This window comes from Chenopodium album, chromosome 1 (genome assembly GCF_948465745.1).
Source record: "Chenopodium album chromosome 1, dcCheAlbu1.1, whole genome shotgun sequence".
Classification (NCBI taxonomy): domain Eukaryota; kingdom Viridiplantae; phylum Streptophyta; class Magnoliopsida; order Caryophyllales; family Amaranthaceae; genus Chenopodium; species Chenopodium album.
In genome coordinates this window covers 56,261,143-56,333,231 of record NC_137834.1, presented here as the reverse complement: position 1 = coordinate 56,333,231, position 72,089 = coordinate 56,261,143, and the positions used below count along the sequence as shown (strand labels likewise).

Here is a 72,089-nt window from a genome sequence, read left to right as displayed (position 1 = left end):
TCGGCAAGCGTTAGCGAGGCCCAGCATGATGGCATGCAGCAGGCCTTGCTAGCACGCAAGCTTGTCCAACAAGCCATAGCTAGCCAACACTCGTAAGGGTTGCTAGGCTTGCAGCCTAGCTAGCATTTAGGCAAGCAAGCCCTTCGTAGCCTCCCTCGCATGGCTAGGCTAATGCGAGGTTATGGCTATGACCGTTGACTTCTTGTTTAACTTATTCATTGTCTTATCGAAACCTAGAATCGACTCGACGTTTGACGCTTTAGGCTCGCAATCCGACGCTTAAATTTGTAAAATCCTTATCAACGTATTTAATTCTTCAGATTAATTCGTCACCATTGTTTGGTTTCACGATTGGGTGTAATCCATAAGGTTCAGCTTACTAATCGGAAGCGGCCTCTAGCCAGGCATTCCGACCACTTGATTTCACTAAATAATTAATTACAAACCCTTTATCGAAATAATACACTTGTTTGAAGGACACCAGTCCTTACAATCTTTTGGGTAGATCTACACAAAATTTCTTATTTTAAGGTTCTTATAGGTTTAGTCATCACTTAAGTGGGTTCATTTGGACGCATAACCTTCTACATGCCTCCAACCTTGCAAATAACCCTAGGCATCACCAGATATCAAGTGCCACTAAGGCTGTACTCCAACGAGAGTCGCTCACCCAATTGTTTACTTTAAGCTTCTATTATACGAAGATTTTGAACGGAACTTTAGGTGAATTTAAGCATTTCTTAACTAATGGAGAAGGGTTTTTTTTTCATCTAACATCCATCTTTTAAGGATAGCTCAGAATGACTTAAGGAACTTGAGCTAAGGCAGCGCCACTGTCAGGGATTCACCGGATAAAAAGGTGTTCGCGACAGTTTTTAGGTGAAGCTAGGATTAGGTTTTCGTAGGTCTCTCACGTTTAAGTTGTACTATTTGATTTTGATACTCTTTGTGTGGCAGAGGAGTTGAGTTTTGCGGTTGATGGAAACTTAATTTGTTGCCTTGGAATCTCCAAAGGAATCTCCAGACGATGAGGTATTTGTTTACCTTAAATTTCATGTCATTTCTAAGGCCTTTATTAGTGCATCAAGGAGTTACAATATAAAGAAAAACTCCCACAAAGTCAGAGTTTAGTTTAGTTCTGAATAGGTTATGTGTTAAAGAAAAGTTTTTTTTTTTTTTGGTTCCATCTGGTTCACCTTTTGCGCTAATTCGGATTAAGAGTTCAACTCTGGGTGGTTAGTTTAGTTTGTAGTTTATGGTATTTGTCTTGGGTTGTTCCTTTTATCTTTTAGTTTTTGTCCTTGGATTAATATGCCTGTTTTTACATACTTGTGTTAGCTTGGGTGATCTTTGGTTTGTTGGGTTTTATGAAATTTCACTTTCACTTTTAATAGTTGGTAGTAGATGTCTTAGTTAAAATAGTTTTAGTACCCACATAGAGGGTGCTGATAAAACTATGGTTTGTTGCCAAGAATAAGGGGAAATGAAGGTTTTAATTTATATGGAGTGCCTTTTCCTAGGTTGTCCAGATAAAATGGGACTATTGTTGGGTTTAAGGACTACTTCTTTAAGATTTGACTTTAGGTTAGGTCGTTAGGACAAGTTTGGAGCCATAGGATGATTAGTGATCTTCCTTTAGGATTAGTTTGTTACGATTTTGCTTCCGTGTGTGTCATAATTCCATTTGAAAGCTTGCTTTACCCCTATTTGAATGAGAATGGGCCGTAGATAGTGTCATCTTAATTACCCAAGTATCTTTGATGATCAACGATTTTTTTTTTAAAGAAGGCACCCCAACTTGGTTTTGAGGGTTATAGAGCCTCGATAATGTTTAAGTTATTTCAAGGTTTGCGTAAAATTTCCTTACATGAGTATGTAAAGCAAAGTTAGTAGATAGGAAATGTGACTGACTCGAAGCAAGCCGATTTTGGGCATTTTTCGTCTACTGAACAACTTTCACCCAATTTCAATTCTTGTTAAATAAGGGTCTTTTCACATTTACTGAACTGAGCTGAACTGAACTGATTGGAACTGAATATTTTATGAGAGAAGGAAATTAGGAGCTGAGCTGAACTGAATTGAAATTAAGCTAAAGTGAACCTGCCCTAAGTCCTCGTCATTCCAAAAAAACAACTTGCATTCTTTGTTTTCGATCCTTTTCATCTTCTGTCCCAAAGCACAATGATGGGTACTTAAGAAAGTAAGCCTTAGTTGTGATGATCACTTTTATAATAGCTTAAAGGTGTTGGTTGTGAATAGCCATAGTTTGTTTTGTTTAGCTTTAATCTATCTTCCTTCCTGTTTGTATTATGTAAACTTTATTTAATTTATGAAATTTTATCCTATGTAAAAAAAAATGATTAGCTATATGTCAAATAAAATGACAAATCTTTACTATGCAATACTACAAATACTTGACAACATAAACCCTACACAACATTAAAGACAAGTTTCTTCCTAACTAGTTCAAAAGCAATCTTACTATCAAATGTTAAAGATTTGTAGTTAGATCATCTAGAATTGAATGATAGAGACAATTCAGTAGAATCTCATGCTCTACTTTCTAGGGAAAATGAGCTTGAGCTTACACTTTTGCTTGTTCCAACAAACACTTGTTCAGTTGCTGGCTTGACAAGATCACTTTTTTGCGGTACATGTAGAGACAAGACTCCTTCTATCTCTAATAGCACTTCTTTCATGGTTGGTCTTTTCTTTCCATCCAAGCTTAAGCATCGTTTAGCAAGATCAGAAATAGCTAAAAACTCTTCCTTTGAACCTTCTGGTAGGATTTGCGAATCTATAATATCAAGCACACAAGAGTTTTCCATATGAGAAAGGAACCATGAAGTCAAACTTCGATCCTCTTCAGATGCAGCACGTACTGCCTTTTGTCCCGTTAGAAGCTCAACAAGGACCACACCAAAACTATAAACATCACTTTTTTCAGTAAATTGGTGGGATTGGAAGTACTCTGGATCCATATAACCAAACGTTCCCATTACACGAGTAACCACATGGGTTTGGTCAATAGCCACTGATCTTGAAGTCCCAAAATCTGATAACTTTGCCCTATACTTGTCATCCAAAAGTATGTTTGAAGATTTAATATCCCTATGAAAGATAAGAGTAGAAGTCGAGGAATGCAAATAAGCAAGTGCTCCAGCCGAATCAGAAGCGATTTGTAACCGCATTTTCCAGGTGATTGGAAACTCTTCACTTGGATTATGAATATGATGGGAAAGTGTTCCATTAGGTATAAACTCATACACTAGTAATGGTACATCGGTCTCCAAACAACATCCCAATAACTTTAATATGTTCCGATGATTAATTTGTGACATAATAACCACTTCGTTGATGAACTCTTCTCGTTGGCCTTCCTCTAATTTATTTGACTTCTTTACAGCTATGATTCTTCCTTCACCCAACATTCCTTTATAAACTGTACCATGACCTCCTTGTCCAAGTATTCTATCTTCATTGAAGTGGTCTGTGGCTTTTTCTAGCTCGTCCATTTTGAAGATTTTTATTCTTTCTACGACTCCTTCATCATAAGACATTTGTTGTTGAAGTAAGATACCGCCATTTCTCTCAAAATTCAACTCCCGTTGCTTAATAGCTTTTCTTTTTTTGGCCATTGAATGTAACCACCACCCGAAAACTAACAAAAGTATTGATCCAAAAAACACACCAAGTCCTGCAATTCATAAGTGATTTTAATCAAATATATTATTTTACTAAAATAATTTTTCAATAAGAGGATTGAACTTGACTACGCCTTAACTTTCATGGGTTCTTTTGGTCTAACACTTCTCTAGCTAGCTAATTTTCACTAATTGTCATTTACATTTCTAAATAAAACAAAAATAATTGTCTCATTTTGACTAGCCACGTACAATACTAACACTATACGTTGACTAATCATATATTTTTTATTACATTTATATAACAATAAAAAAATGTTTTAAAATATATGTTGAGATTAACACTGTGTACTGTTCATCAAAATGTAGCAGTATCGAATGTATTTGTTAGTTGAGGTAATAAATGCTAATTGTGATTAGTTGTTAGTTGTTAATTAGCTATGACTATGTGAATATAGATTATTACTCCCAAAGTTTTTATATATTAGTGCATCACTTGTGTATGTACACAGAGATAGGCAAGCAAATTAAAGTGAATTTTCTAATGTATATATGTGTAAAGTTTAAAATATAGTATGTTGATAAAAATATAAGTGAGGATATTTTATTCATGCATTAAGAGAATATGAGTAGGGATGTAAACAATAAAAAATAGAGTAAAATGGAAAAAAAAATATATAATAAGTGGGGTTACTGGAATTAGAGCATTATCAGCAATGGGCATTTTTTTGCTTAATTAATCTCTCTCTAATAACTTTCTCACTCCTTTTCCTCATGCGTATTTTGTTGGTCATAAAAATTTTCAACCAAAGGTAAAAAAAAAAATAAAAAAATAAAAAATAAAAAATAAAAAATAAAAAATAAAAAATAATAATAATAAAAAATTACTCCCCCCAATTCTCTCTCTTACTTTTCCCTATAGTGTTTAATTGTGGTATACTTCTATTAATTTATAATCTATTAACTAATACTAAAACAGAAAATGCTTACATCATTTTTGACACATGTCAAACTATCATTAAAAAATTTCCCGCCAAAACAATATATGATGTCATTGTTAATTTTTTTTTTTTTTGTTATTTTACTTAGCGTATTTTTTAAAAGTACATTGTATAGTTATTTTTGGAAAAACATGCATCATTAATGCAATATAATGTGTACTACTTTTAAATATTTTCAACACAACTAATCAACAATTTTTTTTTTCTCAATTTAATTTTAATAATTTGGCCTTATTATTTTAAATTTCTTATACACATTGCATTTGTATATTTCATATGAATCGTCTTATTTTTATATATCACAGAATAATTATGGAAAAAAATTGTTACTACCGTGCGATGCACGGGCACTAATCTAGTGTTTAACTAAATTTTTTAATGAATAAATGATTTACGATTACAATATTAAATACTATTTTAATTTTTTAACGAGAAAGTAATTATTTTACTTAAGTATATTCTGTGACGTACATCCATAATTTAACATACAAGTCATTGAAATCAAAACAATTAAAATAAATCCAATAATTGATGTGTCATTAAAAATAAATAATATTAAAATAGTTATTATTTTGCTGAGCTTCCATCTAAACGTTGCGTTTGGGTTGCTTTTGTTATTCATCCTTCCCCAAAATGCATCGTTTGGGAAGTGTGCCGAGCAAAAAGTAGACAAGTTGCATTGACGGCATGGGGCCCACAACACTTACTGTATACTTCCTCCGTTTTCTTTTACTTGCATCAGTTCCCTAAAAAGGAAATGTCACAATACTTGCAATACACTATAAAAGGAAAGTTATTTTAGGAAAAAACTATACTATTTTACTTATTTAAATCACATGGCCCACTAAATTACACTCCTAATAACCATTCATCCTATTTTAAAGTTTATTATATCATGTAAACCTCACCTTTCTTAATTATCGCGCTAAAGGGTGTGTTGCATCTAAAAGAAAACGAAGGAAGTAATAAAGTAGGCAAGTAATGATCATGTGCCCTAAAAAATGGTTTATTGTCCCCCTAAATTATTATCTTTTCATCTAAATGTTACTCCTTTCCTTTCATAATGTTAGTCTCAAATACCATTTTAGAATTTTTAAAAAGATCTACCCATATTAAATATATTCCATTTTTAATTGAATATTTATTTCCTGTTTTATAATTGTTAAATTCTGATTGGTTAAATTAATTGATCGTTGATTGATGACATGGCTCTAAGTAAGGAAATTCCTCCCTTGAATTATGCAATTATGATTGATGCTTTCCAAAAAAAAAAAAATCAAAATTTAAATAGGACAAACTAATAATGAACTGCCTTTCAAAAAAAAAAAAAAAAATTATGAACTGTTTTTGTACTTTAATGTTAGATTCCAAATACTCTTCTTTTCTTATTTAATGCGATTAGTTCCACATAGGACTATCATATAGAAACCAAGGGAGTAATTTTTAACATGTAGAATATATTTTATTAATGTATATGCATAAAAAAATTAAATTTATAGTAAATTAATTACTTTTGACTTAACCACATGCATTGCATGAGTATGAGGTTAGTATCTATTAAGGGCGTGTTCGGCGCTAGCTTTTGAGTAGCTTTTAGGTAGCTTTTAGTGGTTTGACCAAGTCAAATCACTACTTGTCAAAAAATGTGAGTGTTTGGCAAAGTAATGGTTAGGGCAGCTTTTAGTGGTGGAGGTAGCTTTTATGAAAAGTTAGAAAGATTAGCTTTTGAAATTAGAGGTAGCTTTTGAGGTAGCTGTTGAAAATTTAATCTATAGTTTTAAAAATAAAATGTTGATTTGTATATGTAACAGCTACTTTACCGAACCCTCATATCTAAATTATTTATCTTCACAGCTAACAGCTTGTTGACAGCTAACAACTACATACACAGCTCAAAGCTGTCACCACATCTACAGCTATCTTCACAGCTATATTTTGCCGAACATACCCTAAAACAAGTAATACACTTTTATTTTTTAAAATCGCTGAACAAGGCAAGTGTGATGTTTTGTTCAACTTATTTCAGGACATTGTTACTACCTCAAATAAGATTAGAACAAATAAGTTCATTTTAGAAAGTTCTAAACGTCATTTATTGTTTTATACACTTTTTTTTAATTATTGATAAACACATTTAATTTTGTAATGAAAAATTATGAAAATTACCTATTAAAAAAAAATAAAAAAATATTACGAATTTAACAAAATCCCATTTGATACTACTTGCGTTATCTTGAGTACTGCCCATTAACTATTAATAAGGTCAAAGTTTGAAACTTTTTACCATGTATAATTGCATGTATTCGTTTGTTAAACATTATAAAGTTGGATCTTATTAGATTCATATTGTTATGAGTTTTCTATATATCAACTTTGTATAATTTTAAGTAATGGACAATAAAGAAATTAATGGTCAAAATAGTGCATTAGATACCGTTAAAAATGCAAGTAAAGTGAGAACAAGTTATAATGAGAACCAAGGCTAAAATGAGAACAAGAAACTAATCTAGGCCCTTAGATTATGCTAATCGGATGGTCCACATGCATCCGATTATAAGTAAATGAAAAGTTAGTAAAAGTAAATGAAATCAGTCATAAAGTAAATGAAATTGCCTTAAAAAGTTAAAAAACTGAATTTTTTTTAAAAGATGCGAAATTACAAAATTGCCATTGATGAATGCTGGTGAAACGTAAACCGTTAGATTAAGCATGATTAAAGGCTAATATAGGTTACTAGTTCTCATTATTTAACTTGGTTCTCACATAATTTTATATATATATATATATATATATATATATATAACCAAGTTATAATGAGAACCAAAGCTAAAATAAGAACTAGGAACTACTCTAGGCTCTTAAATCATGTTAATCAGATGGCTCACATGCTTCCCGTGTCATTAATGGCATTTTCGTAATATTTCAACTTTGTAAAGTGTTTTCCAGCTTTATTTCTAAAAAGTAAATAGAAAGTTAGTTAAAGTAAATGAAATCAGTCATAAAGTAAATGAAATTGCCTTAAAAGTTTAAAAACTGGAAAAAAGTTGCAAAAACTGCATAATTACGAAAAAGCCATTAATGAATGCGGGTGAAACGTGAGCCATCAGATTGAGTGCGATCAATGGCTGAGATTGGTTCTTAGATCCTATTATTCACCTTGGTTCTCACATGATCTCAATTATATATATATATATATATCATAATAAGACAAAAAATATATCTGTAATTAATTATATTTTTCAAAGGTATTTTCAGTAATAAACTTTTTCTCCACAACTACATAGGGTCTTTTCTCTTCAACTTATTTTCAGTTCAATTCAGCTCCAATTAGTTCACTTCATTTCAGTTCCTATTTTCCTTCTCTCATAAAGTATTCAGTTCACTTCTGTTAAGTTAAGTTCTGTTCAATTCAGTTCAGTAAATCAGAACAAGACCATAATCAAACACTCAATCATCTTGTTTAGTTATGATTTGATTCGGTGAAACTACTAAATTTTGTTCGAATAGTGTGAAAAGACAAAGTGATTCAAATATTGAGAAACGAAAGAAGTACATACAACTTAACATGAAAAGGTTAAGATGTTGATTTCTTTGTTTAACTAAACAAACAACATAGAGAATGAAAAACTACTTTTAGGAAATATTTTTAAAGGTTATCTAACACCTTAATATATGAAATGATTTTTGTAAAGATATTGAGGATTGGGAGATGATACGTACTTTCTTTGTCATTGGTTTTGGATTAATGATACAACTGTATACTAGCTCTATAGTTTGATATTAAAAAAAAACTTGAATATATTAGGGTGGTTAATGAGCGCGAGGCGCGACACACGCGCCATATCTAGTTCTGTTCGAGGAGCACTATTTTTTTTAAGGTGTTTAGAGAGCCACGAGTGCAATTGATGAGACTCGATGCTAGAATTATATGGCACCGGAATGAGAGCTCTAACCACTTGAGCTATCCCTTTCTCTCTCCAAGAATATTTCAATTTTTTTTTTTAAAAAAAAGCAATGATATACTTACCAATGACAATTGCATGTATTAAATCATACTGGTGGCTATTAGTGATAATACATGGATCATCCTGCGTAGCCTTGCCAAGGTAGCCTTCTGGGCATGTACAATTATAACTTCCAGGGAAGTTATGACAATACTCTTGTGTTTCACAATTATTCAAGCCAGAGTCCTTGCATTCATCAATATCTGGATATTAACCCAATAAGCGATTAGTATAAATTACATTGATGCATGATTTACAATATAGAAAAACCTCATAAATGAAACAAGTGACAGAGAGTAAGTATAAATTACTTGATGATTGGACTTACTAGTGAAGGTAGATTACCTTGACAATCATTAAGGTAGGGATTGCCCTGGAATCCAGGTTTGCATTGGCAACGGTAACCCCATAGCCCCGGTAGGCCATCAACACACACGGAGTTACCTTTGCATAATAATTTTTCCTTAGCTGCTAGCACGCTTTCGCACTCTTTTGTTCCAATAGACCAATTATAGATCATTGAAAAATTATCGAATATACTTGTATCATTAGACACAAAGAAATCTGTAGTAAGAACAGACGTGATAGAGAAAGGCAATTCATTATGTGCTTTAGTTTCATCCTTAGCGACCACAAAAGCAACACTGCACGGATTGAATTTTTGCACACTAGTATGGTTTGAGATTGACCCAGCGTCAAATGTAATGTTGGATACTCCATCTGGAATGGAAATCAAACAACAACCGATTCCTTCACATTTGTTGCTGACATCCGATCGGTTCGAGCACCCAGTGGTACACCCCGATTGAAACTGACTATTACTGATCATCCTTGTTCCACTGAACATAGCTGTGGTATCGCACCCAATGGCACCAGCAATGTTTTTGGTTGTTGAAATAGCAAATCTAGTAATATCACTATTTACAGAACTAATCCTTACTAATGGCACAGTATTATTATAACAAATAATTGAAACGAAGTTATTTATCCGAATTTCACCATCAAGAGTGATTTGCTTCACTTGTCCTTGCAAACGAATACCATGGAAATCAATAATACTACCATACAATGGCAAAGAGTAATTTTCATCGCAAATGATGTTGTAGAATGGCCCGTCTTCAGGGTGATTGTAGTGGCATTTATCCCCTATACCGAAGGGGTAGGGGATTGTGACGTTGCCACATTTATCAGGACAGCCAGGGAGAACTAAATGTGAGGTCGTAACAGAAGCATTTTCTTTGCCCACAGAATTATGGTGTGGTGAAGACAATAAAAATATTGCTACTAAAATTAGTAAACTATGAACCCAACCAAATTCTCCTTTCAACATTCTTTTTGTTCACAAAGTTACGTGATGAACTCATGCAAGTTTGTTTTTACAGAATGATTTATAGAACAAGACAGTGGCGCCCAGGGTCTTTGTGGAATTGCTTTATTATTGCCTTTCTTTTTATACTTTTTCTTTTGCTTGGTGTTGAGCTTTATCAATTTCTTTAAGGAAATGATTTTTCTCTCTTTTTTATTAGTCTTTTCAATGTAGGAATTTAATACTATCTAGGGATTGTTATAGACATACACTAGATTAGGTCCCGTGTCATGCACGGTAATTTTAAATAATTATATTGAATCAAAATAACATTTAATTAAAAAAACATACATTTGTTAACAAAAACAAAAAAATACTTAAAGAATTTGTTTTTAAAAAAAACAAATATTATGATTTAATTTATTTTGAAATTAATACTATAATTTAATTAAACATACATTTGTTTTTCAAAAAATGTAAATTTTTCTAAAATAGTATGATGAATTTATTATGAAATAGCCCATTAGCCATATAGGTATTTTAATGTACACATTTGACAATACCCGGCCTATAATATTTGTATATTTAACCAACATATTAATACTTTGACCCAAACATCCTCAATACCCAAGGTGTACCAAATTAAAATTACCTTATACTCAATACCCAAAGTGAACAAAAAATACATGATTAAGCATATACCCAAAGTGATCAAACCAATATAAGTCCAAGTTAATTCTTGTACAAAGTGATAATGATGACAAAAATAACAATGATATTAATCGAGATATAGAGAAAGTATCTCGATTCTTCTTTTTACTATCTCTATCCTTTTTTTTCATGTTTCTTCATATTATCTTTTATTTTCTCATGATTCATCATCTTATCTTTCACACCACCAATTCCTTTTATCAGATGTCTCGGACAAGACCACTTCCATCTATTCATTTATGTCAAATTATGTATATGGTCAAGATCTGTATATACAAAAGGTGAATTCTTTCTCTTTATTTATTTATTTATTTATTTATGCAATGCATTCTTTCTCTTATCATAATACTGTAAATAATTCTGACTTCAATGTTCATCCATAATACTCGTAATGTTATTTACCCATAAAAAAAGTGAATTCTTTCTCTTATCATAATTTCGATCATTTTCAATGAATTTAAGATACAATATTAACTTTTCTTTAAAAAAAAAAAAAATGAGATACAGTATTAACTTTATTCACTGAAATTCAATTGTTTTTATTTATTTATTTTTTTTCCAGATGGAGACATTGAATCTGGACATATGTTGAAGGTTTTACAAAGGAAGCGTTCATATTGTAAAGTTGAATTACGAAAATTTGTAGTTAATGCAATAGAATGTTTCAAATTTTAGATATCATATGATCTGAGTTTGCAATATACGGAGTACGTTGTTGCAATATACGAAATTTTTTTTGTTGTTTAATACTTTAGCCCGTTCACTTCGCCTTATTTTTACGGAAATGAAATTAATTTTATTAAAGTGAAATTATTTTTGCTGAACTTAAATTATTTTTACTTAAATGAAATTAATTATACTGACTCCCTCAAAAAAAAAAAAAAACAATAATTTTACTGAACTGTTTTTTTTTTCTTTTATAGATTTTTTATTATATTTCTTCTTTACGTTTACAGATTTTTATTTAAACTGAAATTATTTTTACTGAACAAAAATTATTTTTACTGAATTGAACTTATTTTTACTAAATTGAAATTAATTCTATTGAGCTTTTACTGAATATTACATGACCTTCTTTTGTTTTAGGAGTGCAACTAGGTGCATAGCAGCTGCGATTCTTTTATTTTACCATTATACTTATAGTGGTATTTTTAATATATTATTATACTGCCTCCGTTAACGGTTATTTGCAACATTTGCCATTTTGGGAAGCTACCTATTATGTGCAACAAATTTTTTCTTTCCACTTTTAGTAACTTTTTGTTAACAAAATGGCCATATTACCCTTACTTAAACAACTTAGATATCTAATTAAATCACTAACCTGATTTCACTCTTTGCCTAATGGATCTGATTATTATAACCATTTTCACCAAAAATCATTCACCTTCATCAAAATCATTCATCTTCCAAACCCTTACTCAATTGAAATCTCTAGAATTTAAACCCTAACTCTACATTTTGGTTTATCTTCCCCCTTCTCTCTCCTCTTGCGATTTGGGTTTGGGTCGTGGGTTTGAGTTCGGGTTCGTGGAAATGGGTTCCTCTGGTTCGTGGGGTGGTTTTAGGGGTTTCAGATCTGGTTTGTGGGGGTGGCGTGAGTTTCGTGGGGATGGGTCTTCGTGGTGGGTGGGTCTGGTTTCATGGATATTCGTGGGTTTGGTTTCGTGGGGGCGGTGTGGGTGGTTTTGGTTTAATTGGGTTTTGTGGTGGTTTCTGTTTTATTGGGTTTCGTGGGGGTTTAATTCGTGGGGGTTTCAGTTTGATTGGGTTTTGTGGTGGTTATGGGTGGTATGGTTCTGGGTTTCGTGGTGGTTATGGGCGGTGATGGTTCTGGATTTCGTGGTTCTTCCGGGTGGTGGTGGTGGTGGTTTTCGGTGGTTCTGGGTTTCGTGGTGGTTTCGGTGGTTGTTATGGGTTTCACTGGTTTAAAGTTTTTTTTTTTTTTTTTTTTTTTTTTTTTTTTTTTTTTGTGTGTGTGTGTGTGTGTGTGTGTGTGTGTGTGTGTTAGATTAATACTTAAGTACATCCATTATATTTAAATAATGATGTTTAAAAACTTTTGCCTAGGAGTTCGTGCTACCCCCTTTGTTGCAAATAACTGTTAACGGAGGTAGTATATATAATTTATACTACTAGAGTATATGTTGTTTTAGTAGTACTATTTATAGCCATTATAAGTAATAGTGGTACAACATTTGTATCACTAGAAAGAAAAAAATTAATCACTCTTTTATCTTATAGCTGCTATTTACATGTCATGTAAATAACACTTACGCGCCAATACTTAACCCCTTTTAATACTATTGCAACAACTGGACTTTTACATTATTCATCATAATTGTTTGACCACATATTATGATCTATACGTAAACTAAAATGTAGTCATATGGGTCTTGTTAGATTTGTCTCGTAAAATACTATCACAATATCAACTAATTATTAATTTTTTTCTCTTATATAATTATAGATATTTAGCATATAAAATGTGCTTTGAAATGCGTAATTTCATCCTTGTTGCAATATTTGTGGAACGAACCCTATTCTTTTGAGCTGTTTTGCTCTACTCTACTTAAATATAATAATAATTATTATTAATATTAATATTTAATACTCCATAATAATTAATAATAATAATTAGTATATAAATTAATATTAAATTAATAATAATAATTAATATTAAATTAGTAATAATGACAATAATAATAATAATTAATATTTAATAAAATTACTAATTAATATTATATTAATAATAATGAATATTAAATTATAACAATAATTAATATAAAATTGATAAAATTAATAAATAATAATAAAAATAAGCTCAAAAGAACAGGATCGAAATATTTAATAATAATAATAATAATAATAATTAACATTAAGATTAAATTAATAGTATTGATAATTAATATTAAATTAATAATAATAATAATAATAATAATAATAATAATAATTAATATTTATCTTAAAAATAACGATTAACAATAATAATAATAATAATAATAATAATAATAATAATTTAATAATAATAATAATTAATGATAATAATTAATATTAATAATAATAATAACAATAATAATAGGAATAATAAAAAGAACAATAACAATCATAACAACAACAACAACAACAACAACAACAACAACAACAACAACAACAACAACAACAACAACAACAACAACAACAACAACAACAACAACAACAACAACAACAACAACAACAACAACAACAACAACAACAACAACAACAACAACAACAACAACAACAACAACAACAACAACAACAACAACAACAACAACAACAACAACAACAACAACAACAACAACAACAACAACAACAACAACAACAACAACAACAACAACAACAACAACAACAACAACAACAACAACAACAACAACAACAACAACAACAACAACAACAACAACAACAACAACAACAACAACAACAACAACAACAACAACAACAACAACAACAACAACAACAACAACAACAACAACAACAACAACAACAACAACAACAACAACAACAACAACAACAACAACAACAACAACAACAACAACAACAACAACAACAACAACAACAACAACAACAACAACAACAACAACAACAACAACAACAACAACAACAACAACAACAACAACAACAACAACAACAACAACAACAACAACAACAACAACAACAACAACAACAACAACAACAACAACAACAACAACAACAACAACAACAACAACAACAACAACAACAACAACAACAACAACAACAACAACAACAACAACAACAACAACAACAACAACAACAACAACAACAACAACAACAACAACAACAACAACAACAACAACAACAACAACAACAACAACAACAACAACAACAACAACAACAACAACAACAACAACAACAACAACAACAACAACAACAACAACAAGTGGGGAAGATTTTGCAGCTGATTATGGAGAAAGGGCCTCGTTTTGGGTTACATCTTAACGTGGACAAAACTGAAGTTTTCTGGCCTATAGAAGACCCTTGAAGCAGGCTTCTAGGTGTCTTTCCACCTAACATTGCTCGACCTTCGCGTGGTGTTAAGTTGCTTGGTGATCCTGCTAGTTCTTATTCTGGTTTTAGTAGTGAGCTTGTGATGCATAGGGTGACCAAGACCATTGCGCTTATGGATAAGGTTGCTACGCTGGATGATCCTCAGTGTGAGCTATTGTTACTCAAGGCTTGTATTGGAGTTTCTAAACTCTACTTTGCGTTGCATACTTGTCCCCCTAGTATTTTTGAGGCGGCTCAGCGCACTTTTGACGAGGCTCTTCGATCTTCTTTGGAGCGTATTGTTACTGCCTCAGGACCTGAGTTTGGCGATTGGCAGTGGCGGCTTGCCACTTTACCATTTGCATTTGAAGGGCTTGATGCTTATTTTGCAGGTGATGTTCGACATTATGCTTTTCTTGGTTCTCGGTTACAGTCGACCGGGTTACAGACAAAGCTTCTACGACATGCTGGCATTGTTGGTCATGGTCGAGCTTTTGAAGACGCTTTGGGTCTGTTTAATGGCGTAGTGGAGTCTGATTTTTTTAAGTAATCCTAGCGAGGTCGCTGCCTTGAAACTCATGAAGAAATTGGCAGATATATATTTTACGAAGGTTACCGATTCTGCAGAATCCACCTTTTCATTATCCCCTCGTCTATCAGCATTGTGGAAATCTCAGCAAGGAGATCACACGTCTGCTTGGCTTCGGGCCGTTCCTATTTCAGGATTGGGTCAGACTATGAACGCAAAGACTTGTCGATGTGTGTTATGCTACCGATTGGGTGTTCCGTTGTTCTCTGCCTCGACACCGTGTTCTGCTTGTTAGAGGGTTTTTCCATGGGATATTTTTGGCGATCACGCGATGTTGTGTGCTGGTATCGTGGGTATTAAACATAGACATAATGTTGTTCGGGATACCCTAGTTGATGTTTGCTATCGTTCTGGGATTTCAGCAAGGAAAGAGGTTGACATTGGGTTGTCTGGAGGGAACGACGAGGCCCTCAGACCTGCTGATGTGTTACTTTATTCTTGGGATCGTGGTCGCGATGTCTGTGTAGATTTGACAGGATCTTCTCCTTCGACACAGTCAAGGCTATCTGACTTTATTCCTGGAGGGGTTGTGGCTGATGCAGCTTATCGGAAGCGGGTTAAGTATGAGGCTCGTTGTCAGGCATACTAATAACAACAATAATTATAATAAAATTAAAATATTAATTAATAATAATAATAATAATAATAACCATAATAATTATAATAAAATTAAAATAATAATTAATAATAATAACAATAATAATAACCATAATAATAATAATAACGGTTACAAACTCTCTCGGTTAGGGTGATTAGGGTTGGGTAGGGAAGGCTTCCACCAGGGCCGTAGAAGGGGGAGTGCAAAGAGCCCCCTTGCACAGGGCCCCCAAATTTTGGAGGGCCCATTTTTTCTCCTATGTTTTTTTTTTTAAATATATTAGCAAAAACCTTGTTATTAACGTCCTTCGTTCAGCATACTAACATTTCAAATCCCTATGCTATTTTCCCTCTCTTATTAATTCAAGTTACAAAATTAAATTCTACAACTTTCTATATTATTCCATCAATTTAAATTAGTATTCACATAATGGAAATAATTACATCAATACAATTCCATGGAAAATTGTATAGTCTATTTCTCCGTTTAAGAATTCTCAATGAAAAAAAATATATTTTCAACCAAACTCAAACGATTCTTCTACTGTAATATTGGCAATTAGCAATTTTATTTATTTTTTATTTCCAAGATTATTCCTATCGGGTGGTTATACCTCAATTTGTATATATATATGGGTTATCTACTTATCTTCAACCATCTAATTCTCAACTCATACATAATTAAACAAAAAAATGAATTGGGAATTAAATACATAACTCATGTGGTCAAATCAGTCATATTGCTTTGTGAATCATTGATTAAGTGATTCCTCCTTTTGCCAACTTGCGTTTGATTTAAGGTAATTTTTTTTATTTTTTAGTTTTAATTTTTATTTCTTAAATTTTTCTAGTTTTGATAATGTTAGTTAATTTATTTAATTATTATGTCTAAATGTATTATCTTTAAATTAATGGTGTAATTGGTGTCACTGGAGGTTTTTTTTTTAAAACTTTGTTTTCATTTTTTATTTGTGAAGGTTGAAATCTTTTGAAACTAATCAAAATGGCGAGAATTAAAAGAAGTACAATATAGGGAAATTTGGTTTTGCGTAATCGAATATATAATTGTTATACAAAAGCAATTTCATTTGTAATGTATAGGAAAGTTGTGTATTGCATAAATTAAAAATAAAATTGTTAAGGCCTCGTTTTAATATTAGAACAGGGCCCCTAAAATCATTGCTACGGCCCTGGCTTCCACGTCAACTTTTCGGCAGATTTTCCGACGATATCAAGCACGTTCAGGTCAGGCATTGGGTTCTCGGTGGTCAGGCTTCAGGTCAGGCGGTATTCTGACGTTTTTCAAGCAAAATTCAGTCGTTTTTGGTGTGGTTTGCTCGATTTTTAGGTTCAGTTTTTGGGTGTCATTTGGGTTCCATTGGCTCGAGTTTCAGGCAGTGGCGTATCCAGGAATTCCGAACTGTGGGTTCGAAATCTTAAAAAAAAAAAAGATGATCATATCTTGATTAAAAATTCAATACATAAATTAAAATTTTTATTACAAATGGATGGATTACACAATAAAAAAAACAATAATAAAAAAAAAAAATCTTCTTCTTCTACTGGAGGATTCCTTGAACTAGGTGAAGAACAAGTTGAGGACTTTTGTGACTTCCCGACACGTTTTAAAAAAGACTCTAAACTCATGGTAACAAAAGCTCTACAATCTACAATAATACACAAAATACACAATTAATTATCAATTAAAATCACAAGTCCCCAATAAACACAAATTTGACAATATAAACTTCTTCTAATTATCAAATTTCAATTAACAGAACAAGTAAAAATTTATAATTCTAACTTCTAAGTTTCTACAATTCAATTTCTCAACAATTCAAGAATGCAACAATATATCAAAACCATAAACCAATTTAAAAAATAAAACAAGCAAACCAAGATTAAGAATTAATAGGAGTAGAGGAATAAGAGATTAAGTGGACTCACAATTGTAGAAGAACTCTGAAATCTAAACTCAGAAGCCGGAACAGTCGTCCCTCGTCCGTGTCTCCGTCACTCCGTGAAGACGTGAGGTCGTCAGTGCTCCCGGTCGCCGGTCGGTGTCTCGGTGTGCGGTGCCGCGGCGGCTAGTGGCTACTGGCTTGGGTCATAGGGTGTCAAGGTCAGGGTTTTGGTGTTTGGGAATTTGGGGAAAATAAGAAATGTCGATGTTTGATTTCTGAAATCTGAAATTTGAATGTAAAAAGTAAAAAAACAAAAACAAAAACAAAAAGAAAGTACAAAAAAGAGGGCAGTAGGAGTCGAACCTAAGACCTAAGACATTAAAGGGGCGCGCTGCTCTATTATTCAGAGCCTTGCCAATGCACCAAACTTACCCATGTGATTATTATTCTCACAAAAAATTCGTTTAAACCTTTTTCTTTTTTTTTTAAAAAAAAAAAAATTAAAACATATAATTTTTTTCCAAAAAATCTGTGGGTTCAATAAACCCCCTTGAACCCCCCTAGATCCGCCCCTGGTTTCAGGGCAGTTTTTGTTTCAGTTTCTGGGCGGCTTTTGCACGATTAACGGTGGTTATTCAAGGGCTTTACCGGCGTCTATTTTTTTTATGGGGTTTTTCATGCAAGTTTAAGGCAGTTTGTGCGTGAGTTATTGACGGGTTTCTAAGTGACTTTTAGCCGTGTTTTAGGGGCTTTTTGGTTTTTTTTGCCCTTGCGAATTGGGCTGTGTTCAGTGACATTTGGGGACGTTTTTCAGGCAATTATATCGTCTATTTGCTGCAGTTTCTGGTACATGTTTAGTGTGGTTTTTTGGTTAGTTTGGGTGCTGTTTTGGGTGCAAGTTTTTGGTTTATTTGGGTGCTGTTTTTGGTATGTTTTTGGGTGTAATTTCTGGTCAATTTGGGTGTTGTTGTGGGTGCAATTTTTCTGGTCAGTTTGGTGTTGTTTTAAGGTGGTTTTGGTGTTGTTTTGGGGTAATTTAGGTTCTTTTTTGGTGTAGTTGTAGTGTGAATTTGGTGCAGTTTTGGTGTGCAATTTAAGAGCTGCTTTGCTCCATTTTTGGGACTTTTTTGTGCAATTTGCGCTGTGTTGTATCTCGGTTCTCTTGTGGCAAGTTGTGGTGGATGTTATGCCTCCTAGTGTTCTCTTTCATTGCCCGTTCGTAAGTCTTAATGGGTGTCAAGATGGCAGGGGTAATGGGCTGACTACAACATCTTTGATCACTCATTTCTGTGATCGCCATTGTTGTGCGAATGCGTGGGATTTGACCCGAAACTCTCTTACTTCTATTTGGAAATTTTCTTAGAGGCGGAGTCAACTTTTCATCGTATGGGCATTTAGCTTTGTGGGGAGTGTTTCAAGACCCATACTCTTCATATGAAGTGTCGACATGGTACTGGTTTTGATGATTTTGTGGACCTTCCTGATTCAGGTGATGGTGTTGTTCGGTTTGTTCTATATGGTTTTCCTCAACCGCAGGGTCTTTATGTATATGATCCTGTTCTTAGGGTGCCTAGTGTACTTGGGTTTCAAAACTCTACTTTGCTATGCGAACTTGTCCTCCTCGTCTTTTTGAAATGGCACAGATTTCTTTTAATGTGGCCCTTTGGGCTTCTTTGGAGCGCATTGTAACTGCTTCGGGGCCTGCTTTTTGTGATTGACAATGACGACTTTCCACCTTACCTTTTGCTTATGGTGGTTTGGGTGTCTATTCGGCGGGTGATGTTCGGCACTATGCTTTCCTTGCGTTGCGTCTGCAGTGTTCTAGTCTTCAGGCTATGTTTCTTCACAATTTTGGTATTGTTAGTCCAGGACCGGCCTTTGATGGTGCTCTTAGTTTTTTTAATAGGACTGTGGAGACTGACCTTATGAGTAACCCTAGTGAGATCGCTGCCCCTAAACTCATAAAGAAACTGGCAGGTATATATTTCACAAAGGTCACTACATCTGCGGATTCCACTTTCTCCTTATCTCTGCGTCAGGTTGCCTTATGAAAGTCCCAACAGTGGGATCTGACAGGGTAAAGTCGTATCCCCTAATAAAAAATAATTACCTAAATCACTAACTAAGGTAGATAGGGAAGTAGGGTCAATCTCCACAGGGAAACTAGTCTTTTTACTCCTAATTAATTATTATAATCTAAATTATTTAAGTAACCAATATTTATAATTAAGCAAGAAACTAAACTACAAAGAATAGGAATAGGGAGAAAACAATATATAAAAGGATCTAGGGCATAGGTTCACCAATAAATAATACTCCAGGGTAAAACATAATAATCAATCATTGACATGGCATAAATAACATGATTAATAGGCTCTCGCAATTTATTAATCAACATAGATCTAACAGGCTCTCGCAATTTACTAGATCTAAGTTCTTATTGAAAATAGCCTTAAATATCAAATTAACATCTGCTCGATTCATCAATTTAATATTGCTATACTTTTACAAGCCGCAATTGTAAAACATTAAAACAATCCAATAAGAAATCATCATGCAATACCAATAATCAATAATAGTCAATCATCAATGCATCAATTAACCAGATTGTAAAGGGCTCTCGCTACGTATTACAATCACACAATTAATTTACCGGTATTAAATCTCATCTCTCGAATCTTGACTTAACCATTTATAAATTAACTTGCCTACTGAAACTAGACCTAAACATTAATTCTCATCTCTCGATTCTTGAATCAATATTGTCAAACTCATGCATAAAAGATAGGCCTAATCTAGTCACAGAGCATTAAATCAATCAATAGGAAATTAATATAGCATTGATAATCAACAACAATAATTTACCCCTTCATATTATTTATTAGATCCCCATAAACCCTAGAAATTAAACTACTCACACATATTAAAAACTAAACTAATCAAAGTAATAAAAAAAAAAAAAAAAAGAGCAGACCCCATTGAAGACGAGAGTGAGGTACAACAAGGCCATTTCTGTCCACCGCCCTTCTCACGATAATCATGATGAAAGGAATAAAATAAATAACTAAGATTAAAGGAAGAGAAATCGTTACCAAAATAAATCTGGAATTAATGAAAGAATTAAGAACAAAAGTTTAGAGAGAATTTAAGAGAGAGAAAATACTAAGTAGAGAGAGAAAGTCTAAGAGAAAGAGGTAAGTAATTATTCCGTACAAAAACGTATTTAAAACTTCTCCTAAAACAAGAATCTAACTAAACTTAATCAGACTCTAGGAAAAACACGCGCCCGATCGGGCGAAGGGCCGCCCGATCGGGCCCGCCTTTTTTACTATGCTCCTTCTGATGCGCCGCGCCCGATCGAGCTTAGCTCACCCGATCGGGCGCGCCTTTTCCTTGAGGGCACTAATGCACGCAGCCGCCCGATCGGGCGTATGCTTGCCCGATCGGGCCCGGTCTTCATCTTCGAGGCTTGGACTTCGATTGGGCTAGATTTCTCGGCCCAATCCATATTTCCTCTCGGGTCTCGAATACATGGTCCAAATGCCTCGTGATCCAAATTACCGAGCCCTTAGTCACCGGCTCTCACCGATCTTGGGCTCCAAAAGTGGTCGTGTCCTTCTAGCTTCCGTAGTCGATCCAATAAGGCCCGGGAAAATGCTCCAAGAGTGCAATTTCCTGTAAAATACAACTAAAACTACGAAAACACTATAACACACAAATTAGTAATAAAAGTGGCCCGAAAGAGCCAAAAACACTACTAATAATGACCGCGGGACGGGGATAAAACACTATATAAACTAAACATATCAGGATCACACTTCGGCCTGGTTCCAAACAGTCCTAATATCGGGTTTGGGTTAGACTATGAATGGTAAGACTTATCGTTGTTTTCTTTGCTACCGGTTGGGTGTTCCATCAGACAAATGTTTCTGACGAAAATGGTTGTTTTTTCAACAAAACCTTTTCTGACAACCGGTTCCTACGGAAATTATGTCGAAAACGGGTTTTCTGATGGAATTTTTTCGTTGGAAATGACTTTTTTCTTGTAGTGTGACTTGCTATTTAAATGAGCTTAACTTTCTCAATCAACTTCAAAATTTTAGTTATATCAATATATCAATCTCTAAAATTTTGGTACTTTCTGATGTAAAATTTTTGGCTCCGGTGATCAAGGTAAGACTTTGGAAAATTGCAAGCAAGTCTCTAGTTACAACCATTAGAGTTGTAAGAAATATGCCTTTAATATTATTTTGGGTCTTGGACTAGCAAGCACTCTCGGGGTAGCTCGATAAGTTGTTGGCAAGCTTGAAGATTGTGACGAAAGTGGAGCTATAGCCCGCTATAGCTCCCAGGCAAGTGGGCTATAACTCGCAGAGGTATTTAGGTGCGGCTGGGTCGAGCGAGAGCTAGGGCACGTGCAACACAAGAAGTTGCTCGTGACAGGAAGTGCAAGTAGCGGCAATTTAATGTTAAGGTGGTCAGCGTTTTTCCGCGGTTCTATGTATCGATATTATTTTGAAGTGCTATATATACCCCCTAGGGTTATTCGTAGCAGTGGTGAATGTTATTGAGTAGTCCTTTGTGTATTTCTCATATGCGAGTTCTAAGAGAGATAGCATTGTAAATGCGAGAGATAATCAATCAATTTTATGTGATTAGTTTCAAATCATTTCTAAATTTGTAATTTGTATTCTCTTAGTTCAATAAAACTATTATTCTCACCTACTTGTGGACGAAGCCAACGCATGGTTGGTGAACCACGTAAATTTGTATGTTTTTCTTGTGAATTTTACATTCAATATTTGTTCTTTTTTGCATCCGTTATGACAGGAGTTGTTCTCAAGGTTAGGTTTAAGCTTACTTCATATTCTAATATAAAATTAGATATGTTTATGTTTTAAGACATATCTTAAAAAATGTAAATAGAGCAAATAGAACAAACAAAATGAATTAAAGAGTACTCTGTTTTACTCTACCACTTTTTATTTTTTATTTTTTAACAACTGCTGTACCAACTTAGTTGGAAATTTCCCGTCCAAAAAAAAAAAAAAAAAAACTTAGTTGGAAATTTAAGATTTGATTGAGACATTAATGAGTACTCCCTCCGCTTTTAAATACTTGCTCCATTTTACTATGCGCGGAGTTTTAGAAAAATTAGAGAAAGTAATAAAATATAGAGTTAGTGGGGTTGGTGGAAGAATAAAAAATTGTAAAAAGCAAAAGTAGTGGAGAAATTGGAGGTGAGAGAATATGAAATGAATAAAATATGATATTTGTTGGGTCCACTAGGTGGTAGAAATGAATTAAATATTGTAAAAAATTTCCAGATAAGGAAATGGAGCAAGTATTTAAAAACGGCCGAAAAAGGAAAGTGGAGCAAGTATTTAAAAATGGAGGGAGTATTTATTACTTAGCCAACTTTTTTTTTTCTTTTTTTTTTTTTTTTTTTTTTTTTTAAGTTTTTCTAAGCTATGCCCCGTGGTTATAGAGTTTCTAAGTTGTGCCCATGCTTTTTCAAAAGTACAAGATGTATACTAGAACTTGAGGTGTTTTTTCAACCGTACCTTATAACGTTAATCCAACTAGTTCAAGTTGTGTTAACAATTTATTACCGCACTTTGGAGAGAAATTTCACATCCAAATTAAGTTAGAGTTATATAAATAGGTTAACGTTTAACATTTTTTTTTTCCTTCACATTTTCTCATCTACTTTTTCTTCTTTCTTCTTAGAAGTGATCAAGTTGAGCCCAAGATTTTGGACGGGCTTTGGATAACTTTTTCCGGCCCGGCTCGATTTTTAAAAATTTTGGACGGGCTTGGGAAAACAATTTTATGCAATTTTCGTTGTTTTTTTTGGCTCGGCCCGAAAAGCCCGCTTGGTCCGTTTAGTTTAGCGGGTTTGGACACACATTTTTCGACCGAAATTTGGCTCGGCCCGACCCGATAAGTGGGTATTTTTTTTTACCTTTGCCCGGTTCGAACCCAGTATGGCCCTGTGGCCCGCCCATTGATCACATCTATTTCTTCTTCAAGCAACCATTGATATGTCAAACTCTCAGTGTATTTCTTATTTATTTTTTTTTTCTCACAAGCTTCTTATTACTTCCTATTTATTTACAATTACTAACGTCGAATTTACATCATGGGGTACGATTGATTAAATAACTTATGTTAGAGGGCATAACTTGTAATTTTGAAAAAAAAAAATGAGCACACCTTTGAAACTCAACAAGAGGGTATAGCTTAAAAAAACTCTTATTTCTTTTTTTATTTTTTATTTTTTTGAAAACAACGATGGGAGCAAAGAGCCAACCATCATTGACCAACGTGTAAATACCCATTCATACAAGATCATATCCACCTTTTAAAACAAAAAAATTAAAATCAAATAAATCAAATAACCTTTATTTTAAACTTAGCATGCATGAAACGTGTGTTAGTGGGTACCATAGCCTATTACATAAAATCAATAAAACTTACTAGTAGTGGTTGAAAATCAATAAATTGAAGAGACTCAACCATTCAAACATAATCATATTCTATAGTTGAAAAAGAAGAAAAAGATGGAAGAAGGGTTGTTATTGAAGGAAAAAGAAAAAGGAAGAGATGATGAGATAGAAAAAATACAAGATGGAAAGAAGTATTAGAGGAAATGATAAGAGTGAGTTGGGTGGCTGGTCCAATGGTGGCGGTGTTAATGTCACAGTACATGATTCAAGTCGTTACGTTGATGATGGTCGGTCATCTCGGCCCGCTTTACCTCTCTAGCACTGCTCTTGCTGTATCTCTTGCCGCGGTCACCGGATTCAGCCTCTTGGTATCTCTTCTGATCGATCTTTTTTTACTCTGATTTTAAATTTTTTTATATAAGGGAATTTAATTATTCTGAATTTGTTAAATTTTTATCAGGAAATTATCATGAATTTTTAATAAAAGGTGGAAAAAAGTGTCCATAATCACTCAAATCGCTAGTGGATGATCAATTAACTGTTGATTAAAATTATGTTCCCGCACTACCTTACCTTTTTGACTTTTTTTACCCAAAAAAATAGAGTATTTTTGCGTTTTATCTCCAAATACAATTTATGTCTGTCATATGTTTACTTGTTTAGGAGGTGAATAAAAAGTTAAACAATGAACTTTGGATAATTTAAATGAATAAATTGTGGATGTCAGATTATCAATTGGTAAATTTCAGCCTTAGGATAAAATCTGTTCATACCAAACCTCTTTAAATAAAGATATCATATCATATAACTAATACTTCCTCTGTTTTTATTTACTTGCAACACTTCTCTTTTCACGCTTGTCGATGCATTATTTCAATCGTTTATATCTTTAATTATCAATATGTAAAAATTATAAATGTTAGATATTAAAATAGTATAAACCGAGACGAATCTAACAAGATCCCACATGACTATATTTTTTCTTAGGTATAAATCGTCAAAACTAGTCAAAGTGGTGTACATAAATAGTGTAAAAGTCAAACTGTTGCAAGTATAAGAAAACGGGGGAAGTATATAAAGCTAAACTTTTAGGCAGGTCACAAGGTAGCGACATTTGGCGTTCCAACTTTTCGCCAAGTGTCGCGCCACATAAGATAGACTTAAATAGACTTTACAAGATAAAAAAATTTAGTTTAGAGTTCTATTCAGATAGAATTTTAGGATAAAATTGTTAGTTTAGAGTTGGATTATAATTATAATATAGTTCAAAGCGTAAAACATCCATTTATAATGTATACTAATTGGCTAAAATAATATGAGTACTTTACAATTTAATAGAGTTTTATTATTATGTAGACCCATCAATTAGGGTCAGATCACGAGTCATCTTGAATTGGGTCACTTCAGGTTATGAGTCAAGAAATGTTCAACTCTTGCCCAAAGTTTTAGGTTCGGATCAACCCAACGGGCTTTGAACATTTATTTCATTTAATTTATTTTTTGTTATTTTTTTTAGTGTATTAAATCGAACATTTCCACCAACATTATTATTAGCCATTATATGCCTATTAGATAACAAATCGTCACAAAAGCACATCCAATTCCTAAGTAATTTATATCAATGATGTATTTTAAAATTTGATATATAAATTAAAAAATTATCTTACAATTCAATAAACAACCCGGGCATCGCACGGGGCACAAAACTAGTTATTAAATAAATTTAATCTAAAATATTCTATTGTTATCATGGTAACCTTTTTTTTCTTTTTTTTTTAGTTACAAGAAACTTAAATACCCATTACATCTGGTATATATTTCCATTTCGTGGATATGGATACGACACTAGCAGACTTACAATACTGAGATGCAAGTTCATGACTCTGACTCAAAGACGTTACACTAGAAATACAAGTACCCTAACTTACATTTGAAACAAACTTTTTTAGGTCGATTGGGGGATCAGCTATGGGGGGTTAACATTCTTCCTGTTCTTGCCAATATGGGACCTGCAACAAGAAAACAAATTAGTAGAGATGGTAGGGACAACACTACTCGGGACTGTCCTTCTTCTCTGTCCCTCCTTTCAATGTCGAGGAGCCTTCTTTCTAGCTGAATGTCGACTTATCCTCCTTGAATTTTCGTTGGACTTGCATTGGAAATGGAGATTGTTGGAGCTTGTAGTAGATATACTAGACGAGACAGTAATGACTTTCATAGAAGAGTGGACCTTTTCCTTTCGCTCAGCATCACTTGAAATTCTGTTTGGGATATCTGCAAAACACTTCCCCTTTGTCCCATCTATAACCTCATGTGTCTCTTCTTGGCTTCCCATGCCTTTTTCAAAGCTTGAATTTGAGTTAGCTCGTTCTACTATCGGAGACTTCACTGCCTTTACCACTAGGTAAGAACCTGACCTTGGGTTGAAATAATGGATGGATTTCCCACGGGCTAACACTTCGTAATCCTTCTTGGAGGTTGAGATAATGGAGCCTCGCCTCTGTCGGTTCCGAAACCGATATTTGGGCTCCGCGAGATCGACAACATTGCCGTGATTTAGATGGTCGTGATAGTGAGAGCTCATAGGGGGGGGGGGGCCTCAAGCTAGCAGCATCTGTAGTACGGTTCACTTGCTTACTTCTCGTATGTTCTTGCCCATTTACTTCGTCGCCGCCTCCTTTAACATTACCCCTCAATTCTTCCATGGAACCTTTCAAGGGAGGTTATTATGGTACTATTATGATGTATTGACAAAAAAAAAAAATCTACTATAAAACATATTCTTAAGTGTTAACCATTAGCTTAAATTTTTTTAGTTGAGATGGTTTTTTTAACTTGGTATTAGAGCCAGCATGACGCAAATGTTACTAGTTCAAATCTTAATATCTTATCCACTATTCACTTTACGGAATATTTTGCTAGTTATTCTTAAAAATTTGAGTATAAATGAACTCTTGTGTATTTAAGTATTTGCTTACAATTTTAGTAACTGTAATAAGTATGAAAAGTTGAATTTTTAGTGACTTTGAGTCTTTGACAAATAATAATTAATTCATAAATTATTTAGTAAGTGTAGTAAGTATGAAAAGTTGAACTTTTAAATGATACTTGCAATGTACTTGTATATCAAAATGAATTTAGGAAGATCAATTGCGACAATATTTCTTCATTTTAAAGTATATAAACTAGTGGTGGCCCGAGCGGGTTGCTAGTTTGTACTTGTTTAATTTGCTAATTAAATTCGACTGTTTAGATAGTAAGACTTGTTGGTTTTGAGTTTAAGTGTTGCTATAAACTTTTTTTTGTTGTCAAACTGAATCATTACATAAAGAAAACAAATAGTACAATAAGACAAAAATTAACTTATCTAAGTTAACTATAATTTTGTTGGATAAAAAAACACAATTAATAAATGGCTAAGATGGTAAGACTCTTAAATTAAGACTTGTTAGTCTTGAGTTCAAGTCTTGTTATAAGCATTTTTATCAAGTTAATATTTGTGAATTAGATTTTTTCCTAAAACTAACCCAACAGCTGCTCAACCTCCACCACCACACCACCACCACCAACGCACAGTCGCACACCCTCTCCACACGCAGCCCAGCGCAGCCAGCCACCACACGCACTCCCTTCCTAGTCCACCACTACCGGAAAACCCATCACAACTCTACGACCGTTTCCCTACCAAAAAAACAAAACCCCTCCCTAAAATAGACCACCAAAATTGTCCACTAATGGATGAAATCGGCCGATGTTGGGGCTGAATGGTTGATTTAAACCCTAAACCGGTTGATTTCGGACGTTTGTGGCCCATTTTGTGGCTGATTGTCGACGATTTTCGAAGGGGCTGAATGGTTAGGGGAAAGGGGCGAAATTCGACGGGGAAAGGGGCGGAATTCGAAGGGAAAGGAAGGTGGAGGCGAAATCTGCAGGGAAGGGGGTGAAATCGACGGGGAAAGGGATGAAATCGAGGGTCGGGGAAGGGAAAGGGGTGGGTTTCGAAGGCGGTGGAGGGACTGGGCGCCGTATTTCGGCTCAGCGGGAGGTGTTTACGGGGGTGGGGTGTTTTCCAGGATGGTTTAGGGGCTGGGTTTGGTAGTTGGGCTTTTTTTTAATTTTAGTTTTTTTTTTTCCTTAATTTTGTTTGGACGTGTACATGTAACCTGCTACATCAAGTTAGATGACCGGTTGAGGGTGATAAAAATTAATAGAGTATAAAGTTGGGAGTGATATGGGATAAACAAAAGTTGAGATTAATATTGGCGGACGAGGCAAAATTGGGATTAATGGTGACAATTTTTCCAAATATTTATTGACAAATTCCTGAATTGATGATATTGCCTTGCTTTCAATCTTACTGCTTTTTATTAAATTTTCTTTTGATGGCAACTTCTTTCTGTTCAATTAATCATAATAAATTGGCTATATGGTTTTTAATAATTTTTTTTTTTTTTTCCAGTTTTAACCAAAATTTGTACTGATTTTACATCTCAAAATGTAATGCTTGATCATCTTTACTAAACTATGGTTCCTCACATTTTGTAATTATAATGTATAACAATGATATCTACGAATGTAAATTAATTTGCTAATATCTAAAGTCTTGTAAAATTTGAAGTTATGTTAGTAGCATATCAGAAATTAGTAAATTCTAACATATTTGCGCTTGTTCGATCATAGTTAGGGATGGCAGGTGCATTAGAGACTTTAAGCGGGCAATCTTATGGAGCACAACAATACAAGAAACTAGGAACTCAAACATACACTGCCATTATATCTCTCACTTTATTCAGCATCCCCCTCTCTGTCATATGGATTTATATGGAGGATATTCTCGTTTCCATAGGCCAAGATCCTTCTATTTCACACGAAGCAGGAAGATTCATGACTTATCTTGTGCCTACTCTCATTTCTTACGCCGTGTTTCAGCCCTTGGTTCGATACTTCCAATCTCAAAGTTTGGTCGTGCCCATGTTAGTAAGTTCCTGTTGTACTCTCTGCCTGCATATACCCCTTTGCTGGGCTTTGGTACACAAGTTTGGGCTAAAAAATATCGGTGGTGCTATGGCAATGGGTATATCAAATTGGTTGAATGCCATTTTTCTGGCATTGTTTATGATGTTCTCTCCATCGTGTGCAGCTACTCGTTCTCCACTCTCCATGGAAATGTTCCATGGAATTGGATTGTTTTTCCGATTTGCTATTCCTTCTGCTGCAATGATTTGGTAAGCTCCTTTTTATCTCTTAAAATCTTGTGTACTGATGTTTTTTTTTTTAAGTATAATGAACTAATCTGTTAATTATGATTTCATCTTCATGATTATAGCTTAGAGTGGTGGTCGTTTGAGCTGCTAATTTTGTTATCAGGATTTCTACCAAATCCAGAACTCGAGACTTCTGTTCTCTCTGTGTGGTATTGTTCTATGTTCTCTATAAACTCAGCACAATTTTAGTTCACGTAACTTTTTAATATCATCAAGTAAAAATAACTCTTGCTGATCTATTGGTTACAAGCCTGACAATGATTTCCACGTTGTTTGCTATACCTTATGGAATTGCAGCAGCTGCAAGGTGTGTTTCAGACCAAAAGTTCTTGAGCATACTCTTTAGTGTAACATAGAATTTAAAGTCCAACTTAGAGTAATAATCTTCTCTTTGTGTGTGAATATTACAGCACGAGAATTGCTAATGAGCTTGGAGCAGGAAACCCACAAGCTGCTCGCGTAGCAGCCTGTGGAGTAGTTGTGATGGGAATTACCAATGGTTTGATTGTTAGCTCAATCCTTTTTGCTACTCGAAGAGTTTTCGGATATTGCTTCAGCAATGAGAAGCAAGTTGTAGATTATGTCTTCACTATGGCACCTTTGATTTGTGCTAATGTTATATTCGATAGTATACAGGCAGTACTTTCAGGTATCAATTTACAAATTTTAGCTGTCAACAGTCAACTGACTTTACTAAAAAATGACTGTATAAGATTATCATAAGGATTTCATTCATAAATTCATTCCATTACTGATGTTATCTTCCAATTATGCTACACACTGCTGGACTAACTGTTGTTATTATTTCAACCTTCAGGTGTAGCTAGAGGGTGTGGATGGCAACATTTAGGGACATACGCGAATCTTGCAGCATACTATCTTGTTGGAATTCCGATATCTGTTACATTGGGTTTCTGGATGCAAATGAGAGGTAGAGGCCTTTGGATGGGAGTTATGATTGGTGCTATGACACAGGTAGTCCTTTTGTCTATTATAACGAGTCGTACCAACTGGGAAGAGGAGGTTCGTCTTGCTAATACATCTTCTGCCTATTGCATTCTTGCTCTTCAGATCACAATTTCTGTAGAAATTTCGGATCAACCTTATATTTTGATAAAAGTTGTACTGTTGGTTATTTTACAGGCAAGGAAAGCAAGAAAGAGAGTAGCGGAAGAAAGTTCAGGAGTTAGCAATGGAGAACAGAGGCCATTGATAAACTAATCTTGAGGAGCCTTAGGCCTTGTTTAGTTCACCTTATTTTTACTTATCTTAGAAAAAATAAGTTCAGATCAGAAAAAATAAGTTTTCAGACCAGATTAGATCAGAAAAAATAAGTTCAGATGAGCAAAAATAAGTTGAATTAAATAAGCCGTAGTTGTTTGTTCAGTTCACGTAAAAAAATAAATGTAGTAAGTGAGATATTTCAGGAATCAGAAATTGGAAGAGTTATTTGGTTGAGAAAAGGATGAAAAATGCAACATTCTTGAAAATTATACTTCATACAAAAGGAAAATTTTAACTAGTCCTTATAGGAACTTCCTACTTCATATGATTAATCAAACATTTTTGCAACTCATTGGACATTGAACAACCAACATGGGAAACTCAAGTTCTATGTATTAAAAGATTAAAGACTTAAGAGGAACTGCTACAAAATACTTGCTTTACATGATAGGGAAATTCTCAATGGTAAACCCTAACTTATTACTTTTCTTAATGATAAACACTAAAATTTTTAAATGACTATGGTAAACCTCAATTTATTATGTTAAGCTAATGGTAAACTCTTAATCCTCACTCTAACCATGGTTAAGGCTATTTTAAAAAAATAAACATGAAATGCCCAAATTACCCCCATTTATATCCCATCCACCCACTTATGTCTAATCAGAATTGAAGTCTGGGTGTTAAGTCGTTCCATCTTCTTCCATTTCTTTAGTTCGCACATCGAAAGAGAGAGAGTGAGGAATTAGTTTAGGTTGAAATCATTGTGAAAAAATTAGGGCTGGATATTTCTGGGTTTGGGTATTTTCATTTTAGAAATTTTTCTGTGTTAAAGGGTATAATTGAGGGTGATTTTTGGGGAATTTTGCTCGAAATTCTAGGATACAATTTGCGAGGAATTGCGATTGGTTTTTGGGTGAAATTTCGTCGATGATTGTTTGTTAGTGAACAAAGTTCGATCTTTAATTTTGAAGCTTGACACTGCTAATAGTGTCAATTGAAGTCTGGTATATGTCGAATTTTGCTTCACATTATATTGTGCTGTGTTTTTAGGTTTTAATAATCAATGTTTGAATGCTTGATTGTGAGTTATTGCATGTTGACAATCTTAATTGCTGGAGTTGACATTGTTACTGATTTATGTCTTAGAATTGCATGATTGTGTTGTAAAATTTGTTGTCTTTGTTTGTTTGATGTGCTTTCTGTGTAGGGTATAATTCTTACCTAAGTAGTGATTATATGTTGTTCATTTGTGTTGTTGTTGCAGAATGGATGAAAAATAGTGCTACAGTTTCAATATAGGGGTAAAGATGTGTCTGTCTTGGTTGATGATACAGATAAGGTGAATTTGATAGAGCTTATTGTGGAGTATTGGGAAAAAGCAAATGAAAGCAATGTTGAAACACCCTAAAATCCCACATTTAATTATGTGTACAAAATGAAACATGTGAGTCTTGAGAGTGATAGTGATTTGATGAAAATGGTTGTGAACTTGCCTGATAAGAAAGAGATTTATATATGGGTTGGGGATGGTCTTAAGGACACGAAGGTTGTTGCAGCAGCTAGATTACTTGTTAAGGGAAAGCATCTAATTGTTGAACCTGACCAAGCTGAAGTGGTGTCTAAGGCTACTGCTACTGCTAGGAAAAAACTTTCTCCTAGGAAGAAGAAAGTCCTTGATGTAATTGAAGTTGAAGTGGTGTCTAAGGCTGAATTTGATAAGCATGTTCATGGGTTAGGTATTAAACAAGTAGTTGAAACTGATGTTCTAAGTTATGATCCAGAAGAAACTTGGCCTGAACTTGAACAAAGACTACAGGAAAAGATGGAGATAGAGAGAGTGAGAGGGAAAAGAAGGGGTAGAGGGACAGGAAGGGGTAGGGGGAGAGGGACTTCTAGAGGAAGGGGTAGAGGGAGAGGGTCTGGTAGAGGAAGGGGAGAAACTAGGACACAAACACAAATTGAGATTGAGATAGACATTGAAATATAAACTGAGATTTAAAGAGAGATTGAAACACAAAATGAGATTGAGAGAGAGATTATAACACAAACTGAGATTCAGAGAGAGAATGAAACACAAGCTGGGATTGAGAGAGAGAATGAAACACAAGATAGGATTGAGGGAGGGATATGGAATGAAACTAGGAGAGGGAGAGGTGGAAGGACAAAAACTGGGAGAGGGAGGTTTAATGCACTAGAGTCTTGGTTCAACATCTTCCCAACCCCATGGCAACCTCAACAAATTGACCAAGCTGATACTACCCAAGTCCCTGAGTACCAAGCCCCAACTGAAGTGTTTATCCAAGACTCACAACCCCAACCATCAACTCAACCACTTATACCACCCTTGTAAAATATTGGAGAGTTTGGTACTGGAGTCTTTTCAACCTCTTTCTAGAGTTTCAACCTTTTTTTTTTTTTTTTTTCAGAGAAGACTCCCTAGGACAACTGCAAAAAGGAGAGTGTAGGGAATATTTCAAGCATTACCCCAAACTTGAACCCCACTGTGATCATACACTAAAGTACGGTGGCGTCCAAAGGGAAAGAAGCTAGAGCAAAAGAGTCGCCAACAAGTTTTAGGAACTTGTAAACCGTTCACGGGGTGAAGTTTACACCCTTAACGATCCAAGAGATCGTCAACTCCAATAGGTCTGGAACCATGACTGGAAGTTCAGGGATGAAGGTACAAATCCAACCTAAAAGAGATTGAACCTTCCCTAATAATAGACCTCTACTTTATTCTGATCGTATTCATGTGCGCTTTCTGACTAACATGCAATCAATAGGTTTAACCCTAAACCTGTTTATCTATGTTGGTTGAACATTAATGCACAAATAAATCTATTATTGGCGATCACTTGAATTATAATCGAATTAACCCTAAACAAGATTATTAATTATCTTATTAAGCGTGATTACAAGTACAAATTCCCTTTAAACATGCATAAAAAGCGTGATCAGGCAATAAAAATAAATATCAAGCAACATAATAACAGTCATAAATAATTAAAATAATCATAATCATAGTAATAATAAAAATCATAATCATGTTAACAATAAAGCATAATAATTGCAAGATCCTAGGTATGATACTAACAAGATTAATAACAAACCCTAGCATGTCACTAAGCAATAAAAATCAAAGCTTTAGCCCTAACATGATACTAACATGCATATTAGGAAGAAAATAGGAAGCATCACAATTATCATATTTGATATTAGAAATTATAGTCTTTTCCCTAAACATGATACTAGGAAGATCAAAACACCCTAACATGACACTAGGAATCATAATAACAATTTAAACATGATTTAATTTCTATATCATAATATCAATAAATCAATTAAAGCACTTACTTGGATGCCTCGTATCTCTTTCTAATAACAAAATACACGCATTAGTAACTTCAAGGAAAATATAAAACAAAACAATTAAATTAAATAATTGAAATAGAGATTAGGGACCAAACCCTCAAAAATCAAAACCTTTCACGTCTAGGGCGAAGGCAACTTCGAACTTGGATAGGTGTTTCTAGATCTTGTGAATGCGGAATTTTTTATGCAAAAGGCTAGAGAGAGAAGAGATCTTGAAAACTAGAGAGAATAAGAAAAATAACTGTTGTTGATGATAATTGATAAGAATTGATGATTTTTTTTTTATGATGGAAAACGAAGGTTTTAGGAGGCTATTTATAGAGAAAATCAGCCAGATGAATAGAAAAACAAATCAGAGTTTCGAAAAGAATAAAACAGCATTGGCGCCAGACGCCAGACATTAGCGCCAGACGTTGGACATTAGCGCCAAGTGCTGAAGGTTAGCGTCAGGCGCCAAGCCTTAGCGCCAGGCGCTAATGCTTGTCGTCAGGCGCTAATAATCAGTTTCACGCGTTTTCTTAATTTTGATAAAATTTAGCCGTACAGAAGGGCAAAATCGTATTTTCCTTAAAAACATCCTTTTATTTTGATTAAAACTCTAAAAAGTCAACCAAAGTCAATTTATCAATGCTAATTAAATTATAAATAAAAAGAACCTTCTAGAAGAATCTAGAAAACTAAAATCAAATCTAATTGCATTAGGAATGATAAATCAATATTAGGCCCTCCTCTAGATCATTGGGCCGCATATAAAAATCAAACCGGACCCAGTTTAGTAATTTGACCATAACTTCCTCATTATTCATCGGAATTGGGCTTATAATATATCGTTGGAAAGCTCTTTTCAATCCCATCTAACTACACCATTATTGGACCCTTGCCATGGACCAAACCAAATTGGATTGGCTGTTTCCTTAAAATAGGTTTTCAAAAACAAAGAGAAAGAAAAGAATTAAAAACTATCCGCAACACTGGACTTTCCACACTTTCACTTGATTCGATTATGATTCAACATGAAAGGTACTCATTACTGGGTTTGGTTTTGGGGAGACACAAATGGGTGTCTACAGAAGCCCCCACTTTGACTGAGTTTGGAGAAACGCAAGTTTCGAAAACAAAAGTCAAAGTATCGATAAGGACGGAGAATGATTCAGAACGTTTTGCGATCCTAAATCATTCTTTTAACGCCGATACCTGCAAACTAGCATTAGTTAAAACAGATAAAAGAGTTAAGAAACGTGTATCTTGCACCGTCGAGCACACGTTTCTAGAGGGTAACCGATTTGTTGCTGTTGCATTGCTGTTGTATTTGTTGTGATAACCTTCCACAATCTATGGAACGTCATCTTGCTGCTTGTTTTGACGATCTTCCGCAATCTAGGGAACGCCGACGATCAATGTTGCTACATCTCGAGCCTTTTCTTGAATCATAGTGATAACCTTTCCAATCATAGCAAAAGTCGTCGAAGACCGCCTCATCACGAACCGTCATTCTCAAATCTTGGTGACAACCTCCACAATCTTAGCGAATGCCGTCGAAGACTGCCCATCTTGTGCCATCTTCTCAAATCTTGGATGACAAGGTCCACAATCTCAGCGGATGTCGTCGAAGACCGCCCATCTTGTGCTATCTTCTCAAATCTTGGATGACAACGTCCACAATCTCAGCGAATGTCGTCGAAGACCGCACATCTCGTGCTATCTTCTCAAATATTTGATGACAACGTCCACAAACTCAGCGAATGTCATCGAAGACCGCCCATCTCGTGCTATTTTCTCAAATATTTGGTGACAACTTCCACAATCTTAGCGAACGCTGTCGAAAATAACTTTACTTGAAGTCATCCTCAGTTGTTGCGATAATATTCCGAAGAAAACTACTGAAGACCAACACTTGTTGATCATTAAAGCTCGCTTGAACTCTGCTTTAACCGGTCCATTGGCGCTTCTGCTACTTGTAAACCAGTATGTCGGTGCTGTGAACCATTACGTCGGTGCTTCAGAACCAGTATGTCGGTGCCTTTGTGATGAGCCAATGTTTAGGCGCTTTAAGCTAAGTGAGACGATCTTTCGTCAGGTCGATCACTTATTTGCGGTTGTAATCAAATCGACTACTCAATCATGTCAAATTGCTTGTAGGGGCTAACTGGCGTACCAAGGAACCCAAAATTGATGTACAATGTCGAAATAATCGTCCTAAGAGGCTTCGATCTCTGTCGTTGCTGAAATATCTCTAGCGCCAAGAATTGGCTCTGTCGCCAGACGCTGGGATCTAGCGCCAGGAGCTGAAACCTGCTTCCAGACGCTAGAAGTTATCACTTGGCGCCGGAGTCGGGTCTTCCCTATTCTGCTCTTGCTGCCGCTGTTGCTCGGTTTCGCTCCGAACTTTGAACTTGGTCGTTTCCTTTTAACCAAATCCGCTCAAATCTTTTGTAAATTAAAGCTCTCCATCTCTAATTTACCAATCAATGTAACTCCTCTTATCTTGGAGGAATCTCTATGTCATATTCGCGGTTTTTTTCCGAAAAAATCCGAGAATGTCCTCGCTTGCTGGGATGCACCTTCATTTATATCTTTGACTATAGGACTTTGCTTATCTTTCTTTAATTATTTATCTTAGGGTTGACCTAAGATTTAGTGTTGATTGACTCATTGACTTGTCGTGACTCAAGGTATGAACTTGACTTACTGTGATTGACTGACTCGAGGTTGACTTGACTCAAATCGTTTGACACATGTGTTAGACTCAAATCAAGGTGTTATGACTCAACGTGCATGATTCGTGTGTGCAATGTAATGTGATCGTGCGACTCGAAGATGCAAAAAAGCAAAAATTTTCCGTCATTTTTGTGGAGGGTACCAACTTTCTCCCGAAAAAGAAAGACATGAAAAAGAATCGAAGTTTTTGAAGGTGCATGTTGAATAAGCTTAATCAAATGTTTTGCAATGGATTAATTCATCCTATGCTATCTCAATTATTGACTCCATGATGAAAGTATTTAGGTAACTTAGGCGCGGAGGCTAAGTACTTCATACTTTTTGATGAGTGATTTTGTTATGACGAAGGGCATGCTTCTACGTTATGTTAAGATTTCATGACAAAGGGTTCCTAAGAGAAAGTATATTTGGTCATGTATCTGTGATGTATGTGATAGTGATACTAAAGTTAGCCGCAAGGGCTAAGTGTGTGGGAAAATATATTGAAAATAGTCAAATGGTGGTGACTTTTAGGCTAGGTAGGCTAATGATGTAAGGATCAAGCTCCCAAGTCTAGATCTAAGTAGATAGGGGTGAGCATAGGAGATCCCTTGATATGATCATGGTGTGAGTGTGTGAATGTGAATATGAATATGAATGCATGTTTATTACGGCCACACCTCGATGTGAGGTTGCCTACGTATCCGTTAGGAATCAGGCCGAACGTAGCTCTAGCCGAACCTCGCACAAGTGTGTATACCTCAAAAAGGTCTTTTTAAGGGTTATAACGTGGTTAGGCTAAAGGTTATAAAAGAAGGGGATAAAGGCTCAAGACCCTAGATAAGCCCCCAAGGTGTGCAACCTTGCTTTTGAATCTTTATATTTTTTTATGCTTGAGGCTTTTAACTCTTTTTTTAGCTCTCTTTTCTCTTTTGCTTTAACATTTATCTTATTTTTATAAATGTGGGAAATCTCGATCATGCGGTCTATCACTCACTTGGCATTCATGTTTCTCAGGCACGGTACCGAGCACTCGATAAGAGACGCAATCTGAGACGTGTTCATATCAAAGACATTTTCATATCAAAGACATTGGAACACTTGCCCTTTTGTACACTTTTATTTATTGCTTATTTTTATTATTTTAATCTTTTGAATCACTCAAGCTTTTTGTGAAATTGAAAATTGCATAAGTTGCGCACCATCCCATCCCAAAGTTAGGTAGATGTGGGTTGAAGAAAGACAAGTTTATCGTTAGACAAGGCTCAAAGTGGTTTATGAAGAAAGGATTGTGAATTAGAAAGGTGAAAGGTCATATGATGTGGCTACAAAGGGTGCCTCAAATCATTGGTATACCTTGTGCTTAGTTTGACATGGATTTTTTTTTTTAATTTTTTATTATTTAATGCAATGTAATGAAATGATCATATGAAAAGAAATAAATGCTCATTTTATTAAAAGGGGAAAAGAAAGAAACTAAAAAATTAATCTAAGGGAAAAGAAAGGTGCCTATGCTAGACTTATTAGGGAAAGGGTAAATAAAGAATAGAAAAAGAGGTCACGAAATCTTGTCGTTGAAGCTCGCCTCTTGTCTTGTGTCGTTTGCTTTATCATCACTCGCTCTTCTTGTTAACTAGAGGCATGGGAAGCTTGTTATTATCAATCAAATGTTGGATAGCCTCCTTTAGCTTCTAACAGCTCTCAGTAGCATGACCCATACCTTGATGGTACTTGCACTGTTCATATGGATTCCAACTAGGCAATCTCTTTTCAGGTGCGGGATCTTGAATAGGTCCAATGGGAGTAATGAGTTCCTTAGCATGGAGTCGATCGAAGGCAGCATCGTAGCTCATCCCAATGGGGGTGAAGTCTTTCCTTAGTTGCTTCTTAGGTCCTTGGTTATCGATGGCTAAAACATCACTGAGATCATAGGTACTAACATTGTTACTAGAGGGGGCGTTTTCGGAAGAAGAAGGATTTTTGTTCTTCTTTCCTTTCCAGCACCGTGGTTACTATTGTTGATAGCTTTTTGCTTTGCGAGGTCGTCTTCGATCTCGATTCCGATGTCATAAACGGCCTTGAAAGTATTCAAGTTGTGTTGATATTTTAAATTCTTTGAATACTTTTCTTGTAAGTTTTTGATGAACATCCTCACAGATTCTTTTTCGGAGGGCACCTTAATCATCTTAGCGGAAGTTTCCCTCCACTTATTGAAGAAAGAAGTAAAGTCTTCATTCTCTTTTTGTCTTAGCATCTCGAGTTGTCTATAACCGGTTTCGACGTGGATATTGCATTTATACCTATCAATGAAAGCGTTTACTATCGATTCCCAGGTAGAGGTTTTCTCTTTATCAAGGGAGAAGAACCATTGTTGGCAAACGGTTTCAAGAGATAAGGAAAACAAGGAATGAAAGACTTTCTTATAAATCCCTTTAATGTTCATTATAGTTTCAAAGGCTCTTAAGTGAAGATAAGGGTTATCTGTTTCCTTGAATTTTGGGATGTCGTTGGCATTGAACTTCCGAGGAAGAATATCCTTGTCCACCGAGACCCCTTGTGAACTAATGCCTTGAAACTTGTAGTCACTAGACAATTTGCTCAAACTTTCTTGCATGAGGTCCATCTGTTGTTGCTTCATAGGGTCATCGATTTTGAGGGTTAAAGCCTTCAATGTCTCAGTCACGGTAGTTAATTGATTCCTAAGTTCGTTGACTTCTTCTTGAGTTACCATTATCTTCTTAGCTTTTCTCTTTTAACTAATCGGTTTATCAAAAAGTAAGAACTGAACAAAGGTGTTGTCCTTGATTAATCGCCCTTCTCTCCTTGACCTAGTACTGTGGAAAGGGAAATTAGGAATATTCATTGTTAATTATTTGACTCAACTCTATTCAACATGCATAGATGGAAGAAGGTAGGAAGAATGAAGGTTATTATGTGAAGAAAGATGACGTAGATGGAAGGATATGAAAAAATTAGGAATAGACTGTACCCCCTACTTAAATGACGGAAAGAACCGACTCATCCATGAACCTAAGTGTAGGGAATAATTTCAAGCTTTAACCCCTAGCTTGAACCCCACTGTGATCATACACTAAAGTACGGTGGCGTCCAAAAGGGAAGAAGATAGAGCAAAAGAGTCGCCAACAAGTTTTAGGAACTTGTAAACCATTCACAGGGTGAAGGTTACACCCCTTAACGATCCAAGAGATCGTCAACTTCATAAGGTCTTGAACCAAATAAGGGTTCAGGGATGAATGTACAAATCCAACCTAAAAGAGATTGAACCTTCCCTAATAATAGGCCTCTACTTTATTCAGATCGTATTCATGTGCGCTTTTTTGACTAACATGCAATCAATAGGTTTTACCCTAAACCTGTTTATCTATGTTTGTTGAATATTAATGCACAAATAAACTATTATTGGTGATCACTTGAATTATAATCATATTTAACCCTAAAAAGATTATTAATTATCTTATTATGCGTGATTACAAGTATTAATTCCCTTTAAACATGCATAAAAGGTGTGATCAAGCAATAAATAAACATCAAGCAACATAACAAATAATCATAATTATCATGACAATAAAATTATATTCATAATCATCATAAATTCTAATCATTATAATCATAATCATGCTCATGTTAATATTAAAGCATAATAAAAATAGCAAGATCCTAGGCATGATACTAACAAGATTAATAACAAACCCTAGAATGTCACTAAGCAATAAAAATCAAATCTTTAGCCCTAACATGATACTAGCAATCTTAAATATTAGGAAGAGAACAAAAGGCATCGTAACAATCATATTTAATATTAAAAGTACCCTAGACATGATACTAGGAATCAATAACAATCTAAACATGATTTCTACATCATAACATTAATAAAAACCATTAAAGCACTTACTTTGATGCCTCGTACCTCTTTCTAATAACAAAATACACACGTTAGTAACTTCAAGGAAAATAATAATCAAACAATTAAATTAAATAATTGAAAGAGAGATTTGGGACCAAACCCTTAGAAATTAAACCTTTCACGTCTAGGGCGAAGGCAACTTCGAATATGGCTAGGTGTTTCTAGATCTTGTGAATGCGGAATTTTGTATGTTAAAGCTAGGTTAGAAAAAGAGAAAGAAAGAGAGATGGATAAATAATTAAGGAAATCTTGATGAGAATTAACGAATGATTAAAGAGAATGAGAGAGAATTGAAAACTGGTTGTTGATGAATGAAAACGGAGTTTTTAATACATTATTTACAGAGAAATCAGCCAAAAAGATAAAATATCAAAACAGAGCACTTGGCGCACCTAAAACAGAGCTGGCGCCAACCCTGGCTAATTGGCGTTAGGCGCCAACACTAGCGTCAGGCGCCAATGGCTGGCGCTAGGCCTAGTTCCAGGCGCCAATGGCTGGCGCCAGGCGTTAGGCCTAGTTCCAGGCGCCAATGCCTGGCGTCAGGCGCTAGTCCTGTTTTTGACGCATTTTCGAAAATCAGATAAATTTTGCCGTACAGGAGGATAAAATCGTATCTTTTCCTCAAAATGTTCTTTGATTTTAATTAAAACTCTGAAAAGTCAATTTATCAATGCTAATTGAATTAGAAATGAAAAGAACCTTCTAGAAGAATCTAGAAGACTAAAACCATTCCTAATTGCATTAGAAATGACAAATCATATTAGGCCCTCCCCTAGATCATTGGGCCGCATATAAAGCTCAAACTGGGCCCAGTTTAGTAAATTGGCCATAACTTCCTCAATATTCATCGGAATTGGGCTTATAATATATCGTTGGAAAGCTCTTGTCAATCCCCATCCAACTACACTACTATTGGACCCATATCATGGACTAACCAAACTGGATTGGATGTTTTCTTAAAATAAGTTTTCAAAAACAGAGAGAAGAGAAAAGAAATTAAAACTTTCCGCAACACTTAACTTTCCACACTTTCGCTTCATTCGATTATGGTTCGACGCGAAAGGTACTGATCACTGGGTTTGGTTTTGGGGAGACACAAATGGATGTCTACAGAAGCCCCCACTTTGACTGAGTTTGGAGAAACGCGAGTTTCGAAAACAAAAGTCAAAGTATCGATAGGGACGGAGAATGATTTAGAACGTTTTGCGATCCTAAATCACTCTTGTAGCGCCGATACCTGCAAACTAGCGTTAGTTAAACAGATAAAAGAGTTAAGAAACGCGTATCTTGCACCGTCGAGCACACGTCTATGAAAGTAACCGATTTGCTGCCGCTTTTGTTTTGATGACCTCCTGCAAGCTAGAGAATGCCATCCCGCTTGAAAACCGCCACGCCTGTAACTGCTTCCAAATTAGAAGATTGCTTCGCCTGAAACGATCCTCAGTTGTTTGTGACAACTCTCCACAATCTAGGGAACGCCACCTTGTTGTTTCGATGTTCACTCGTCTTTGAACCAAGAGCTTCCTTTTTTGGATATGTTCACGCGCCTCTGAACAAAGAGCTTCTTTTTTTTTTAATATGAACTTCTAAACGATATGTCCACGCGTCTTTAAACGAAGAGCTTTATAATAGGATGCCCACGCGTCTCTGAGCGAAAGAGCTTGAAAATAGGAGATCTTTGATGATATGTCCACGCGTCTCCAAACAAAAGAGCTTTTGAATAATATGCCTACGCGTCTCTAGACAAAAGAGCTTTATTGATATGCCCACGCGTCTCTGGAGCAAAAGATCTTGATAGAAATGTTCACGCGTCTCTGAACAATAGAGCTTGAATAATATGCCCACGCGTCTCTGGAGCAAAGAGCTTTGATGGAGATGTTCACGCGTCTCTGAACAAAAGAGCTTTGAAAAGGATTGTCCACGCGTCTCTGGAGCAAAGAGCTTGAAAGAAATGTCCACGCTTCTCTGAACAAAAGAGCTTTGATGATTGAATATTTGTTGCGATAATATTCCGAAGAAAAATTTTCGAAGACCAACGCTTGCCAATCTCTAAAGCTCGCCTGAACTTTGCTTCCACTAAAACCAGTATGTCGGTGTTTCCGTGATGAGCCAATTCTTAGGCGCTTCAAGCTAAGTGAGACGATCTTTCATCAGGTCGACCACTTATTGTGATTGTAATCAAACTGACTACTCAATCATGTCAAATTGCTTATAGGGGCTAACTGGCGTACCAAGGAACCCGAAATTGCTGTATAAGGTCAAAATCACCTTTCTGAGAGGCTTCAAGCTCTGTCGCTGCTGAAATATCTCTGGCGCCAGGAATTAGAGTAGGGTCTTCCCTATTCTGCTGCACCTGTATTTATTTTTTACTATAGAACTTTGCTAATTTCTTCAATTATCTTAGGGTTGACCTAAGGTTTAAGCATTGACTCATCGACTTGACACAACTCAAGGTATAAACTTGACTCGATATGATTGACTGACTCGAGGTTGACTCAACTCGAAGTGAAATGACACGTGTGACTCGTGACCCGTGTGTGCATTGTATTATTATTGTGCGACTCGAAAATGCAAAAAAGCAAAAATTTTCAGTCATTTTTGTGGAGGTTACCGACTTTCTCCCGAAAAAGAAAGACGCAAAAAAAGAATCTAAGTTTGAAGATGCATGTTGAACGAGCTTAGTCAAATGTCATTTGATACTATCTCTCAAGGTGCAAGGATTAATCCATCCTAGGCTATCTCAATGGTTGACTCCATGATGAAAGTATTTGGGTAACTTAGGCACGGAGGCTAAGCACTTCATACTTCGTGATGCAATGACAATTATGAGTGATTTTGATATGATAAGGCATGCTTCAGCGTTGTGTTAAGATTCCACGACAAAGGGTTCCTAAGGGAAGTATATTTGGTCATGTATCTGTGCAGTGTGTGAAAGTGACACTAAATCTAGGCCGCAAGAGCTAAGTGTGTAGAAAGATATTATTTGTTAAAAGAGTCAAATGGTGGTGACTCTTAGGCTAGGTAAGCTAATAATGTAGGGATCAAGCCCCCAAGTCTAGCTCTAAGTGAATAGGGATGAGCATTGGAGATCCCTTGATATGATCATGGTGTAAGTGTGTGAATATGAATATGAATGCATGTTTATTACGGCCGCACCTCGATGTGAGGTTGCCTACGTATCCGTTAGGAATCAGGCCGAACGTAGCTCTAGCCGAACCTCGCACAAGTGTATGTATACCTTAAAAAGGTCTTTTTAAGGGTTGTAACGTGGTTAGGCTAAAGGCTGAAGAAGAAGGGGATAAAGGCTCAAGACCCTAGATAAGCCCCCAAGGTGTGCAACTTTGCTTTTGGATCTTTATATTTTTATGCTTGAGTTTCTATTCTTTTTTAGCTTTTTTTTTTTAGCTTTAGCATCTATTTTATTTTTGCAAGTGTGGGAAATCCCGATCACGCGGTCTATCACTCACTTGGCATTCATGTTTCTCAGGCACGGTACCGAGCACTCGATAAGAGACGCAATCTGAGACGTGTTCTTATCAAAGATATTTTCATATCAAAGACATTGGAACACTTGCCCTTTTGTGCACTTTTATTATTTATTTTTGCTTAATTTTGCTATTTATTTTGATCTTTTGAAATCACTCAAGCCTTTTTAGAATTGCATAAGTTGCACACCATCCCATCCCGAGGATAGGTAGATGTAGGTTGAAGAAAGAAAGGTCTATCGTTAGACGAGGCTCAAAGTGGTTTATGAAGAAAGGCTTGTAAAATTGAAAAGTGAAAGGAGATATGATGTAGCTTCAAGGGGCGCCTTAAATCATTGGTATACCTTGTGTTTAGTTCGACATGAATTTTTTTTATTTTTTTTAATGCAATATTAATGAAATGATCATATGCAAGAAAATAAATGCTCATTTTATTAAAAGAAAAGAAAGAAAATAATCTACAAAATTAATCTAAGGAGAATAAAAAAAGGTGCCTATGCTAGACTTATTGGGGAAAGGGTAAATAAAAAAGAAATAGAAAAAAAAAGGTCGCGAAATCTTGTCGTTGAAGCTTGCCTCTTGTCTTGTGTTGTTTCCTTTATCATCGCTCGCACTTCTTGTAAACAGGAGGTACGGGAAGCTTGTTATTATCAATCAAATGTTGGATAGCCTCCTTCAGCTTCCAACAACTCTTAGTAGCATGACCCCTACCTTGATGGTACTTGCAGTGTTTGTTTGGATTCCAACTAGGCAATCTTTTCTTAAGTGGGGGATCTTGAATAGGTCCAATGGGAGTAATGATTCCCTTGGCATGGAGTCGATCGAAAGCATCATCGTAGCTAATTCCAATAGGGGTAAATTCCCTTTTCGATTGCTTTCGATTACCCATGGCTAGGATCTCACTAAGGTCAAAAGTACCAACACTATTACTAGAGCAGGTGTTTTCGGAAGAAGAAGGATAGTCGTTCTTTTTCCCTTTACAGCCACTGTTACTATTGTTACTAATCTTGACCTTCTTGTCGCGCGGAGGAACATGAAGGAGATTTGAATCAATGAAGTCTTGAACATGATCCTTGAGGGCGAGGCACCTTTCGATAGTGTGACCGCAACCTTTATGGTGTCGACAATAGGAATTTGGATCTCAATTGGGAAAGCGTTTTTCAGGTGGAGGGTCTTGACCTTGATCGTGAAGACAGTCAAAAGCTTCATTGTTAGTCATTCCTATTGGTGTGTATTCTTCAATGGTCCGTTTTGCCTGAGGCTTAGGAGCATTGAATTCTTCATTAAACCCTTGGCGAGAATTTTGTTCGATGGCCATTACCCGATTTGTTAATCCTTCTACCACATTCAAGAGCATGGCAATGACATCTTGCATTTTTCGAACGTCCTCTTTTAGACTTGACGAGTCTTCCTTGGTATTATCTAAGAAAAGACTTTCATCCTCCCCAATCATGGCTACTTCATCGAGAGAGGTCATATAAGCTGTCTTGATCATGGGCTCTCCTACAGGTGTGATAAGAAGTGATGGATCGAAGGATGTTTGGTCATCTTCGATGGCTAGAATCTCGAAAGTTTCATTGTTATCGATCAGATCTTGAATAGCTTCTTTGAGTTTCCAACACTCCTCAGTGTCGTGACCCTTTCCTTGGTGATATTTACAGTGCTTATTAGGGTCCCACTTAGGTGGCCAGGCTTCTGGAACTGGATCTTTGATTGGCCCTATGGGCATGACTAGTCCTTTGTGATGTAGCTTCTCGAAAGCCGTTTCATAACTCATACCAAGTGGAGTGAACACTCTTTTTGACCTTTGGATTCGTGGTTTAGAGGCGTTTGTGGCATGTACCTCATTAATGGGAGAATAAGAAGAAGGATGGTCGTTCTTCTTCCCTCTCGCACTATTATCTTTCAGAAGGTCATCTTCAATGTCAATGCCTATATTATAGACAGCCTTGAAAGTATTCAAATTGTGTTGGTACTTTAAGTGCTTTGAATACTTCCCTTGGAGATTCTTAATAAACATCCTCACAGATTCTTTTTCAGTAGGAGCCTTGACCATATTAGCGGAAGTTTCCCTCCATTTGTTGAAGAAAGAAGTGAACCCTTCGTTTTTTTTTTAACATTTCAAGTTGTCTATGGTCCGTTTCGTGTTGGATGTTGCACTTATATCTATCTATTAAAGCGTTTGTTATCGACTCCAAAGAAGAGGCTTTTTCTTTCTCGAGATAAAAGAACCATTTTTGACAAACGATCTCGAGAGATAGTGGGAACAGAGAGGGGAAAACCTTCTTATCGATACCCTTAATGTTCATTATGGTTTCGAAAGCTCTTAGATGGAAATAAGGGTTATCTATTGCCTTGAATTTAGGGATGTCAGTTGCGTTGAACTTATGAGTAAGAAGTTTTGTCCAGCGAGACCCCTTGTGAACTCATGCCCTGAAATTTATAGTCACTAGATAGCTTGCTTAGACTCTCTTGCATGAGGTTCATTTGTTGTTGCTTCACAGGATCATCGATCTTGAGTGTGAGGAGCTTCAGTGTCTCAGTCACGGTAACCAGTTGGTTCCTAAGCTCATTGACTTCTTCTTGACTTGCCATTATCTTCTTAGCCTTCCTCTTTTGACGAATCGGTTTATCAAAAAGTGAGACTTGAATAAAGAGATTGTCCTTGATTAATCGCCCTTCTCTCCTCGACCAAGTACTGTGGAAAAGGAATTTGGGGATACTTATTGTTAATTATTTGACTCAAACTCTATTCAACATGCAATTAATGGAGGAAGTGAAGAAAATTTGGAATAGAATGTGAAGAAGACTTAGATGGAGAGATATGAATAGAATGTACCCCCAACTCAAATGACGGAAAAGACCAACTCATGCATGGACCTAAGACATGGTCATGGTGACATAGACTCGAAGTGTGTGCTAAGACTAGTGAGTGTAGGTGATACGTTAAGACTCGTGTCATGACTATGTGGCTAGACTATGTGACTAGACTCAATTAATGACTTGACAAGATGTTATTGACAGCGAAAAATAACCGACTTAATTAGCAAACTGGTTAATTAGGCACTAGGTGATGACTCGACCAATAATCTGAACTGTCGACCAAACAACAGAACTGGCGTCACACTGTGTAGCTTGGCGCCAGACGACAGAGCTGTCGCCAGGCGCCACACTCTGCCACACTCCACAGTGTGGCGCTACAGCTCAGACTTTGGCGCCAATATTGGAGCTTCAGTCTGGGACTGTTTTCGGTGTTATTAATCACTGGGATATGCCTAAAGTCGTACTAGATCAATTCCGATTTATTAATGAATTAATTAGGCAAAGTTCTTTAAGTCATTAATTTATTTAATCTCGACACAAGTCAAACAAACGGTTAAGAGAAACATAGAATATATGCACAACAAATAATGCACAATTAGTGAAGTAGGCACAATATGATGCAATGAGTTCGCAACCTAACCATGGCTCTAGTTCTCTAAAGTTCGGGATATGGTTTAGTCAGTAGAGGGTCCATGGTTAATTGTCCGGATGCACCGCACGGAAGCCTAACCGTGAAGGGTTGGCGCGAGTGGATGGGACACCGCGAGTTTAGAAAAACTCGCTTCCATGGTTTGGTGAATTCAACATCTCGGATGTACCCTTTGTTGCACAGAGCGTTCAATCAGGTAGATGGAGCATGAATTCTTAGAGGGTTATGTCCATATGTAGAACACATATGGGTTTCAGAAAAGTGAGAAAAAAATTCAATCAGGAAGTAGGATCGAGCAAACAATACGAAAAACTGATCGGAATTAGAACGCATAATTCTGGCTCGGTATTGGGGGAAGTTGGCGCCAGCAATCAGAGACTGGCGCCAGCTTTTAGCTGTAGCGCCTGGCGCCAATGATGGCGTCTGGAGCTACGGTTAAAATGCTGGCGCCAATGCTCTGGCCCCTGGCGCTACTTCTCACATGCATCAGCAGCTTTCTGTGCTCGATAAAATTTTCCAGTTTCGCGCGGTGTTATTTCGGTCCTAGTTGTGAAAGATATTTCTCAAATTTCCTACGTGTAAAATCTTATGTTTTTAACTCATTACGGATGGTATTTTCAATGAGATCTTTTTTATGCATATGTTAGTAATGTTAATCAAAATTACGCACATGAAATACTTAGAACGTTTCAAGTCTCATCCACCCATTCTAAATCATTGCCGAAACAAATTCAGGAATTAAAATAGAAATCCACCCCAGTGGAGTCGCCAAAAACTGTAGGGAATAATTTCAAGCGTTAACCCCTTGCTTGAACCCCACTGTGATCATACACTAAAGTACGGTGACGTCCAAAAGGGAAGAAGATAGAGAAAAAGAGTCGCCAACAAGTTTTAGGAACTTGTAAACCGTTCACAGGGTGAAGGTTACACCCCTTAACGATCCAAGAGATCGTCAACTCCATAAGGTCTAAAACCAAATAAGGGTTCGGGGATGAAGGTACAAATTTAACCTAAAAGAGATTGAACCTACCCTAATAATAGGCCTCTACTTTATTCAGATCGTATTCATGTGCGCTTTTTAACTAACATGCAATCAATAGGATTAACCCTAAACCTGTTTATCTATGTTGGTTGAATATTAATGCACAAATAAACTATTATTGGCGATCACTTGAATTATAATCATATTTAACCCTAAAAAGATTATTAATTATCTTATTATGCGTGATTACAAGTATTAATTCCCTTTAAACATGCATAAAAGGTGTGATCAAACAATAAATAAACATCAAGCAACATAACAAATAATCATAATTATCATGACAATAAAATTATATTCATAATCATCATAAATTCTAATCATTATAATCATAATCATGCTCATGTTAATATTAAAGCATAATAAAAATAGCAAGATCCTAGGCATGATACTAACAAGATTAATAACAAACCCTAGAATGTCACTAAGCAATAAAAATCAAATCTTTAGCCCTAACATGATACTAACAATCATAAATATTAGGAAGAGAACAAAAGGCATCGTAACAATCATATTTAATATTAAAAGTACCCTAGACATGATACTAGGAATCAATAACAATCTAAACATGATTTCTACATCATAACATCAATAAAAACCATTAAAGAACTTACTTTGATGCCTCGTACCTCTTTCTAATAACAAAATACACACGTTAGTAACTTCAAGGAAAATAATAATCAAACAATTAAATTAAATAATTGAAAGAGAGATTTGGGACCAAACCCTCAGAAATTAAACCTTTCATGTCTAGGGCGAAGGCAACTTCGAATATGGCTAGGTGTTTCTAGATCTTGTGAATGTGGAATTTTGTATGTAAAAGCTAGGTTAGAAAAAGAGAAAGAAAGAGAGATGGATGAATGATTAAGGAAATCTTGATGAGAATTAACGAATGATTAAAGAGAATGAGAGAGAATTGAAAACTGATTGTAGATGATTATAATTGAAAACTGGTTGTTGATGAATGAAAACGGAGTTTTTAATACGTTATTTATAGAGAAATCAGCCAAAAAGATAAAATATCAAAACAGAGCACTTGGCGCACCCAAAACAGAGCTAGCGCCAACCCTGGCTAATTGGCGCTAGGCGCCAACACTAGCGTCAGGCGCCAATGGCTGGCGCTAGGCGCCAGGCCTAGTTCCAGGCGCCAATGCCTGGCGTCAGGCGCTAGTTCTATTTTTGACGCATTTTCGAAAATTAGATAAATTTTTCCGTACAGAAGGATAAAATCGTATCTTTTCCTCAAAATGTTATTTGATTTTGATTAAAACTCTGAAAAGTCAACAAAAGTCAATTTATCAATGCTAATTGAATTAGGAATGAAAAGAACCTTCTAGAAGAATCTAGAAGACTAAAACCATTCCTAATTGCATTAGGAATGATAAATCATATTAGGCCCTCCCCTAGATCATTGGGCCGCATATAAAGCTCAAACTGGGCCCAGTTTAGTAAATTGGCCATAACTTCCTCAATATTCATCGGAATTGGGCTTAAAATATATCGTTGGAAAGATCTTGTCAAGCCCCATCCAACTACACTACTATTGGACCCATATCATGGACCAACCAAACTGGATTGGCTGTTTTCTTAAAACTTTCCACACTTTCGCTTCATTCGATTATGGTTCGACGCGAAAGGTACTCATCACTGGGTTTGGTTTTGGGGAGACACAAATGGGTGTCTACACTAAGACATGGCCGTGGTGATATATACTCAAAGTGTGTGCTAAGACTAGTGAGTGTAATGAGTGTAGGTGACATATTAAGACTCTTGTGTAAGACCATGTGGCTAGACTATGTGACTAGACTCAATTAAGGGCTTAATGAGATATTATTATTAATAAAAATAATCGAATTTATTAGCAAACTGTTCAATTAGACACAAAGTGATGATCCGAGCAACATACCAAACTATCTCTAAAACAACAGGACTGGCGCCGCACTGTGCAGTGTAGCGCCGAACAACATAATTGTCGCCAGGCGCTACAGTCCAAATCTCGGCGCCATTGCTGTAACGTTGATCTGGAACTGCTTTCGGTATTATTACTCTACAGGGTATGCCTAAAGTCGTACTAAGTCAACTCTGATTAAATTATTAGTCTTTATTTACTAAAATTAATTAATTAATTAATTAATTATGCAAAGTTCTTTTAGTCATTAATCGGTTTATTGAGTCTTAACACAAGTCAAACAAATGGTTAGGAAAAAATACATAGAGTATGCACAACAAATAATGCACAATTAGTCAAGTAGGCACGATATGATGCAATGAGTTTGCAACGTAACCATGGCTCTAGTTCTCTAAAGTTTGGGATATGGGTTAGTAAAAAAGGGTCCATGGTTAATTGTCCGGATGCATCGCGCGGAAGCCTAACCGTGAAGGGTTGGCGCGAGTGGATGGGACACCGCGAGTTTAGAAAAACTCGCTTCCATGGTTTGGTGAATTCAACATTCTCAGATGTACCCTTTGTTGCACAGAGCGTTCAATCAGGTAGATGGAGCATGAATTCTTAGAGGGTTATGTCTATATGTAGAACACATATTGGTTTTAGAAAAGTGAGAAAAACTCAATCAGGAAGTAGGATCGAGCAAATAGTGCTAAAAACTAGTCAAAATTAGAACGCATATTTCTGGCTCGGTATTGGAAAAACTTGGCGCCAGCAAACAGAGGCCGGCGCCAACGATTTGGCTTTGGCGCTTTGCGACAGAAGCTGTCGCCTGGCGCCAGAGTTAAATCAGTGGCGCTAGACTATGTTTTCTGACGCTAGTTCCTACATGCCTCAGCAGCTTTTTGTGCTCGATAAAATTTTCCAGTTTCGCACAGCATTATTTCGGTCCTAGTTGTGAAAGATATTCATCAAATTTCCTACGTGTAAAAATCCTATGTTTTAACTCAATACGGATGGTCTTTCCAATGAGATCTTTTTTAAGCATATGACAATAATGTTAATCAAAATTACGCACATGAAATACTTAGACTTTTCGAGTCTCATCCACTCATTCTAAGTCATTGCCGAAATAAATTTCAGGAATTAAAATAGAAATCCTCCCAAGCGGAGTCGCCAAAAAACTGTAAGGAATATTTCAAGCATTACCCCAAACTTGAACCCCACTGTGATCATACACTAAAGTACGGTGGCGTCCAAAGGGAAGGAAGCTAGAGGAAAAGAGTCGCTAACAAGTTTTAGGAACTTGTAAACCGTTCACAGGGTGAAGGTTACACCCTTAACGATCCAGGAGATCGTCAACTCCAATAGGTCTGGAACCATGACTGGAATTTCGAGGATGAAGGTACAACTCCAACCTAAAAGAGATTGAACCTGCCCTAATAATAGACCTCAACTTTATTCTGATCGTATTCATGTGCGCTTTCTGACTAACATGCAATCAATAGGTTTAACCCTAAACCTATTTATCTATGTTAGTTGAATATTAATGCACAAATAAATCTACTATTGGCGGTCACTTGAATTATAATCGAATTAACCTTAAACAAGATTATTAATTATCTTATTAAGCGTGATTACAAGTACAAATTCCCTTTAAACATGCATAAAAGGCATGATCAGGCAATAAAAATAAATATCAAGAAACATAATAACAATCATAAATAATTAAAATAATCATAATCACAATAATAATAATAAAAATCATAATCATGTTAACAATAAAGCATAATAATAGCAAGATCCTAGGCATGAAACTAAGAAGATTAATAACAAACCCTAGCATGTCACTAAGCAATATAAATCAAAGCTTTAGCCCTAACATGATACTAACATGCATATTAGGAAGAAAATAGGAAGCATTACAATTATCATATTTGATATTAGAAATTATAGCCTTTCCCCTAAACATGATACTAGGAAGATCAAAACACCCTAACATGACACCAGGAATCATAATAACAATTTAAACATGATTTTTATATCATAATATCAATAAATCAATTAAAGCACTTACTTTGATGCCTCGTATCTCTTTCTAATAACAAAATACACGCATTAGTAACTTCAAGGAAAATATAAAACAAAACAACTAAATGAAATAATTGAAATAGAGATTAGGGACCAAACCCTCAGAAATCAAAGCCTTTCATGTCTAGGGCGAAGGCAACTTCAAACTTGGCTAGGTGTTTCTAGATCTTGTGAATGCGAAATTTTTTATGCAAAAGGCTAGAGAGAGAAGAGATCTTGAAAACTAGAGAGAATAAGAAAAATAATTGTTGTTGATGATAATTGATAAGAATTGATGATTTCTTTTTATGATGGAAAACGGAGGTTTTAGGAGGCTATTTATAGAGAAAATCAGCCGGATGGATAGAAAAACAAATCAGAGTTTCGAAAAGAATAAAACAGCATTGGCGCCAGACGCCAGACGCTGGACATTAGCGCCAAGTGCTGAAGGTTAGCGCCAGGCGCTAATGCTTGTCGTTAGGCGCTAATAATCAGTTTCACGCGTTTTCTTAATTTTGATAAAATTTAACCGTACAGAAGGGCAAAATCGTATTTTCCTTAAAAACATTCTTTTATTCTTATTAAAACTCTAAAAAGTCAACCAAAGTCAATTTATCAATTCTAATTAAATTAGGAATGAAAAGAACCTTCTACAAGAATCTAGAAAACTAAAATCAATTCTAATTGCATTAGGAATGATAAATCAATATTAGACCCTCCTCTAGATCATTGGGCCGCATATAAAATTCAAACCTGGCCCAATTTAGTAATTTGGCCATAACATCCTCATTATTCATTGGAATTGGGCTTATAATATATCTTTGGAAAGCTCTTTTCAATCCCCATCCAACTACACCATTATTGGACCCTTGCCATGGACCAAACCAAACTAGATTGGCTGTTTTGTTAAAATAGGTTTTCAAAACAGAGAGAAAGAAAAGAATTATAAACTATCTGCAACACTAGACTTTCCACACTTTCACTTCATTCGATTATGATTCGACATGAAAGGTACTCATCACTGGGTTTGGTTTTTGGGAGACACAAATGGGTGTCTATAGAGAAACACTGTGATTAGCACTAGTACTAGTGGAGGGGAGAGTGATGTGAGTAATGTGGGTGCTATTGGGGATAATAGAATTAGATTGCCTAGGAGCACTGCTAGAAGGAAAGGCAGAGTGATGTGAATAATGTTGGTTTTAGAGAAGTGTCTATTAGTTTAGGAGAGGACACTGAGAATGGAAGTTTAGTGTTGTTCAATGATGAAGATGGTTAGGTTGATGATGCAGATGACACGTACAACGCAGATATGGGATCAGATGATTACATGGAAGATGAGACAGATGATGAGAGTGTTGAAGAAGAAGAAATATTTGAGAAAGATGATGATGTGCCTATGATTGAAGACAATCATGATCCATTTGAGGATCCTGAGTTTGAGTGTGAGAATGAACAAGATAATTACCTGAACAGGTTATATAACAATGGTAAAGTGTACAAAGATGAGGGATTTGGGAAGATTGTACTTAAAAGAGTGGAAAATGTTCACTAATAAGCAACATCTCAGGGATGTTATAAGATATTATTGCATCTAGTGTGGGTTTGGTGTTATTGCGGCAACTTAAGGTATGGTGCTAGATGCTTAGATGTTCATTGTGGATGGAAGTTACATGCATTAGTTCTTGCAGATGGTACAACATGGGCCATTAAAACCATTCACAACGTAGAGCATACATGCTAAGGGCTTGACTCAAGAAATAACATGGTTAATGTTAGATGGGCTAACAGAGTGTTATAAGATGTCATCAGGGAAAATAATGATATCCCTACTAAGTCTCTTAATGATATGTTGTTTCAGAGATATGGAGTTCATATGGCTCTCAGCCCCTTGTAAAGGGTCAGAACACAAGCACTGATTGAAATTCATGGTGGCCATGATGTGCCTTACAATGATTTGCCCAAATACTGTGATGTACTCAGAGAATTAAACCCAGGCTCTGTTGCTCAATGTGCATAAACAAAACCCAGTCTAGAGAGGCCAATTCAGTTCAGCAGCATTTTCATATGCTTCAAGGCTTGTTTAGATGGGTTGACAGATGGATATAGAAGCCTAATTGGTATAGATGGAACTCATCTTAAGGGTAATTATGGGGGAGAGTTACCCTCTACAGTTGCCTTAGATGGAAATAATGAGATATTTCTAGTTGTATGGGAAATAGTGGGAAAAGAAGATAGTGATAGCTGGAAAATTTTCATTTAGCACCTGAAGAATGCTCTAAAATACACTAGTATGGGTGATGAATGGTGCATAATGTCTGATAGGAAAAAGGTATGAATTTTTTATTGAATTGAATGTCTTAATTTTTTCATTATTGCAAGCTTATTTGACAAGTATAATACTGGTTCATGTTTGGTGTTAAGGGTATTGATGTTGCCTTGACTGAGTTATGGCCAAAAGTGGGAAGAAAGTATTGTTGTAAGCATTTGGTGAAGAATTTCAAGGTGCAGTTTCCTGTACTCTTGATGTTCCAACTATTTTGGAAAGCAGCTGGGGCATACAACCCATTCACCTTAAAAAAAGCAATAGAAGGCCTGCAAAAAGCCAATAAGATGGCACTAGTGTGGCTATCAAAAGTTGGAGCACAGTCAACTTGGTCAAAACAGGCATTCAACCCAGCTATTAAGTGTGACACAAACAAGTCTAACTTTGTGGAAAGCTTCAATTCCACTTTAGGAGTTGATAGATATAGACAAGTGTAAACTCTCCGTGAAGGTACTTGTTACAGTTCATGTGCTTTCTTTTCTCATTGAATTTAATTCCACTTATGTACTTGTTAAATGTATTTATTGCAGGAATTAGGAGGTTGACAATGGTCAGGATGGCAACACGAAAAGAGTTTTGTGAGGGATAAGTGGATGATATCTTTCCTTACATCATGAAAAGGATGCAAGTGATAAGCCATGAGTCAAGGATTTACAAGTGCCTAAAATCTGGAGATGGTGAGTATGAGGTTTTATATGGCAAGTCAGTTCTTCCTATGAGCCTTAAGGAACTGACTTGTGCCTGTAATGCATGGAAACTGTCTAGCCTGGCCTACAAACATGCTATGAGGGCCATACTACATGCTAATGATAACCCCAGAAAGTACATAAGTGAGTGGTACTCAATCAGGAGGTACAAGCTCACTTATGGCAACTCTATCAAGGCTGTACCTGATGTGGAACAGTGGCATGATAGTCAGTATCCAGAACAGCCCCACCAGCTATGGCAAGAGGGATTGGAAGGCCTGCTAGAAACATAAGAAGAGAAGAAGGAGAGCAAGATATAGGCAAGAGATCTAGGACTATCAGATGTGGTAAATGCTAACAGGTTGGTCATAGCTCACAAACCTGCCAAGGTGGCTTAACTGTGAAAGAGAAGGATGCATTGGGTGGTGAATCACAATCTCAAGCCAAGAAGCAAACTAAAAGGAAGGCAAAAGGGGTTTCAGAAAGCCAACTAGATCCTATAACAGTATTTACTTCCTCACATCCCATAAGGGTGTCCCTAAGGACTAAGAAGGCAAGAATAGGAGTGTCAGCATCACAACCTGTTTAATTTGACAATTCATCTCAGTAGTCTGGGTTTTTTTTTGCACATGTATTAGATGACAGTGACAAAAGGGGCATCTTTTTTGGACTTGTATTAGTCTTGATCTGGATGCAATGCTTTTTTGGACAAAATTGTTTGATATTTGAAAATTATGGTCTTTGAAGTATATGGAATATATTTGCTTTCTTGTTATGCCTTCCTTTTATCTTGAGACAAATCAAACTACCATTGGATCAAATTTGAATTTTATTCATTAATAAAGGGATACATTACATTCCATCATCAAACAACACCATAATACCCTAATCCTTCAAACTACATTACATCGCAACATAAATGAAATACATAATAAGAGCTACTGTCACAATCACTTTGATGAGATTAACCAATTCATCAAGCCTCCAAATAACAAAAAAAGCACCACCTTGTTCAGCCCCAAATTCAGCAGCTCCAGGTCTAATTATGTCATCTTCCTTCACCCCAAGCAAATAAATCGCAACTCCTACACTTGAAGAATTTCTTCGCAGTCTCTGAGATCTTCACAACAACGATTTTGGGGGAACACACTAACATCGAACAAGCTTCACCCAACCTATCTTATCTTCCATGGTTACTGGTTTCAAAGAGGAGGAATACAAACGCAAAGTTGACATGCTCATTTAATTGGGAATTTACACAAATTTGACAAAGAAATTGAGATTGAAATAATTAGGGTTCATTAAAAGGGGGGGAAAATTGGGGGAATCGATTTAAGAGGGAAATGGGTATTCACAGTTGAAGGGAAATGGGAATTAAGGCTAAATTCATCATTAACTGTATAGTTAACTAGGGTTGGAGTATAAATTGCCTAATTAGGTCATTAATTTTACCCTTAGCTTAACATAATAAATTGAGGTTTACCATAGACATTTAAAAAATTTAGTGTTTACAATTAAGAAAAGTAATAAGTTAAGATTTACCATTGAGAATTTCCCTATATTATAATACTCCCTCCGTCCTTTTATTTTTGCACCATTGTCATTTTTTAAGTCAAATTTTTAAAATTTTGACCAAAAATTATCGTTAATCTATTAAAGATAATATAGTCATGAGTGCTCTTGTTAGATTCGTCTCATTGTATACTTTATTAATATCATGTTTTTATAATTATTACGTGTATGTAAATAAAGATATAGACGTTTCAAGATGCGTTTTGGAGATTGTGCACAATCAAATGAGGCAAAAAATTAGGGATAGAGGGAGTAGAATTTTGTTTATGGTCCCTATATTTCTCTCTCCTCATTTATTTTCATCTTTATCAATGACTTCTTGTTCAGTATCTGTCATCACATCAATGACTTCTTGCTTATAATTAAGAAAAGTAATAAGTAATAAGTTGTACCTATTTTAAAGTGAGGGCTTGTTTGTTTTGTTTTTTTAGATCGATGTTTAGAATGCAAATTTTATCCTACGCCTCCTTGTAGGCACAGCTGCCTACACCCCCTGTTCCCCGTATCTCCCTGCATTTCACCTCATTACATCCCTTCCTTAACAACCAAATTTATGTTTGGGAACACATTCATTTATTACACACAATTAATTCTATTGAAAATAGAGAAATCAGTTAATCTCGGAATCCGAGAGGATCTACTTTTACTTTTCCGCACCTTTTACTCTACTCCGTACACTTTCTAACTTGATCGTCGGAGGTGGAATTCCTACCAACCGGAGTCTCTGCACCGCTTCAAAATCTAATAAATGGATACTCACGACTCAAGAATGACTCGTTACTCAATTGCTAAAAGCTACCTATTACCGCTAATTTCGTTGACATTTCCATTCAATTCCCCATCGCCTTGGGACTTTGCTATGCAAATATCATGTAAGCATTTGAATAGGAGATAAGATTCATAGTCCATAAATCTTCTATCCCAATCCTTCGGAATAAAATATAATATGACAGACACGACTATCTTAGATTCTGAAACATTTCTTAAATATTTCTCAGGAAACATGCTTGGGCTAAATCTGCCCTCGATTGGTAATTCTAAATGAATTCAAGCTTTTCGTTCCTTTAAACACTTATAAGTTCATATTCCTAATCGTTGAAGTTGAGAAAGAGCCTCATTCTCATTGTTGGTGGCAAAGTAGTGTTTTCTGAATTGCTATTCATCTACGACAGAATATGACAAAGTTCAATAATTATGTTAAATTAAAAATAATAACAATGAACGAATTAAATAGGTTACTTTAAAGCACTTTATTCAATGTTAAATGATCCTAATTAAATTAAGTGATTCCAAGATCCTTTATTTGTGTAGTAGTTGACTGGGCTAAGGCCTTACCATCAAGCATTACATTTTCAAGGTGAGTAAACTCTTTCAGTACTAGAAAAAGGCTGATTTCTGACAAAATTGTCTCGACATACATGAAATTCCATCGTAAACATCAAAATTTCCAAAGGATTTTTTCCGTCGTTTATTTCCGACAGATTTTAACATTTCATCGGAAATTTACGACTGAAAATAAATTTGTCGGTATAAATACACTTTCCTACAAAAATTTCGTCTGAAAATTAAATTTTTGACGCGATTAAAATCCGTCGAAAATTTCCGACGAAAAATTCCATCGGAAAATTATATTTCCGACGGAATTAAAATCCGCCGGAATCTATAATTATATATAATAAAAAAAAGGCCTTTATAATTATAATCTATAATTATATATAATAAAAACCCCTAGGGTTCTCTCCTCCCCCATTCATTTCATCCGCCCTTCTCTCCTCTTTCACTCTCTATCTCTAGCTTCTCTTTTTCTCTCTTCCTCGCTTCCCTTTATCTCTTTCTCTCTCTTTCGTGCTTCTTCTCTTTCTCTGTTTCTCTCTCTCCTCCGCTTCTTCTCTTCCTCTCTCCTCTTTCATCTTCTCCTTCTTTCTTCTCTTTCCTCATTTCTCTTCTATTTCTTGGTGTTTTTATGGCCGAAAATCGTAATTAATGGTTTTTTTTGGTCAAATTCGACCATGAAAAGTGTAGATCTAGACTTTTCATGGTCAAATTTGGCCTATTTAAACCAAATTTCAAGAATTCAAAGTCAATTTCAGTAAATAAGGTATTTTTTCGAGTCTTTAATTTTTTTTGTTTGTGGTGGCTTATGTGGTGGCTTGGTGCCGTGGTGGTTTCGTTTTATGGGTTTTATTGGTTAGGTGGGTGGGTTGGTTTTATGGGTTAGGTGGGTGGTCGGATTTGGTTGTTTGGTCGGATTTGGTGGCTTTTATGGGTTAGGTGGGTTAAGGTTAGATGGTTTAGGGTTAAATTGGTTAAGGTGGTGGTAGATTTGGGTTATTGGGTTAGGATCATGGTGGGTCTGATGGGTGGGTTAGTTCGGGTTATGTGGGTTAGGGTTGAACGGGTTAAGGTGGTGGTGGCGGCTTAGGGTTTGGCTTAGGGCTTGTGGGGTGGCAGTGGGTGTTGGACGTGGGGGTGCATGGTGCTGTGGGGTGGGGTGGGTTTTTTTTTTATTTTTGGCTTGTGGGGTGGCAGTGGGGGTTGGACGTGATGGTGGGTGGTGGTGGTGTGGGGTGGGGTGGGTTTTTTTTGGCTTGTGGGGTGGCAGAGGGGGTTGGACGTGGTGGTGGGGGGTGGGGTGGGTTTTTTTAATATTTTTTTGGTAGATGTTTCCAACGGATTTGTTTTTCGTCGGAAATTTACGACGGACTTTTTCGGGCTGGAATATGTCTTCCGATGCATGATTTCCATCAGAAATTTTGTGGGAAATTTGTTTCCGACAGAAAAGGCCCTTTTTCCTACAGATGGTTTTCCGACGAAATTCCGTCGGAAACCCTATTTTTGAAAAAAAATTTCTGTCGGAAAACGACACTTTTCTAGTATTGTTTATTAATTTCAACTCTTGCAACTCTTGGGTGAATAATTACTTATTTCATGTTGAATTGTTACCCTGGTCTTTGCTTCAAGGTTCTAAACGCTTTATGTACCTTGCTGAGCACAAAAATTTAAATGTATAAGACGTATAATAAGTGATCTACCCCAAGTTACCTAAGATAATAAGTGACACCATGCGGAGGCAGATCCACCACTCACGATTGAAGGGTTGTAAGGTATTTAATTGGAAAAGCTATCTCAATATAACCGCGACCTAGATTTATATGTTGTGATTAATTTAGTGAACTCTAGAGCAACATTAACAACATAAAAAAACCTAGCATGTATAATCTTCAAATGCATAAAATACAGCATGTCATAGTATGGCCCCTTAGTCCTAAGAAACTAGACTTGAAATGCTCTCACTTGAACCTTCATGGATCTCAATCCACCTTGCTCCTTTGGGCCTTCAATTCATTGGCTTCTTTGGACTAAACTATTTAAATAACTAATCTATTTACTTTAAATAAAGGGCTAAAAAAATACCTAACGATACACATACCGTATTTTGATTACAAAAATACTTCACGATGTTGATATGTTCATTTTATATAATGATTTACCCCCCATCCCTTGGTCATATTTAGGAGTATTTTTGGCTCTACAAAGCTACTTTTATTGCTAATATGCGTTTTCTATTCTTTTTGTAGCTTTAGTATTGTTTTATAGGAAATTGGAGATTTAGAGCATTTTCCCGGACTAATTTGAGCTACCACAAGTGTTGGAGTAGGATCGTATTTATATGACCACATTCCATAGCCCAAGGTTGACTCAAAGAAATTAAACCGGTGATTAAGGGCTCGGCAAAGAAAAAGAGACCAAGGGAATGGACCAAGTGTTAAAGACCCAAAGAAGAAATCCGTATTAGGCCAAAAAGGAGCCTAATCGAAGAAGTCCATGATGCATGGAAGCTTGCACGACCGATGATGTCCTCACCTTGAGACACGCCTGGCCGAGCGAGGCAGATATAAAGAAGCAACTCCTCCCCCTAAGGCGTGCCTGACCGGGCGCAAGTAGAGGAGTTTTAGCACCTGAAGACGGGCCCGACCGGGCGAGATGGCGCCTGATCAGGTGCGTATTTTATAGAAGTTTTAGTGACTCTTTACTTAGTTTTAAATTAGAATACTCTAGCTTATGTATAAATACCCTTTTGTTAAGCGAAACAATTACGTCTTTTTTCATTAGTTAATAAATTCAAGATTTTAGTTTTAAGCTTGTGGTTAATACTTTTGTTCTCTCAACTCTTTTGGTTTTATACAATTTAATATTTCCTTGTATTTTGGTAACGATTTCTTCCCCTTTTATTTTTAGTAATTTAATTTCTTAGATTAATCATGTCTTGTTTTATTGCTTTGCTTAGTTTAGATTTCAATATGCGTGAGTAGTTTATTTCTAGGGTTTGTGGGGATCCATAAATAATATAAAGGGGTAATTTATTATTGTTGATTGTCAATTCTTTGATTGATTTCCTATTGATTTATTTACTGTTATGCGAATAGATTAGGCTTGATTTAATAGTATGAGTTATGCAATATTTATTCGAGATTCGACAGATGAGAATTGATGTTCTGACTTAGTTTCAATAGGCAGGTTAATTTATAAATGGTTACGTTAAGATTCGAGAGATGAGATTTATTACTGGTAGATTAATTATGTGATTATAATACGTAGAGAAAGCCCTTTATGATTTGATTAATTAATAAGTTGATTATTGATTGTTATGCTTTACCTTGGAATGTTATTTATTGGGAAACCTATACCCTAGGTTTTGATTTATTGATTTCTCCTTAGTTTTATTTGGATTAGTTAGAGGACTTAGGTAATTCTTTTAATTAGGTGATACCACTAATTCCTGTCAAAATTTTGCATCGTTACCGAGGAAACAGTTTTATTTTTATTCTTGATTATTTTTGTAGTCTAGATTATTTTCTTTTGACTCAGAGACACGAGTTCTTTGGGACAGTTTCTCATATTTGTTTATTTAGTTCTGTGTTGATGCCCAGGGGTTTTAGATCAGGTTATATTCCATTTGATCTTGAAATCGAACATTCTTTTCATAGACAGAAGAATCTTTTCAGACAAGTACGAGCTACTTCCGAAGGTGATACACCTTTGGAACCCTAATTTGATTCTAGCGACACAGAATTTTCTTCACAACAAGAATCAGAGATGGTGAATCCTCCACCACCTCCACCTCGCACGCTCAGCGATTATTCGTAGTCATCCCTGACGGATTTTCCCTTTTCTTTTATATGGTAAAGCTAAACCGTGTTATAATGGGTTTGAATAAGACTACTCTTGGAATTACTCACTAATCTCTTGACACAATTTTAATAATAAATATTACTCAATAGAGTGGATAGCTTTAATGAGGAGTTCTATCCTAAATTTTCCTATGAAGCGGATGAATCTCTATATGAAGCTTACGAAAGATTTAAGGATTTGAAGAGAGAATGTCCCCATTATAGTATTTTACAGTGAAAGATAATCCAAGCCTTCTACAACGGCATGGAATCTCATACAGATCAATGTTAAACTCAAGAGGATCAATTAATGAAGTTATGGCATTTCATAATTCCCAATATGGGAATCTGTAAACACCTAAAAATGTCTCCCCAAAACAAACCCGATGATGAACAACCTTTCACTGCCATTATTGGTCGGGCTAAGTATTTAATCTTGGAGTGCTTAAATACATATTCAATCCCAATACATTTCCTAAACCAACCCAATTCCTAGCCGATTTTCCTAAACTATAACTTAGTTTCCACTTTTCGTGTCCACATCACAAAACCAGGATAATCTGATTTGATGGCCCTATAGTTTTGTCCCAAATATTATTTTGTTGGATATTCCTTTCAATAATCTTTCAACTATATATCTTAAGCCCAATTCCGATTTAAAACAAAGAAAATCTGAGCAAAACACTAAATTCGGCCCAAATCCGACACCATTTCACTAAAATAGCCATATCATAAAATCTGCTTAATATTTTTACCTGATTCTAATAGAGTTGGAAAGTAGACTTGAAAGTATTTCCAACGATAAATTATATGCCTTATTCCGAGTTACGGATAAAAAGTTATAATAGTTTTAAGAACACATGAAAACAAGAAAATACTGCGCCATAGTATGCACACCGCGTGACGGTGATGTGCATTGTGTCACGGTGTCCAGAACTGCGTCACGGCACACCCGCTGTGATGCAGCATTCAATTAGGTTTTTTTGCGGTGTCTTTTTACTTCTAGGGTTCCTTGCTTCACCCTACACATTTTCTCTATAAATACCTTGTTGATTTCCTCAATTTCAGGACACCAAAATCAATCTCTTTCTCCCTACACCAACAATCATTCTCTTCCCCTTCTTTAGCCTAAATACTATCCTCCCTATTTTCTCTTCATACATCCCTTAAGCACTCCAAGGAGTCCATACTTGACCGAAGTTCCATACTTAAACCAAGGCGTGAAAGGTAGAACCGATTGAGAGTTTGGACCAAATCAACTCTACTTTTAATTAATTTAATTATATTGTTTCAATTTGATTTATATTTATATTGAAGTAACTAACAATTTATTCATGATGTATCAATGTAAAGGGACGCGCGAAATGTGAGTAATTAATTAGTTTAAGGAAAAATTGCAAAAAACCACCTTTTATAACACCTTTTTTGCGAAAAAACACCTTATAAAATTTTTCTTGTAAAAAGCACACCTTAAACCACTTATATATATTTTTTTTCTTTTCTGCGAAGTAACACCTTAACCCGGTTTCTAGTGTTTGACTTGGTTTTTCGATGTTGACTTTGCACGTGCGGGTCACGTGATCTTCTTCCTTTATTTTTTTCTCTTTTCCCTAACCGCCACCACCTCACTGCCACCTCACTACCACCCCCACCAACACCACCTCACCGCCACCACTAATTCACTACCACTCTCACCAACACCATCTCATCCAATATTCTCCCATGAAAACTCCACCCCGTTTATTCTGCCCCATCCACCCAAAAACCCCACTTCACGTCTTCATCCCCTTCCTCCATTAAAGCCCAATAGAGCAAGCACGATTGGTGTACATTGGCCTCTCGAAATTACTCCTAATTTCATCATTTGTGGACAAAAACGAAGAACCCTAATTTTCAATTACAAACCCTAATTTATGTAAATTCAAAAACCCAACATAATTTACAAGAAATTTCAGTCATTACAACAACTTATCCTACTTGAAATTAGGTTAATTGCAACAATTCATGCTTTAAAATGCAGATTTCTTTATTAATGGTGAATAATTGGGATTTTGTCGGAGAAGAAGAGAGGAGAGAGAAAGTTAAATTGGAGAAATGGAGGGTAAATTGGGGGAAAAAAAAGAAAAGGGGGAACTCACCGGAACACGTGCTTCTCATGTGCAAGTCAATGCCTGAAAACCAAGTCAAAGGACGGAAACCGGACTAAGGTGTGATATCGCAAAAAAAAAAAAAAAAAAGCAGTTTTAGGTGTTCTTTTACAAAAAAAAATTTAATAAGTTGTTTTTTTACAAAAAAGTTGTTATAAAAGGTGGTTTTTTTGCAATTTTTCCTTATTTTAATTATTTATTTTATTTTATGATACTAGTATCATGATTAGGCTATTATTATGATTTGATTTGACTAACGATATTATGGTTAAATTGCTTCCAATTTTGTTTATTCTACTATTGTTTATTGTTGATCACCATATTGCATGTTTAAAAGGAATATGTAATTGAAAATCACGCCTAATAAGATAATTTGGATGACCGGCTTATGTTCCTTTTTAATCTTGTTGTTTAATTTAAGTGATCACATGTTTTAGAATTATATGTTGCATTTAATATTCAACCAATTTAGCAAAATTATAGTTTGGAGAAAATTGAATATTTGTTTGCATATCTTTGAGATGACAGTAAATACTTTTCATAATAAGAATCGAGTATAGGCCAATACGGGCAAATGTGACTCCATGACTCACTTTATACCATCATCCCCGATCCTCCGTTCGTGGTTCTGAACCATATCGAGTTAGTAATATCATGGTTTATGAATGGGGTGTAACCTTCACGGGTAAATCATTGTTGCCTATCGTTGTCCCTTATCACGGTTGCCTTTAATGATCCGTGAACTGCTTACAAGTTCCTTAAAAACTTGTTGGGGGCTCCCTACTTTCCTTGTCCCTAATAGTTATCCCTAATCGTATATGTCAATTCTCACTTCCTATGAGTGTCAAGCATATTCACTACATGATAACGTAAGCACGCTTCAAATGACGCCTATAGAATCCTAGAGGTTTTGCAAACAAAGGGAAACATAATGTCAAATTATTAATTCCATATCCTTTGTGCAAGCTCAATTAACCCCTATTTCTCATAAATTAGATAACATTAGTACTGCTATTCCTGCTTCCATAACTAATGTTTCTGCTGTTAATTATAATACTACTGATGTTTTAATGTGAAAAATTGTGGAATTGTAGGTCATTAGACACAAGGTTGTAGGAGTCCCATGGAGCAGGTTATTGCCTTCCAAGCCTATAGGCAAAATAACACATACTCCAACACTTAAAATCCTGGTCTCCGGAACCATCCAAATCTTTCTTACTAGAGTACTAATAATGTGTTAAACCCTGTACCTCAACAACAACCACCTTAACAACAAGCCCCACATCAACCACTATAAAAATATTACCAATTCCCTAACTAGAGGACTAAACCACAAACTCCACCTCCATCTACTGATCCTGTCCAATTAGAAATCAAGACGATGTTAGCCAATATGCAAAAGCATATTCATAGTAGGGATGCACAAATTGACTCAATCTTACCACATAATAAAAGCATAGATACCCAAATTGTGCAACTTTCCTTTGCTATACAAACTTGCCAACAACGATCCTTACCATCACAGTCAGTACAACCTACAGGCAATTACCCTAAGAAGTGGTTCACACTATGATGGGCTTTCTATGACCAAAGATGATGGACCCGTTATGACAAAAATTGCTAATCTTGATTATGTTATGATGGGCCTTATATGCCCAAAGATGATGAACCTGTTATAACAAATATTGTAGGGCCCTAGGGTAAAACTGACTTTTCTAATAATTCTTTGCAGGGTAAATCACAGGATAAGAGTGGAGATTTGTAGGGTCCAGCTATAAAACTTCCATATTCCCTAATAGACAATCAAAAAGTAAGTTGGATAAGAAATTTGGTAAGTTCCTGGAGGTGGTTAAGAATCTTTCCCAAAATTAATTACACAAGTTCCTGCATATGCTAAATTTATGAATGACATATTGACTAGGAAGAGATCCTTTAATGAGGTAGATACTGTAGCTTTTATATAAGATGTATCGCTTTATTTCAAAATAAATCTCCACCAAAATTAAAGGATCCCGGTATATGTCATATTGGAAATGTCTTCATTGATAAAGCATTATGTGATTTGGGTGCTAGTGTTAGTGTAATGTCATCATATGTGTGTTCATGGCTTAATATGGGTGATTTAAAAGTAACTAACATTACTTTGCAAATGACAGATCATTCTGTTAAATACCCCTTAGGTATTCTAGAGAATGTTCTTGTTAGAGTTGGTAAATTTTTATCCCTGTTGATTTTGTTATTTTAGACATGGTTGAGGATACACAAAGTCCAATAATATTAGGTAGACTTTTCTCCACACCTCAAGAGCCATTATTGATGTCAAAAATGGAATATTCACACTCTTTGTTGGGGACGATAATATTACATTTGATTTAGGGAGGGTGTTCAAAGTTCATATGTTAGAGGAAAATTGTTGTAGTATTGATGTTATTGATATTATTTGCGATTATAGCCTACCACAGGTCCTTGCATGGGATCCCTTGGAGGAAGTTCTTTGTGGTGATTTTACTGTATGTGATGCTGGTATTTAGAGCAAATGAGGGGGATGTTATTGGTGAGAAATCTCTCGCACTTGAACAACCTGACCCTAAGGAGAGCAAGAAGGTAGTAAGATTAGTTTAGGAATCGAAACCTGAACTAAAACGTCTCCCTTCTCATTTAAAATATGTATTTATGGATGATTAGGAAATACACCCCATGATCATTAGTATTGCACTTGATGATGCACAAAATTCCCAACTTCTGATCAAGAGGTTCTTCAAACCCACAAAAGAGAAATTGGGTACATTATTGATGATCTCAAGGGTATTAGCCCTGACTTTTGTATGAACAGGATACATTCAGAGGACAATCACAAGCCATGTATTCAACCCAAGATCAAGGAGGTTGAATTCTAACATGTAGGAAGTAATCAAGAAAGAGATTATTAAATTACATGATGCAGGTATTATTTATCCAATTTTTTATTCAAAGTGGGTGAGTCCAGTATAGGTAGTTCCTAAAGAGGGTAGGATGACAGTAATAAAAAATGATAAAAATGTATTGATTCCCACTAGAACTGTAACAGGGTGGCGCATGTTCATTAATTATCGTAGATTAAATATTTCCACCAAGAAAGATCACTTCCCTCTCCCTTTTATTGATCAAATGTTGGAAAGGTTAGCTAATCATAAAATTTTTTGTTATTTGGATGGGTACTTGGGATTTTTCCAAATTATAATTCACCTTGAGGATCAAACAATATTTACATGCCCTTATGGTACTTTTGCATATCGTAGGATGCTCTTTGGTTTATGCAATGCCCTACTCCTTTTCAACGTTGCACGATGAGCATTTTTTCTGAATTTGAAGAGTCTATCATGAAATTCTTTATAGATGATTTTAGTGTGTATGGGTCTTCATTTGATACATGTTTAGCTAATCTCACTAAAATTTTAAAAAGATGTGAATAATGTAATTTGGTCTTTAATTGGAAAAATTGTCACTCTATGGTGACAGAAGGTGTGGTCCTTGGTCATATTGTATCTAATAAGGGTATACAAGTTGATAAAGCTAAAGATCTGTGATGAAGCAATTATCTCCACAAGTTGATGTCAAGGGATATAGGAGTTTCTTAGGTCATGCGGGGTTTTATCGTCGCTTTATCAAAGATTTTTACGAAATTGCTAAACCACTAACTCAGCTTTTACTCAAGGATATATGCCCCTTTTGATTTTACTGACGAGTGTCTCGAGGATTTTAACAGGATTGTACATGCTTTGATTTTGAGACCTATCATATGTGCTCCTGATTAGGATCTCCCATTCGATATTATGTGTGATGCTAGTGATTTTGCAGTAGGAGCCATGGTAGGATAAAGAACGGACAAAGTTTTGCATGCTATTTATTATACAAGTAAAACTTTGGATGAAGCCCAAGTCAACTATACCACTACGGAGAAGGAGTTTCTTGCTCTGATTTATGCTTTAGAAAAGTTAGATCATATCTAGTTGGTTATAAAATTATTGTTTTTACTGACCATGTAACTTTGAATAAGTTATAGCCAAGGAAGAAACAAAGCCTAGGTTTCTCCGTTGGGTTCTCTTGCTTCAAGATTTTTATGTGGAAATTAAAGTTAAAAAAGGGAGCAGAAAATGTTGTTGCAAATCACTTGTCGAGGATCAGGTATGACGAGATAAGGATTATCTTCCTATAGATGATTCTTTCCTTGATGATCCTTTTTTGTTTCGCAAGTGTGCAGATGGACTTTTTCACAAGTGTGTTTCAAATGGGAAGTTCCCGGTTTACTTACTAGATTCCACAACTCACCCTATCGTGGACATCATGGCCCCACTAAGACTGGCAAAGATTAATGAGTCAGGTTTCTTTTGGCCTACCATGTTCAAGGATGCTCACTCTTTTATTCAAACTTGTGAGTCTTGCCACAGGACTGAAGATATCTTGCGATGGCATAAGATGCCTCAAACTGGTATTTTGGAAGTTAAAATTTTTTATGTATAGGGTGTTGACTATATGAGACCTTTTCCCTCTTCAAAAGGGAATCTTTATATCCTTTTTGTCATTAATTATATATCCAAGTGGGTTGAAGTCATTTCCACACCTACCAATGATGCTAAGGTGGTCATAAGCTTTTCAAGAAAACAATTTTTCCTAGATTTGGTGTCCCGCGAGCCGTTATTAGTAATGGAGGATCTGACTTTCATTAGAGGAAGTTAGATACTTCTCAAGAAGTATGATGTTTACCATAAAACGAGTTTAGCTTACCATCCCAAAACTAGTGGCCAAATTGAGGTTTCTAATCGTGAGATTAAGGCTATTCTAGATAAGGTAGTAGGAAAGTTTAGGAAGGATTGGAGTGATAAGTTGGATGACACAATATGGGCATATAGAACCGCAATTAAGACCCCATTGGTACTTCCCCCTATAGATTTGTGTATAGGAAAGCATGTCACTTCCCGGTGGAATCAAAGTATAAACCTTATTGGGAAATTAAAGAGCTCAATTTGGATGCCAAGTTAGCGGGAGAGAAGAAGCTTCTACAACTTAACCAATTAGATGAATTAAGGTTAATGGCCTATGATTGTGCACGTGTCTACAAGGAGAAAACCAAGAAATGGCATGACAAGATGATCCTTCTAAGGGAATTCAAATAGGGTGATAAGGTTTTGTTGTTTAATTTTAGACTTAAAATTTTCCCTGGAGAGTAGAAGTGAAGGTGGTTGGATCCTTTCACTGTGAAAAGGGCAAATTAATTTGATTCCGTGGAATTATATGATGAGAATGGTGGTGTTTTCAAGGTAAACGGACAAAGATTGAAGTTATATCATGAAAGAGCTATGATAGGTGCGGTTGAATTGCTTCAGCTATTCTATTCCACCTCATTTTGATTTGCATATGGTAAGAAGGTCATGCGGGACCAAGATTATCCATCGCTTTGTGTAAGGAGGGTGATCCCATCGTAGGGGGTCCTCCCTTAGATGCCCATGGCCATTTAAAAGCCTAGGACTTTACACTTGTTAGGGTGTATTAGGATTCGATTTTCTGACTGTTTGGGGGACCTTAAATTAGAATTGATTCTATCATCACGCTTTTTTGTAAGAAACAAGTAGGAGTCGCCAATGAGTTTTGGGAAAACCCATAAACCTCGTTCATGCCTTTCTCACATGTGGAGTTCATGGGATATTTAGAACAAATTTTAAGTTTACCCATGCCCCAATTGGTCTACATAAACCAGAAATGAGTTCGGGAGCGAGGGTACAAAAATTACGTTCCCTTTAAAGGAGAATAGCTATTATAGCCCTAGTGCAGCCTCTACTAGCTCTTCCCTTTTTTACAATTTCATCACCAAACAATATATGCAACGCGATACCTAAAACTAAGTTTTTTTTTTTTATTTTATTTACAAGCATTAATCACGTAGCTATAGGAATTACATTGAAAAGTCGTTATTCTTTATTTAATTCAAATTCGTGAAAGGAGCAAAAGTAAACAAGATTCGCCTTGGCTTAGGTGTTCAATCAATCAATTAATTAATCAATTCTAATCTTATTTAACACAAAATACTATGTGGAATTGATTAATTAAATATCTTTTTAAAGTAGTCAAACAACACTATTTTGTTGATTAAAGTTCTTTTAAACGAGAGAAATAAATGTGATTTATCTAAGTGTTCGGGAATAATTTACCATTTCTCTTTGCTAGATCTCCGTTTAGAACACTTATGGACTCCTTCTTGTTTGGGAATCTCCACCGTAGTAGCAAAGATTAAGAGGGGTGAGTGTTTAGGACAAGAGGGTTTGGTAGCACAAGTTCACAACAGTTTCTCCTAGGATTTTAGGTTAATTTTTGTCTTTTAAGCCTCGTATTAAGCCCCTATTTATAGGGAACGGGTGCAATTAGGATTTTATCATTCTGCCGTAGTAGATGCCGTGCACATCTGGATGAGTTGCGCGCGTCATCCCAACGCAAGTGATTTAGTTGCGCTGCTATAGCGAATAGGCAGCGCAACTGAATGTCGTGCGCGCGGTTTTATGGTAAGATTCGATTCTATATTTTTATAAAATTCTGAATCTTCCACGAACGCATCTCTAGAAGTTGCGCTGGGTGTTGCGTGCAACTAAATTAATTGCGTGCGCCAGACCATCGTGACTCATTGAGATGCACGCGGATTTTTCTGCGATAGCATTAATTTTAACCTAGGCGGCTCTAAATCAGTCATTATTGGGTCTTATACACGTGCTTAAGCCTAATTATGATCGGGTTTAGTTAATTGGACCTTGTTTTATATTTGTTTTGGGTTAGTCTAGTCTTTTTGTGTTTTTACGGTTTAGCTAGTCATCCATAAGCATTCTTTACTTTGATCCAACACGAAGAAAATTTTATTTATCGTCATTGCACTTCCTGTCGGGACAGGAGGCCAAAAGTAGATGTCTACAATTAGTCCCCACTTTGATCGAGTCTAGGATAGACAAGGATCAAAGTAGCCAAGGAAATAAATCCGAGACTTATTCTCTGATGTTCTCAAAGAATAGAGAATCTTTCATAAATGTTAAGGATGTCGAAATGATCCTTGATTCGCTAAGTGTTTGAAACAAGTAGTTATTACAGCTAGAAAACGTTATTTCTATGTCTTAACGCGCTAAAGAATCTAGATTGATCCTTTGCAATTGTAGAATGCTTTTACAAGTAAAGGTGTTGTGGGTGATGTCATGTCATGAGAAGAGATCAGTTTAAAAAGGATTAAAAAGGGGATGATGTCCTCCCAATCATGTCATCGTTGGTATAAAGTCCCTCGATATGTCATTGAAACTTTAGCTTGATTTTAACAATTTAAAAAGATGATAAAAAGAATGTTTTGGCTTTCGTAGCCTTTCGTCTTTCGCAGCCTTTCGGCTTTCGAAGCCTTTTGGCTTTCGTAGTCGGAATAGAGTTCTTGACAATTCTCTTGTCAAAACGCAATACTCGATGTCCACAAGATAGAAATACTTGTCTCAGGACTGGAGGCATATATCCAAATCCAGTGA

At 35.7% G+C, this 72,089-nt stretch overlaps 2 pseudogenes across 1 annotated transcript; one reads left to right on the top strand and one right to left on the bottom strand.

Moving 5' to 3' along the window:
• Positions 1-2,510: 2,510 nt before the first annotated feature.
• Positions 2,511-9,981, bottom strand: LOC145588549 (wall-associated receptor kinase-like 8; annotated as a pseudogene).
• A 14,364-nt stretch (positions 9,982-24,345) lies between these two features.
• LOC145588474 (protein DETOXIFICATION 12-like) lies at positions 24,346-31,015 on the top strand (annotated as a pseudogene). Its single transcript, XR_014101602.1, has 7 exons — positions 24,346-24,599; positions 28,912-29,456; positions 29,558-29,644; positions 29,746-29,802; positions 29,906-30,144; positions 30,313-30,518; positions 30,639-31,015. The product of XR_014101602.1 is annotated as a protein DETOXIFICATION 12-like (transcript).
• Positions 31,016-72,089: the final 41,074 nt, after the last annotated feature.